We start from the raw sequence: 69,716 nt of genomic DNA, 5'->3' as shown, positions 1-69,716 counted from the left end.
GGGGATATGCCCGGCATGTCGTTGTAGGACCAGACGAAGACCTCCGAATTCTGCCGAAGGAACTGGATGAATTAGGAACGGAGGGTGGCGTTCAGCATGGTACCGATCCTTACACACCGCTTTGGTTGACGTTCATCCAGCGCCACAGTTTCGAGATCTTCGGCAGGTTGTGCCACCAGAGTGGGCATTTCCTCCCTTGGATCGTCCACTGGTTCATTGCCGTTCGGCAAGCTTGCGACCCTTAAGGCTTCCTTTTCTTTGTAGGGAGCTGCCGATTTCAATGCTGTGGCGTAGCAGTTCTGAGCGCTCAATTGATCGCCCCTGATTGCCCCCGTGTCGTACCAGGTTGGAAACTTCATGAGTAGCATGTGGGGGGACAAGTGGGCTTTTATTGCCATGAGCGCCGTTCGGCCGACAATAAGTATTCCGTAGGACAGTCCACCACAAGGAACTGGTCGTAGACCATGGTCCTTCGTGGGGCTGTGCCGAAAGAAATTGGCAGACTGACACTGCCGATGGGCTGGACCAGGTCTCCTGAAAAGCTTAGGAGAGGCGAAAGTTGCCGATTGACCTGGCTGTCATCTATCCCAAGTTCTTTGAATGCATCGGCGAAGATGATGTTTACCGAACTTCCGTTGTCGATCAGGATTCGTCCGACATCGAATTCGGCAATCTCGGCTCGGATGATCATTGGGTCGTTATGTGGGTAGATGATCCCTTCCTCTTCTTCCTCGGAGAAGGTGATGGGTTCCCACCTGACTTTCGGCATCTTTGTGTGGCGGCTACTTTCAATGCCGAGGACTTGGGGGTACTGTGCCACCCTGACATACTGTTTTATCGATCGGTTGGATGCCCCGGCCAGGGTTAGGCCTCCGCTGATCGTGCTGATCATGTTGATCTGCCAGTTGGCGTTTGGCACTGGCGCCTGTTGGGGCCTGGCTATGTATTGGTCCAGTTTGCCTTCCCGAATTAACCGTTCAACGATTTTTAGCAAACTTATGCAGTCCTCGGTATTGTGGCTATTCTGCTGATGGTATCGGCAGAATTTCCCTGTATCCCTACCGTCTTGCCGACTGGGCTTTCGGAATGATGGCTTCGGGATGATCTCATTTTCGTTCATCAACACTGCCTCGTAGGAGGTATTGAGCAGGGTGAACACCTCTGTCCCCTGGTTATGTGCCGGTAGTGGGGATCGGTAGTTGTCCCTGCCGTACCTATTCTTGTTTTTCTTGGAATGCCTCCTTTGGGAGCTTCCGGCGTCTTTGCGCTTGTGGCTTTCGAGGTGTCCAGCAGTTTGTGCTGCTGGAGCGAACGGTGATACCTGTGCCACGGAGGTCTGCTGTATGGGTTCGCCCTGCCGAGCCGTGGGCTCGGCCCTCGAGTTGAAGTATTCAGCTTTGGCGTGGATTGCCGCTTGCTTCATGAGTTCGTCATACGTACGCCAGTTGCTGCTGTGTACCAGATACCGAAAGTGTGAGGACCGTAGGCCACTCTTGAAGGCGCCGTAGGTTGTCCTGTCATCGGTATCCGGACATCTCAAGTATTCATGGCTGAATCGTGCGGCATACTCACGCAATGGTTCGTCATCTCTCTGCCGGATGGTATACAGGTCATCGGCAGAGTACAGTCTGTCTGTCTGAATCATGAAGTGGTTCAGGAAGATTTGCTTCAGCTCGTCGAAGGAATCGACCGTCCCTGGTTCCAAACGGTAGAACCAATTTGGAGCTGCTTCTGTGAGTGAGGAAGGGAACAGGAGGCACAGGCCTTCGTCGCTTAGCCCTCGGCACCCTACTGCCGATTGGAAAGAATGAAGGTGCGTCAGTGGATCCTCCACCCCTGTGTAAGGGGTTATGCGTAGAGGCTGCACGTCCCTATCCTGCCGTGAGTGCCTTATGTGCTCGGTGAAGGGTCCTGGCCGGAGCCTTCCCCAGTCCAGCTCCTGAGAGCGAGTTCGATCGTCCTCCATCTTCTGTACCCTTTGAAGGAGGAGGCAGATGACAGGGTCCCTGTCCGGTATCTCCTCCGCCGTTTGATGCACCGATCGCTGCTGGGACCTGACAGGGTTAACTTCAGAGAATTTCGTCGGCGTTGCCGAACGGTAGGATGATGACCGGTTGGTGGAAGGAGCGTATTCTCGGTCAGACTCTGCCGTTGATTCCAGGACTGGTATCCTCCATATTGGAGACTTCCTCCCCATGTTTCTCAGTCGGGGATCGTCCAGGCGGGCATTTATCCTGATCGGCGATTCCTGCCGTTCGGACTGCCGTTCAACTTCTCGTTCTAGCAACCTGTGTCGGCAATCGGAATACACCTTCTTCGGCATATGTGGCTTATTTTTTGGTGCCGGGACCACTAATTGCTTAGACGGCGCAGGCGTTGCCTTTGCTACCTTCTTGCCCTTCTTCTGCCGATGGGGGGTCTGTAGGCTCTCGGAAGATCGATTGGTCTTTATGTTTTGCGTTTGCTGCTGATTGAGCAACTGTTGTGTTTCGTCCACTCTGGACGAGAGGAAGTTGTTGTGTTCCTGCAGTCTAGCCATGTCCTGCCGAAGGGACACGACTTGGGCTAAAAGCTCCGCATTTTCGGCGGGTTGGAGTACAGGTGGATTAGTTGTCGGGGTGTATGGGGGCGGCGCTGGGCTAATCCCGCTAGGCATGTCGAACGGCATCCCCTCCTGCGGTAGGAACGTAGCTTTTGAGTTGGTCCCCATGTGTTTTGGGATAAAGGGTCGATTTTATCGCTTCCCACAGACGGAGCCAAACTGTTGACGCCAAAAAGTGGTATTTTGACTTTGAGGGTCAACTTAGTAATTTTATGCCTTCGGTATCCTCGATGCTTCGGTAGTCTGTGTAATCTGCAATATGAGCAAACGCACGGTAAGACCTAGGACACCGGTGTGGTACCGGCCGAAGGCTCTCCGATGCTTAAGTAAGTTCGGGAATAGAAAGTTCAACTGACAGATCAATAGGCTTGTATGCCGTAAGTTCTGATTACCTCTATTTTGGGATAGTTGGCCTCCTTTTATAGGTCTTGGGAGGTGTGCATTTGTTGATAATTTCGATGTGGGACTGTGGACGTCGCTTGGGGGCGCGCCACGTGTCCCAGAAGAGGGCGTTGCCCTAATAGAGAGATCGGTAGGCAGGGTGCCGAAGGCGCCTCTGACCAAGCCCAGTTTCCTCCACGTGTCTAGCTCTTATTGGCTGTTTATTCTGAGTGTAAACACTAATATTAGTAAGATATCTCTTCACCCAAAGTTCTGTCTTCATTGGCATCCTATTTGGACATTCTAAATATTTTGACCACATTTAGCTGGCCACGTTAAAATTGAGCCATGCGTTCATATCTTTTATTAATTTTGGTCTTTTAATTACGAAAAATAATTACTAACGTTTTGTGGCTTTCTTATAATAGTAATGTCATAACAAATAAAAATAAAAAGGCTTATTTATTGATATGCCCCATCTGCTTTACCGAAAATCTCAGTTTACTCTCTGTAATTGAGTCAATATGCCCCATGTTCTATTATTTTGTGTCTCACATTGTGATCGGTTCATAATTGTATATCATTTTGTACCCTTCTAGCTTATGATTTGGTTATGTTTTTGAGTTAAACTTGTGCTTTTAATCCTTTTTGTGTTTATCTTTCAGCTTTAGGTAACAATGATGGCTTTGGATAGGAAATGATGCAATCCATGCATGTTAAAGCCTGATTTGGATAAAGGGAAGAAGTGCTTAAAGACAAACTCATTTTGGCTACAGCCCTCTGCCAGTCCAGTTCCGTAGGTCATATTGCAAGCTTTGTTTCAGCAACCTACACAACTCGGATGAGGCCGCATTCTTCATGAAAGTTGTTCCAATGGGTGTGTACTATAACATATCCAAAATTCAGCCCCATTGGATACATCTGGAGTCCGTAACCTAGCAAACACTGAACCATGCTCAGGATGAATTTTTATCAGCGAGCAAAACGAGTTAGCAATTTGTTTCGGCCTTAACTTCCTCCTCCGAGCTTGGATTGGGCCAATACTTGTGTGGTTGGATCATACACATTCTGAACTTTACAATGGACATCTTAAAGTCTTCATTTGATTCAACCTAGCCCAATTTGTAAGCCCTTGAAGTTTCTGGTCATGCTGACCTCAAGATGAGCTATTGTTTCTGGTTGGAAGCTTGGTCATGGTGACATGAAGATGAGCTAGGGCTGCTGGTGGGATTTATTGGTGAAGTGCATCAACCAATTCAGATTTTATAATACAAGTGTTGTATGCATTAGTCATATTGAATTCAGATTTTCACTTCCCCTAGGCCTATAAATAGAGAAGTTCTCTAAGCTTGTAAACACACCCCAAGGGGGGAGCTCTCAAACACTTCTCTAGAGCTCCCCTCCCTTCTCTCCCTCAAATTCTCTTAGTTTTGCTTTCTAGTTCTCAATTCTAGCTTTCTTTAATGTTTTCTTAGTTGTAATTTATTTTTCTTTGTAATGTAAATTCTTTTCTTAAGTTTTCAAGTTTAATTAGTTTCCAAGTTTCAATTATGGTTTTTGTTCTTATTCATTATGCTTATAAGTTAATATGCTAGTTTGAATGATTGATCACCATTTAGGCTTGCATGTTAGCTATCTTGGTTTGAATTAAGAGTATACACCATGCTTTAATTCGAATTGAACTATGAATAGGAAGAGTATGTATGGACATTCGACAACAGGGATTAGATACATACTTGGTTGTTTAAAATGTTCTTCTATGCTTAATGGGTTCCTAATGCTTAATTTTAGGTTAGACAACAAATGATCAAATTAGGGAATTAGGAACACAGGGTTATGACCACACACCATGGCTTAATCATACTTTAGCTAGAATCAATCCATTAATCTAAATTGAACTTGGGAACTTATTTGCTTGAGTTACTTTCTTATTTTCTTCCTTCTTTCATGTTCTTTGTTTTTGTTTCTGTTTTGTGTAGGAAAACTGAATTGGATCATTCAATCACCAATCCTCGTGGGATCGACCTCGCACTTACATATGCTATACTACCAAACGGCTCGTGCACTTGCGAGTATCACAAGTTGAGGATGCAGCTTAATCCATTTTGGTGCAGCTGAAATCTACACAACACATTGCCCCCATTCCGTCAATTTAAAAAGTAACAGGTTAACTCGCTGGCGTGGCGTGGGCATTTTAATAATTTTGTAAGTTAAAACCCAAATAAACAATTTTTTTAAGAACTTGCAATTTTTGAAGTGTTTAAAAAAAGAAACCCAACAAAACCCTCCCCCCACTCCCCCTCTCCACCCCCGTGGCCCCTCCTTTCTCCCCTCTCTAACTTACTAATCCAAGACATTGAAGAAGTGGGGAAATGAATTATGTTTGACAACCCAATCCAACTACCACGGCAACCGCAAGCCACACCCACGCTTATCGTTGTCGTCATCATCATCATCCATGGTGGCCCCTCCTTTCTCCCCTCTCTAACTTACTAATCCAAGACATTGAAGAAGTGGGGAAATGAATTATGTTTGACAACCCAATCCAACTACCACGGCAACCGCAAGCCACACCCACGCTTATCGTTGTCGTCATCATCATCATCCATGGTGGCCCCTCCTTTCTCCCCTCTCTAACTTACTAATCCAAGACATTGAAGAAGTGGGGAAATGAATTATGTTTGACAACCCAATCCAACTACCACGGCAACCGCAAGCCACACCCACCCTTATCGTCGTCATTATCATCATCATCATCCATATCCCAACCATTTGGAAGTCAAGACAACCTAAATTGAAATCCCATCATAACTGCACTGTTGTGGAAGATTGAAGATTTGAAGACTTTTCCAATTTTTCCTAGTGGCGTGTGATATATGCCTGGCAAGCTAGAGATCAAGCTACATTTCTCATATCTTCCTAGAATTTTCTATGAAGTGGAATGACCCCAAAACGTGCGTGCAAGTTGGCTGACAGGTTTCCAAGTCAAAGAAGGATTCTTTCATAGTTTGTTTCCTTAATTGTTTGGGATTTTGTTTTGCTTTTGGAGAGTTTTTGTAAGTGTATGCATTTTGTGCTTTTCTTTTGGCTTCCCTTGACAATATTGTAATAGGACAATCATTGTAATTTCTCAAGCTCTAGTTTAGATTAAGAATTACTTCTCTAGGTGTTCTTATCTGGCTACAATCTGATGGACAATCAATGTGTTTGACAAAGGTAATTTCTACATTGCAACATATTAGATTCACTAAATTTCTTAAGATTATGACTAGTCATCTTTCTTTCGTATGACTAGTCAATCTTTGCATTAATAGGATTTTCAGCTCACTGGTTTCCAGCTGGATCCTAACCAACTTTTTTGTCCTATTCTGCGAATTTTCTCAGCTGCCATTTGTACTATTCTGACCTAGGAATTTTTGGGTAAAAGCCAAATAATTCCTCATTTGGCAGCCATCTCTTTTGATAGGAAGTTTTGGGAAAAGGTTTTTGCTAACTTTCTCTTCTTCTTCCTCAAGAGAAAACCATCACATTTTTCATCTATGAGTTTTCCGAATTGATTTTTCGAAAACTACTTTTAAAATATGAAATCTGCATCTGGCTAGATTAAACACTCTCTCATATATATATCTAGGTCTGATTCAAGATTGATTTATTCAAGAGTATGGTTTCTTGGAGAAATTGATAATTTTTCCTTTAAATCCAAATTCTGGTTTCTATCTGAGTTTGAGTTGGCTAGCTGGTGCCATGGTAAAGCTCCAACTGGTAGAAGAACAAGAGAAAGTAAAAAGAGAAAGCAGATTCTAGTCAAGTAAAGGAGCGACAAAACAAGAGTAGGCAGATGCAATCGACACTGTTCAAGTACTGGTGTATTAAATTGCTCAATTTCATCAATTTATAAAGTATCTTCTGGCTAAAAAAATAATAATAATTGAAGTATCATTTGTACTGCATTCTGTTTCAATCAAGGTCAAAAATATCGGTGATATCGGAAATATGGGTAGGCCAAAAACACGAAAATTTCGATGGAAATATCGGGATATTATTGATATCGATAAAAATTGAATAAAAACCATGGAAATTGTAAGAAAAACTTGGAAATTTTTATTGAAACTTTGCAGGATGTTTATTTAGTCAATTATCTGTTAGTTTATCATAAAAAATTGGAAGGAAATGCATTGCATGATGGATTTAACTGATTTAAGTTGATTATATAGCGAGCTGGCAAACACTGTGATTGTTACCCCATGGGGTCATAATACTAGTGTTAAAATTCTGAATTTTTTTTAAGGATAAAAACAATGCTAAAAATTAAAAAAAAAACGCCAAACTTATTCCAATTAACAAAAACATCATTCAATAAATTGAGCCCATTATGTAAACCATAAATTTAATCGAAATAATAACACCAACCCAAATAATAAATACACACACCAAAAAATAACCCAAATAATAAAATATCTGGAATATTACAACAAAAAGAGCACAATGGGTGTTGAGCCCTTGACCAAAAACTTCTTTTCAATTCAGAGGCCACTAAGGTAAGTGATAGCTTACATTATTTATGTATACTTTTAGTATTTATAGGTCTAACCAACATAATTGTAAAAATATTTTTAAAAACCCTAACAGATCAATTCGTTTTTTATAAAAAAAATTTGTGTTTGCGCTTGCCGACTCGGGCTTCTTCTTCCTCCATTTCTCTCTCTTCTTCCTCTCTCTTTCTTCTCCCTCTCAATCACTGTCTTCTTCTTCTTCCTCCCTCTCTCTCTCTCTCTCTCTCTTCTTCCTCCATTTTTCTTCTCCCTCGCAACTTGCATCTTCTTCTCCATGGGGTCGTCTCCCATGGCTGCCAGGGACCTCCAAGCCATTTCCAGATCTGCCATGGTCGTTTGAGCCATTTCCAGATCTGCCATGGTCGTCTCCCATGGCTGCCAGGGAAATATCGGCGATAATTTCGATAATATCTCGAAATTATCACCATTTCAGCTTGGAAATTTCACGATAATATCGCTTCCGATATTATCGCCGAAATTTCGGCGATAATTTCGACATTATGACGACATCTGCTTGGTTTGTGCTGAAAATATCGCTGTTCAAAAATTCCAATATTATCGCCGATATTTCGGGTAAAATATCGATTTTTCAGTCCATGGTTTCAATATATAGCCATATGATGACCAGTCCAACTATTTATATATTGTCCTGAAAGTCTGAAGCAAGTTGCAGTGGCATATAATCAAATAAGCGCAGCACATAGCTAGCACTCCTAATCCAATAATCTTCTCTATGTACACAAGTTTACTATCGACCAAGGTCTAAAATATCGAGGATTTCAGAAATATTGGTGGTCCAAAAATATGGAAATATCGGAAAAATATCCATATTAATAAAAATTGTATAAAAACCACGGAAATTATGAAAAAAACTTGGACATTTTTATTCGAACTTTAGAGCATGTCAGGGCCATAGCTTGTGCACAGGGCCCCAAAAATTTGGAGGCCCAAACTTGTTTAAGCCCACTTATAAAACAAACCGAAAGATGCCCTTTACTTATCCAGACTTCAAACTATAAAAAAAAAAAATTCTAAAATTCCTTTTGACAAAAGAAAAGAAAATGAGCCTCTTTTTGTTTTCAATTCCCTAACCCAATCTTATAAAATAGATGAAAGCACAAATATAATATTAAATCCAAAAGAAGGGGTTCTGGCGTCCTATTGATAAACCACCACCATTAATTCATTCATCGATTATTGATACCATAGATTAATTGTCATTTTGTCAGTTTTATTGCTAAACATATTACTTTGGTTTTTTTTTTTCAATGAAACCTATTTATGATTCTAACTAGACACTTGTGTCTATTGCTTCATTTTGCTGTTTTTTTTTTTGTTCATTTTTTAATTATCTTCACTTTAAAAAAAATGTAAAAGACAATTGAGTGGGCTATCAATATGGAAAAATAAATGTAGTTGATGAAATTAAGGATAGAATTGGTTCTATTTATGGATTATGGTGTAATTGATGCACCTCAATAACTTTCTTTGTACATTATCTATTATTTTGACAAAAAATCAATGGATCAGCTCTACTTTAGAGGATGTTCATTTAGTCCATTATCTATTATTTTGACAAAAAAATAATTAAATAAAATGTAGTGTATAGTGAGTTTAAGTGATTTAAGACGACTATGTTTCGAGCTGACAAACACTATGACTTAGAGTTTAAGTGCTTTAACATGTCCAAAGTGTACATTATAGTTAATTTTTCGTAAAGTCTTCAAAAATGAATAAAAGATAAGAAAACACACGTAACCAAATAAAAATGTATAAAGTAAAAAAAAAAATATATATATGTTTTTAATGTAAGTACTTGAAAATATTTAAAAAGATAAATAGCATTAGAAGAATTAAATATGAAAGAAAGAAGGGTAAATTACTCAAATGGTCCCTAAACTTGTACGCGATTTACATTTTGGGGCCTGAATTAAATTTTTCGTTCAAATGGTCCATCAACTCTACATTAATTACTCAAATGGTCCCACCGTCTAATTTTCTGTTAGATTTAACCAAATTTTAGGGTAAATAATGACTAATTTGCCCTCATATTTAACGGAAATATTGACAGAATGTAACGGTGGGACCATTTGAGTAATTAATATAGAGTTGATGGACCATTTGAACGAAAAATTTAATTCAGGCCCCAAAATGTAAATCGCGTACAAGTTTATGGACCATTTGAGTAATTAACTCAAGAAAGAAAATAATCTTAGAGAAGTAATTAATCAAAAGTAATAATAACAGCTCACGTATCAAAAAAAAAAAAAAAAACAAACACCCACACAGTAATTAAATATAAAGCTGATTAAAAAACATAATCACAACAAGGACTATGTACCCTTAGATTAATTGAAGAGCTTGTATTAAAGAGTTGCTCATATACTTTATGCAGAGAAGATGAATTATTAACCAAACAATAGATTTGAGTTAGATTTGAATACTTTGTGCAAAGAAGAAAAGTTCCCAAGACGTATGTACCTCTAATATAAGTTAACCAGAGATTCTACAGCAAAGAGCAACTATTAGAGCATCTCCAGCGCAGCCCACCAAACCAGGCAAAAGGCCCCCCAGGGCAAGGTTTGGCCCTCCAGCGCTGCAGCCTGCAGCCTAGTTTCGCATGGGTCCCACCAGCCCGGGCAAGCCCAAGGGCAGGTTTCGCCTGGGCTTCAGCCCGAGTTTTGTGATGTCAGCGCTGACGTCATGCTGACGTCAGCGAGCAAAAAAATATTTAAAAAATCCAAAAAATTATAGATGCTTTCCCTATAAATACATAACAATTTTATTCACTTTCTAAATTGTTTATATTTTGTTGCATAATATTTTTTTCCTTTCTTGCCTTAGACTTGCCCTAGACTTAGCCCTCATGGGTGGAACCACAAATGGCAAGGCTGACACTATTCACGTGAATAGTGGCAGCCCTTGCTTGCCCTTGCCCTAGACTTAGCCCTTGTGGGTGGAGATGCTCTTAGGAGAAATGTTGAATGAAAAATCAAGAGGACTGATCGGGCAATCAATGAGAAGACACTATGCCAAATTTTACTTTCCGCAACACTACATAGGCATCGGTGAAATGAAAAACCGATTCTATTAGTATATTAGGCATCGGTTTTATAAATAATAAGACTAAAAGTATATAAAGGCATCAGCACAAATTTTTGGTTTTTCTTACCGATGCCGTTGATTATATTTAGCATCCATAATATAAATATTCTGAAGCGTAAAATGATTCTGCAAAAAACAAATTTAAGCATAATATTTTGCACTGATGCCAAAAGCATAGTTGACCGCTACAGTAATTTTCGCTAAAATTTTTCGCTCCCTCATTAATATTTCAGACTCCCTCTCATATTTTTGGCTAAAAATTATACTCCATCTCTTCACTGATTTCTTCTCTGTCCTCCATCTCTGCCGTCATCTATTCCTAAACCCTAAAAGAGAGAGCCATAGACGTCCTCCTCGTCGTCGAGAAGAGCCATCGCAGTCCCTTCGTTTACCTCCGTCGTCGTCGTCCTCCAGGTGAGATTATCAGTTAGGGTTTCAATTTGTTGGATAATTTCTCTAATCTTACTCTGCCTTTATCTGTGTTCCATGATTTTGGAGCTAATATTTGATGGGTTCTGTTTGTTGTGAGACAATTTACGTATTTCACCCAGATGTTAATCTACTCAATATTTTATTTCTGTTAAATTAAATGCCTTTCTCCTTCGTTTTCTTTGTTTTTCCATCTATAAATTCTTCGGCTTTTCCCTGTTTTAAATTGGTTTCTCACGGATTCTTCATTGAATTTTAAAGCCCTTTTGTTGAAGCAGAAGCTAACTGTCAAATATGATCTGTGCATGCCACTTATAGATGAGAAAGTAAGGCGGAGGGAGTGTACCAAGACAATTCCCCCCTCCCCCTTTTTTTTCTGATGGAAAATTTGACCCAAAACTTGAATGTTTAGTTAGCAGGGAGATTTAATGTGATCACATTGTATGGCGTACTGATGGAGACACAACCTAACTTTGGCATGATGATAGATATTTGATGCACTGGTTGGTACATATGGAGTGAATGCTCTTAAAATTCTAAGTTTTTGGACTGGTTTAATTTATCGGTATTTGATATTTGGACTATTTTTGTTTTGCTGTTGCTGTATTTTTGGTTTTGATTTTATTGTTGCTAGTATAGGAAAGAGAAGCTTTGAAAGAAAAAAGGGAGAGAAATAAGAGGGAAGGTATTTTATTGTTCTGTTCTTGTGCATTTGATTTGTTACTGATTTTTTTCTTTTATTGGCAACTGTGATTTTGTCTGTATTAAAATCATGGGTTGCATGAACTATATTAGCTAGACAACTATGGGGGCTTTAGTTAATTAATTGTAACATATGCTTACATATTTGGAACCAAGGATCAATTAACAAGACATTAGTTTGGGGTGATTCAGTCAGGAACCAATTAATCTTTCAAAAGAAAACAAAACTGAGAATTGGGTTTTGGTCATAATGGAACATTGGAATTTACATATATTGAAAGCAGAGTAGTCGTAGCTAGGCATCATTGTTTTATATATACACTTAAAATTTACCTAATTAAGTTTGTCATAATTTGTTTTAATTACTAGCTAGCTTGGTTTACAGTTTAGGTCATCAGGGGATTCTATTGCCCATGTAGTGGTTGATGCCAAGTAACTCGTGCGTATATTACATATTGGCTCCGTGGATGTGCTTACAATAGGTACGTAGTGCACTGCTCTTGGTTTGCTTTCATTCAGTACAAATTGTGAATCCTGCGGCTCTTCTTGTTTTGTACAATTAGACTTGATATTTGCAGCTATTGAACCGGATCCTTAATGTTTTGAGAATATTTTTGTAATTTTATCAATATAATATCATCCCTAGTTGTTGATGTTTTATAAGCAGTACGCAATTTTGAGACCATTTGTAAGGTTTGAGTATAAGAGAGTGAGGTAAACTCTAAACATTGACCTTAACTCAGTCAAGGTAAAATCTTATGTTTTGGCTCAATATTTGTCTTTTCCAAACGTGTTTCTCCTATGTTTTCTGCTGCCCTATGTAAAGCATGTTTGGAGGATATGCTAAACTTGTGATGAAGTTAAAGTCACTATCAAATGTATGAATTTCCAGAAATCATTCTAAGCCTCCCATGCAAATAAAGTCATCATATTTGCCTTTTCCTTTTGGCCTGGAAAGTCACAAGATGTACTTGCTCAATAGCAAAGTGCATATCCAAATATATTTGAATAATAAGGGTGACAGATCCTATATTCTTAGTTTAATTTCAAGTGCCTAAAACCTATGGTTTACTATAAAATGCAGAAACTAGGGAATATCAAAGCTTTGCTTTGTTTAGACGAGCACCTAGAAAAATAGCCTTGAATGTGTAATGATTTTAATCATTCCAGGGCGATGGATTTGCTCTATTTTCCTAGCAACACATGAAGTCCAAGATTAGTTCAAGGGCCCTTCTTTGTTTCTTCTAAGTAGTAAGGTATGACCCTTTGATATAAACAATGGAACTGGAAAAATGGTATCAAAATGAATCTAAATGGCAGTATTACTGTCCAGTTTTATATCAAAAAGTTTATTTACTTATGCTGTAATCAATTTTAGGATGGGCGTCTGAGAATTTTGGATTGTCCAAGCCTGCGAATAATTTTAGATGAACCAATTGTTCACAAGTCTGTTCGTGATTTGGATTTCAGGTGAGGAAAATGCTTGTTGATTGTCTTGCGTACATTTAAATACATGACAACAATGCATAAGAATATGCTATAATCAGATATATGTTTACATTTTGTTGGATTGGGGCATTATCAACAAAGATCTATTTTGATTTCTCTCTTTCTCCTTTTACTTGAGGTTGTTTTAATTCAATTTTGCTTAGGCTGCATGCAGTAAGTGTCATTGTTCCTCTTCTCCTCTTGATTCATGTAAGTGTCATTGTTCTTATTTCACATATTTTAAACTATAAATTGGGGGCTTTGTTGTTTGCAGGTAATAATACAGTCAGAATATTGGGGGTGGGAGTTGTTTCGGCTCTGCTTGTTGAGGTTTACTAGGCTTCATGTTGTTGTTGGTATCTACTATCCAGTGTTTCATATTAGTTGAATCGTGCTTTAGTCATTGAATTTGAACTAGGCTTCATTTGGCACAATTCCTGTAAAAAAATCTTCAAGATTTTTGTAGTAGTGAAGGAAATGCAATGTTAACAATTGTAATAGTGAAAGCTTTTTGCCGCAAAGTTTTTTTACCAGAAACTTTTTGTTTTCTTGAATAATTACAGTTTAACCAACTTTTTTTTCTTGGAATTTCACTCGGAAACTAGTTAGTTTGAAACCAATGAAAGGGGTACTGTATTACCCAAAGAAAAACTAACAGGACGTTAGTACTTTGGCTGGCATAGTAACTATATTTAGTACTTCGACGTTCTAACGGTCCACCAAAAACTGTAAAGGGATCGTCAAGAACTATCTATTTATTTGAACTGTAAAAATTTTAAAGCAGGCTGGTAAGTAGGCAGAGGGATCTTCAAGAACTATTTATTTGAAGAGAGAATTTAACCATGAACTTATGCTTTAACCATCAGATCTGCTCAAACATTTGAATGATATACAAATGAAATCCAGTACATGAATTATGATACACTTCAACACTTGGAATTGAAATGGGATTGTTTCTCAAGAATTGATGAGGTTAGAGATGTCGAATTGCAACTTGCTATTCCAAACCTTCAAGAACTCACTCTGTAGAGTATCTATTCACATCCTCATTATATTCTTCAGAACAGAACTCAACCTCCTCATCAACGACCTGGAATTGCACCGTGTTGAAAAATAATACTCATCAGCTTATACTAAAATCGAAAGTGACAAATGGTGGCATATATTCAAAGCTAAAGAGAAGGATGCATGCACTTCTAAACACAATAAGTTACAGCACATTGAAAGTGTTCATCCAATGCACTAAATGTGAGAATTGTCAACTTCGGACTTAAAACGAGCGTCCAAGTGTTTTTGATAATGATGCAGAAAGCTACAACATTCAGAAATCTCTATACTAATCTACAAAATTCAAATTAAAGAAGGCTCTAAATACTCTGCCTTAGCATTTTTTTTAACTGAAGAAACTGTAGAACTTCATATTTTGAGATACTTAGATCACAAACTAGCTAGGGAAAAAATGATCATGCTGACCAGTATTCCTATCGGTCTAATTTAAGAAAACAAAAAATGATCATTTCACTAAAAACAGAAAAGTTATTTCAATTCCTATATATCATCAGATGGAGATGCAAAGTACCTAGGGAAACCTAGTTAACGTAAATCCTAGCCATCTAGAAATCCCGTCTTAAAGATTTCCTTTGTGTGATTTGGCTTGCAAGAAGTAGTTTTTGTTCAACAAGAGAGAGGGGGTGAAGAGAACGATGTACAAATATAAGTGTACATTTCTCTCTCATATTTTAGAGTACCTAGGGGTCTCCTTATTTTAGGATCAAGACAGGAGCACATTCACTCTAAATTTTAACTTAGAATCTCATTTAGGGAGGAGCGCATTGGAGATGCTCTAATGAGATACCACATCAAATTAGGTTGTTTGTTTTGTTTTCGTCTACTATATCATAATGATAGAACACTTGAATTAAAAAACCTCAAACACACATGAAATACATTGTAATTTCTTGTCCAATTGAAGCTTAAACAATCTCACACGTAATTTTTTTGTTTATATCATTAGAACCATAATTTGATCTTGCTAACTCAATTTAATTCTTCATAATATGGCATAATTTTTTAGTAAGATTTGCAAACACCAGTGTTTCCTTAATATAGAAGTTGAAGATGGCAACATATATATATACTCACCTCTGCACTTCTCTGTGTTAACATCATATCTCTGCTATCTCAATAAAATTCGGCCACCTACCTCGTTTCCCTGTATGCAATTAGGTTTGAAAAAGAAAACACTTTAATTGTTATATTATTGACTAAACACCAGTAAACATTCAGGAGCATACCTTTTTTCTTGAATGTTCCCTATAGTGCTATTGAGGTCCCCCATCCACTCAGACTTTCCCAACTCTGTGTGTACTTGGATTCTAGAATGTGTGTTGACAACCTTAGAAGCAAATGTTCTTAAGTATGGACATCTTATAACCTTCAAATTCATCAAAGATGGCAACTTCAAAGTATAAGCTTCAGTAGAGAAACAAATGAGGTTTGGTAGATCTTCAAGCGTCATGGAATTCAGTTGAGGAAATGTAATTTCCTGATCAGCACATTCAGTGTCTGCTTTTGCAATAACTTGTTTAATCTTCTTACAATTCCCAACTTTTAAGTCCTTTAAACTGACAAAGAGCTTGGCTACAGTTGACAAGAACAAATATCGTAAACCGCCACAGTGGGATACACTTAAGAATGTCAAGTTTCCGAAGCCTGTGATATGTTGTGAACCGCCCGTTTCCCATACGTGCATTAAACTTGGCAATTTGTATAACGACAAGTAACACAACTTATTCAATGCTTGAACATTATGGCTTTCCACAGCCTTCGATCCCTTGAGTTGGAAAACAACTTTCAGTGACTTACAGGATTGTATAGAAAGACGTTCTAGATTATCGTAATCATTTGAGTCTTGATCAAGATTTGTTGGGGCAACCTAGAAAATCAAACATCAATTGAGCAACTGTATATAATTTATATAATTTCAATATGGCAATGTCATTGTCATTCTCAAGTGTAGCTCGAGGGTTGAGGTTCATATAAATAAAATAATAGTAAATTGAAATGCTTACCTCTTGATTGACTGGACGTGGCAATATTTGAACAACATTTGTTCTTGAAGTAGGTTTGGTCATTGGGCCACATGAATAAGGTGTACATCCACAAGATCCTGATGAAATACCTTCGTCTTCGTCTTCGTGATGAGCTGTTGAATCTTTCTCCAACTTTTTTATTTGTGGAATTACTGAAGGCAATGTCTTCAATTTGGGAAGCCCGTCTAGATCAAGACTATTTAGTTTGGGAAACAAAGTCATGCCCCTCTGATCCTCTTTTTCATTTTCATCTGCAGATCTGACTATAGTTTCCATTTGCCAGCATTCCGCTATGTTGAGCTCTTCAAGATTTACAAGTAGCCTAGCAATTGAATGTGGGAACACATATTGGAGATCAGTACCATAATTTATTTTTAAATGTCTTAAGTTTTGGAAGCCCTGGAGTCCACGTGGAATGTTCTTCCAAAGGTGTTGACATGCAAAAGCCAATAAAATCTCCAATTTTCGTAAATGAGAAAATACTGGACCCGTGTGGCCTTTCAGATCAAATAACACATCTACAATGCCATCGTCAAATTTTAGTTTCACTTCTTCTAGATTTTGTAACCATAAAATGCACTTTGATGGAAATACCGCTCTTTCAAAGCTTCTCGAAGATTGATGCACATTTTCATCCTTAGGCGTTGTTACCTGAAAAGATTCATTTATTATAAATATTTAAAGAAACATTTTATAGATCAACTTCAGACAAGATCCTCATTTAATAAATATCCTCTAAAAAATGAAATTAATAACAAGCTTGGGGGAATCTATGGATGATTTTCTTTGTGGTCTGCACAATAATTTTTTATTATTATTATTTTCTTTTTGTAAAGGCAAGATCCTCATTTATTAGTATGAGAATATTTTCAGTTTTTAGGCCCTAAACTGGTAGTGAGTAGATGATACTAAAACAGTCAAACTAAATTGATGCACAAAGGTTGGAGTAAATTCAAACTAAACAGTCAAACTAAATTCAGACAAAAAAAAAAAAATTTGAGGCACAAACAATTAACAAAACTATTCAAGCATACCTCATGCTTGTTGACTTTGTAGAAACCAACGAAATTATATAGACCTTGGAGTGTCAAATTTGTTAATTTAGGAAAAGCTATGATGTCCGATGCCGTCTCATGTTCCCTCCACTCCTTTGAGACTATTTCTTTCATTTGGCGACACCGGTCAACATTTAAGCTTTGGAGTTGAACCAAGTTGCTTGCTACTGATAGAGAAAAGACATATTTTAAAACAGGGCAATCATATAATTCAAGAGATCTTAAGTTGATAAAAGAGCTCTGTGGAAGTTGGTCGTGGCATATCGCTTTTAGCTTGGGAATCCACATGAGTTGGATTGATTGGATGAGAGGGAAGGCTGTTTGTTGAGTCCAACTTGCTCCATTTACAAGGTATTCTATCTCAGGGCAGTCCCAAATTGTTAAAACTTTTAAGTGTTGCAGTCCCTCTTGGTCTAATACATTGAGGACATACTTTAAATTCTTAATCCTTCCCAAGATTAAATCTTCACATTTCTTAAATAAGAGTCGAACGGTTTGAATCTCCATGAATTCCGTTGCATCACTGTCAACAATATCCAACTTATTTTTGAATGCATCACTGTCAACAATACTAAAACCTGTTGGACACAATCTGTTGGATATGTGGAATCTTATTGTTGTCTGGATTGTCAAGTAAAAGTCTTTTGGAAAGAAGTTGAAACTGGGTATACACATGACTAAAACCTTCAAATGATTAGACAAAGACATCACCTCAACAAGGCTTGCCATCCTCTTATCTTCGCTTTCTGTTGCTGATCGTTCCCATTTGCGAAAACTATTTTCCATATACAACTCTTCAAGACTAGATAAGCTCGATAAGAGACCATGTGGAATCTTCTGAAGACGAATACAATCCGTAATATCTAACAACCTTAAATGTATAAGAAGTCCAATTTCCCTCGGCAACTCTACGATGTTAAAGCAATTACGAAAGCTGAGGATCTCTAAATTTTCCAATCTTCCAATAACATCAGATATATATCTGAAATGACAACCATTTAGGGACAAGGTTCGAAGGCTCTTCAGTACTCCTAGTGAACTTGGCAAGACTGATATCCCACCCATGCCTAAAACCTTCAGCTCTTTCATCCCTTTACACATGATTTCCATGCTATTTTCCGAATAACAGCCGCCTTCTGAGTGTAGAAGCTCAAGTTTTGGACACTCCAGACCAACTGGGATCTCATCAATATTAATTGGTATCAGTGAGATTGTTGTGTAATGGTCGTATATCTTTGGCCACCCTTTCTTTTTAGCATCACATCTTATTAGAAATCTATGTGGATCTCTTGAGGCAATTTGTATGGTAACATCACGAACTATGTCATGCATCTTGGTATGGTCTTTCAATTTGCTATCTAGCAACAAAAACCTTCTTTGAAGTTTGTCAACCAAAGAATGCACTCTATTTCTTGCTTCTTCCACTGAATCAGTGTTACTAAAATACCCTCGACCCCATCCATATCTAACCAAATAGTCAATTGGAATATCATAATCTTCAGGAAATATACAACAAAGCAAAAGGCACGACTTCGCTTCATCACTCTCCAATCTATCATAACTCCAGCGTATGCTTGAATAAACTCTGTTATTCCAAACTGAACTTTGTAGCTGTTTGAGGGCATCATCCCATTCATACTTCCTCGTATTTTCTAGTGCTTTCGCAACAGTTAAAATAGCAAGAGGTAAACCTGCACACTCATTCGTGACTCGTTTCGCCAAATCAGGATAGTCCAAGGGTTCACCTACAATTTCACAGAAGAGTTCCCATGATTCCTCTGGTGTTAAAACTGGGATTGTAAGAATTTCTTGACTTCCCATTGCAGTGCACACTTCCAAGTTCCGTGAGGTCAACAAAACTTTACACCCTTTATGAGTAAGTCCAGAAGGAAATCCTATAGCCTCAAAATCGAGCTCTGTCCACACATCATCTAATACAATCAGGATCCTATTTATTTCCATGAGTCTTCCGTAGAGCCTTCGCGCTCTTCCACTATCGGTATTCTCGTTATATGTAAACCCCAGCTCCTCTGCAATTTCTGATTGAATCTTCTGAATGTTTGGGCTTTGGGACACAACTGCCATCACAATAATATTATCGAATAATTTCAATCCTTCCAATCTTTTGATGATTTCTTTCACCATTGTGGTTTTACCCACACCCCCCATACCACATATCCCAATCATTCTAACTTCTTCATTCTTCAAAACCTCTATCACCCTATTCACACATGTCATTCTGGATTTAAAATCCTTAAAACCTTCTTTGAATGCTGACGATTTCATCGGTGGAGGTGCAGGATGGGCAACATTATTGAATGTTCCTTCTTTTTGGAGATGAAGAACATCTTGTGTAATCTTAGTGGCTTTCCTACTTATGTTCCACCGGTACAAGCGTTGCCTTTTCATGTTGACTTCTTCCTCAAAATGCAACACTTTCTGAATTAACTCGTTAACACTTGTTAGCCAACTTTGAACATCAGAGCTGATAACTTCACCATTCCTTTTGGCAGCATTAACCAATTCTTGCACCCCATCTTTCTTCTCAAAAAGCTTTTCAAGTTGATCCTTTAGATCTTTCATGTTGGTATCATAGTAAATGAAATAGCCAAATTCTCTGCCTATTGGTGTCACCAAGGACTCTGCAATTTTGGACGCAATTGAAATAACAATATCCATTTCCTTATGATATCAAAGACACGTAGATGAAATGCTTATCTCTGTATCTTGTCTCCCAATCTGTACAAAGTCCAATGAAAAATAGATCAATATAAAAATAGGGATGGTGATTTTACTTTCCGAAGATTATGTTTTCTTTAAAGGGATTAAGGTTTTGATTATGTGAAAATTAAATACATAGGTTGATTATAGTACGCCTTTTTTTGTTATTAGCTGGCCTCCATTGGAACCAAAAGGAATAAGTTTTATATAGAGGGCTCATCAACCAAATAGGTTAAGTCTTACTAAGATTTAGTTGAATTTCTAGTTTTATTGGTTTTTAATTACCTTTGCCAATTAAGTTTTCTTATGAAACCAAGGGATAAGATGGTTGGGCTGCTTTACTCTAGTATAAATAGGCTATTAAGAGACTCATGTATTCAATTTTTTATGTATATAATTCCAGACTTTAGTCGCTACAGTTTCTTTTAGGATATTTGACCTAGAACTCAATTATCATCATTCTAACTTCTATTCTATAGCTTTATCATTTTATTATATGTATTTTGGGACTGTTTGGTTCACTAGACAACAACTTATAGACGTTACCCTGCATCAAATTGGTACCAGAGGCTAGGAAAATCCTTCCTTCACACCATGGTCGGTAGGTTGTGGACAAGGGAACTAAGCCCAACATACATAGATGACTGAGATGTGACGTATAATGGAAGATATGTCGAGAGTGGTGCAAGCCCTCCAAAGACAGAAATTCACGGATGCCTATATGGAGATTCTGGAATGCAACCATGGTGATGGTGATTAAGGTGGATTGGAAGAGCAATTGGTTCGTTCATAAGGTTTGAATGGTGGAGGAATTAAAATTGAAGTTGTTGATTTTTATGGAAATATGGACATAGAAGATTATTTAGATTCAGAGGCAAGTCTAGAGAATGGAAACCTATGGTAGAAGTGTAAGACATTACATTGTCTTAAACCATATTAGAATGGTCTTCTAATCACATAAGGAGTTGTAGTTCAGTATTAATCAAGAACCAGAACTCGAGCACATCTGCAGTTCTAATTTAAAGTGCACTTTAATTAGAAACTAGAGCTTTGAGGATTCCTAGTCCTACATGGATTAAAACATTCTATCCCAGTGCAATTAGGATTTGTTTAAGTGTTCTTCGATAGGCAAAATACTTAAGCCATGGATATATATAATTGTTCCTTCCCTAGCAGTCAAGACACACTCATATTGATATATCACCACATCTAGAGAAAGTTAAGGAGTGCATAGGAGAAGAAGATTTCTATACCATCACCATAGCCACGTCTGACCAAGGTTAGTGTTAGGTTAGTCTGGGGAGAAGCATTGAAAACAGAAAATTATATATTGAATAGAGTGCCTACTAAAAGTGTAAATGCTATCCCTAATGAAGTTTGGGTTAAAAAAAAACCAAGTTTGAATCACCTTAGAGTGTGGGGCTATAAAGTTGAAGCAAAATCATACAATCAATGGAAAAGAAGTTGGATTCAAGAACAGTCAGTGACTATTTTTTTGGCTATCCAGAAAGAACTAAAGGCTACAGATTTTACTACCCTCAAAATACAACCAAATTTGTAGAAATTCAAAGAGCAGTGTTTATAGAATGTAATAATGAGGCAACAGAAGAAGAAAATTTTAATTTTGATGCAGTTATAATAGAAAATGGAGACACAGTGAATTCTAATGCAGATAACAGAATTCTACTGTTACCTAGTGTGAAGTACTGTATTTTTGATATATATATATATATATATGTTAATTAAATGTTTTTTTTTTCTATTTAGTTTATAATATTAGAAGTAAGAGGTGGCTTTAGTACATGCAAATTTAGTAATTGACTTACAAGTGGCTACCATTAATATTAGAATATGAAAGATATTTTATTTCTTTACATGTATATCTTTTCTTACCGTCATTGGTTTGAAGAAGTTATCCAAAACTTGGATAACAAGTTGTTACCAGCCAATAGGTGAACATTGGATTGCCACCCCTCTTGTTGTTTAAATAGGAAACCTTCTACATTAAGAACTTGCATAGAAATACATGCGAAGAGAAAAAGAAACAGAGAGAAAAGAAAATAGAAAGAAGGAAAGATAGTAAGAGAGGTAGAGAGAAGAAGAAGTATTGGAGGGAAATAGAAGAGTGGGTTTGTGAATGCGGTGGAAAATTGGGAAACACCTAACATTTCTAGCAAAAGCTTTGGTGTCAAGGTAGGGGTTTCTTGGGGGCCTTTACGGAGATTGATCTAATTAAATTTCGTGAGCTCCATATTATGTGTCATATTATATTGGATGTTCTTGATATTACAGTTTGATTGACGTTCCTTGTATTGGGTGTTTACGCATTCTTAACTATTTAAACAATGTTGGCATAATTGTATATACATTGGTGATATTTTAAATGGTTACATTGTTGTGAGATACATGGGATATGTGAAAGGCATAATTATATCATGTCATGAAAATTGGTTGGAGTTGTTGGATTGAGAAAATAATGATGGAAAAGAGGGTAATGGAAGTAGTCTTTTAGTTGAGTCTAACTCTTGGCAAGTACCAGGTCTCAGGGATCACACAGTGCACATGGTGTTTATTGGGTGATTCGGGACTGGCGACAGGAGTTAGACAAGATGACTAACAAAAGGGGAATTATGGGATGATTGAACTGGTGTTAGTTCATATAAATGGGCATTCGGGACCAAGTGGTATAAGCATGGTATGGGACGTGTAGGTCTGCTTGTCTAGTTATATGAATTAATGGGATTAGATGAAGAGCATTCATGCATTATTATTAATAATGTGATATTTGGCCGTGTGACTGTAGGTCACTTAATTTAATTATATCAATTTCCTGTAAAAAAAGGTTTATGTCCGTACTGAGCTGTGGTTTCGCTCACCCCCTAATAGATTTTGCACGTACCGAACCTGAAATCTAGAGCTTGTGATGATTTTGGCATATCTATAAAGTGTATTTTGTATATAGCTTGGGGATGAATAATGAGCTACTCTTTTAGTGAACTCTCAAATAGTTCTAACTTGTAAAACAATATAAATTTTTTAAGATTTCAAATGTTGTCGTTTCCGCTGAATATTCTATGTGAAATATTTATTTTATTTATTTAAATGTTTCTTCACATTTTAGTTATAGTTTTTATTAAATTCTATAATTAAGGTGTGAATCAAGTCTTAACCCAAGGTTACGTAAATCCGTGGGTTGGGTTGTGACACCTAGCTTTGACTTGAGTAGCATGCAATCTGTACAGGAAGATGAAATAGTTGGAGATCCAATGATACTTGAACAGGAAACTCAAGAACATCAAGTTCTGCCACCAGAAAACATAAATGAAAATCAACCAGCAGAATAAAACCATGAACAAATGGATTTAGAGTTGAGAAGATCACAAAGACAAAGGAAAAGAACACCACCTGATGACTACTATGTATATTTACAAGAATCTGAGCATGATGTGAATGCAATTGAAGATCCCATGAACTATATGCAAGCAATGTCCAATGAGAAAAGTGAAATCTATTCACTAGTTTCAACTAAAGACTCATTTAGAGTAATCATGGCATTGGTAGCACATTTCAATTTACATTTACATCAAATGGATGTAAAGACTGCATTCTTGACTGGAAATCTAGAAGAGGGAATATATATGAAACAACCATAAGGTTTCATTCAAGAGAAAGGAGAAAATATAGTATGTAAACTGTGTAAATCGATTTATGGTCTTAAGCAAGCTTCTAGATAGTGGTATATCAAATTTGATGAATTTGTTAAGCAATATGGTTTTTACAGAAAATTCATTGGATGAATGCATTAACATGAAGAAGAGTGGGAGAAATTTCATCATATTGGTATTATATGTGGATGACATCTTACTGGCATGCACAGATTTATCAATGTTACATAGCTGTAAAGAATTCCTGTCTAAACATTTTGAAATGATAGATCTTGGTAAAGCATCTTATGTTTTGGGAATTAAAATTAGCATGAATTATCATAGAAGAATTATATAGAAAAGGTACTGCAGAGATTCAATATGCAAGGATGTGGTGGAACTTATATGTTGATTTCAAAAGCAGACAAGTTAAGCAAGGAACAGGCACCAAGGACTGAACAAGAGAAAATTTAGATGAATGACAAACCTTAAGCTTCCTTAGTAGGCAGTCTTATGTATGCACAAGTCTGCACTAGACTTGACATAGCCTTTCCTATTAGTGTGCTATAGGTAGATTTCAATCTAATCCTGGACAAGATCATTGGATTGCAAGCAAAAAAGTGTTAAGATATTTACAAAGAACCAAAGATTACAAATTGGTTTTCAGAAGAAGCAACAATTTGAAATTAGAAGGTTTTGCAGATGCTGATTTTGCAGGTTGTAAGGATGATCTCAAATCAACAGCACGGTATGTGTTCATATTTGCATGAGCTGCTGTATCATGGAAAAGTATCAAGCAACCTCTCACAGTTGCATCTACAATGTTAGCAGAATTCTTCGCCTCTTATGAGGCTATTTCTCAAGTTGTGTGGTTAAAGAATTTTATCACTAGATTGAGTGTAGTTGAGTTTATACATAGACCTATACAACTATGGAATGACAACAATGCAACAATTTTGTTTGCAAAGGCAAACAAAAGGACAAAAGCTTCAAGAATTCTGGAAGTTAAGTTTCTTAAAGTTAAAGAAAAGATAAGAGATGGGTACACTGTTTTGGAACACATCAGTATAACAGATATGATTGTAGATCCTCTTACTAAAGGGTTGCCAAATGCAGTTTTTCATAGGCATGTTCAAAGTATGGGATTGACAGAAAATATGAGTGGCTGAATTAGTGAGAGTTTCAGTGGGAGTGTTTCTGTTTTAACTAGAGTTTTATCATTTATATTTTGATTAACTAGTAAAGGTTTCGATAGATATTCAAAAAGTTTGAGGGTTCATAAAGTGGAATTTTGTTGAGTTATTTTACTGCTTAGTCTTTTTTTTTTAATTTTTATGTTTGACAGTTGAATATACATTTAAGGCAGTAAAGCTAGCAATTGAGGTAGCTACGATGGTACAGTATATTCATGGCATTTGTTCAATTTTAACTAGACATTGGCAATCATATAGGGGACAATGAATGAGCATGACATATCTATTAGCACAGACAGTTTAGTCATGAACATTCTACAGTTTTAATCTTGATCAAAGCCTTTTGTGGTTTTGAAGAATCTCAAATGTAATTATAAGAACCTTGAAATAACAGATGTTCAAGTAGTTTCAATAGTTCTTTGTTGTTCTTCATTGATAGTGGCTTAGTAGGGATTTTGCTCAGTTATGTTTCACAAGGCCTTAAAGTGTGTAATACTATTAACTGTTGTGATTATTTGACCAAGTGAGAGATTGTTAGACATTACATTGTCTTAAACCATATTGGAATGGTCTTCTAATCACATAAGGAGTTGTCGTTTAGTATTAATCATGAAATAGAACTCGAGCATATCTGCTGTTCTAGTTTAAAGTGCAGTTTAATTAGAAAACTAGAGCTTTTTGAGGATTCCAAGTCCTACATGGATTAAAACATTCTATCCAAGTGCAATCAAGATTTGTATAAGTGTTCTTCAATGGGCAAAATACTTAAGCAATGCATATATATAGAGGTCCCTTCCCTAGTAGTCAAGACCCACACTCATATTGATATCTCACCCCATCTAGAGAGAGTTAAAGGTCTGCATAGGAAAAGAAGATTACTATACCTTCACCACAACCATATTTGACCAAGGTTAGTGTTTAAGTTCAAAGACAAGAAAGAACTTAGATCATAAGGTGTTTTTTTTAATTTAAAAAAGCTTAAATTGAACAGCACTGTGCCTCAATGGTGGAACATAGTTGAAGAGCAACATGCTTGACAAGGGAAGTAGAAGATCAACACCTGTGAAAGCAAAGTTACGAAAGAAGTTTTTAATAGCTGACTACACTATGGAGTTATATGGAAGGTTTCATAGCTTAAAACAACGAGACACTTTCGTTGAATAATATAAATCAGAGTTTGGTAATCTCTCAATTCGAGTTGGTTTGAAAGATAGTAATCAAAAGATGACACAGGTCGTTATCTTTCAGCTTTGAATAAGACCGTTAGCGATGACATGGGGGCAGGTGTGGTCCATTTGTTCAACCAGTACTTTGATGATCATAAGATTTTGATTATAGAGTTTGACCCTTTTTATAATTTTTCTTTGAAAACTTTATTTTAGGAGGCCCTCTTGTTTATTTTGGCACAAGGCCCCTAAAATTTCAAAGCTGCCATTGTATATATGCTTGTTGGCTTGATAAATATGTAAGCTGAAAACTACCAGCTGTCCTATATCCCATCTGTTGGTTCTTGCAAGATATTGCAAACATGTTTGAGTTGAAATTAGTCTCACATTGGAAATAGGTTTGGCCTTCGGTTCAATGCCTAATTAGTTTGGTCAATGATTAATTAATTTATACTTAATTGGTCAAAAGTTGGGCCTCTTGGGCTCTGTGATTGAATATTAAACCCAATTAATTAAATTAATTCCGAGTTAATTATTTAATTAATTATTTGAATTATTTCAAATATCAGATAAGTTTTGTCTGATTGGGTTTGACAGTTATATGATAACTGTTCCAACAGGTATCAGCCCTTTATTTAAACTAGCTGATTCTGTAAAGGTATCATAAAACTGCAGATTTCATTCTAAGTCATATTCCTATAGCCTGAGAGATAAACACACAGAATTCGCCAGAAATCAAAGCCCTAGTGCTAGGACTTTGTTTTGAGATAGTTGTACTCTGGTGGAGCAGACGCCTGCAGAACTACAAGCACTGAGTAGGGGCGAAATTCTGTTTCAAGGACATTGCAATCTGCAAGCCTCTATCTGAAAAACCAGTCAGGTTTTATTTTACTGTTTTATTTAAATTTGTGATTTTATTTACTGTTTGATTTAATTGTTGAGTTAAATTATTAGTGTAGTACTGATTGTTGTATCACCAACAATCTTGAAACAGAATAATGGATCAACAATCAATATCTGCTAATGGCGTCAATGGGGCTAAGAATCCTCACTCTGAAAAGCCAGAGAAGTTCAAAGGAGTGGACTTCAAACGATGGCAGCAAAAGATGTTTTATTTAACAACAATGAACTTGGCAAATGTTATCAAAGAAGAAGTTCCAGTGGCAACAAAGAACCCTGTTTCAAAGGAAACTCTAAGTGCCATAGATGCTTGGAAGCATTCTGAATTTTGTTGCAGGAACTATATCTTGAACAGTCTGGATGATAATCTTTATGATATTTATTCGGCCTGTAAAACAGCCAAGGAATTATGGGAATCACTGGAGAAAAAAATATAAAATCGAAGATGCTGGTTCTAAGAAGTTTGTCATTGGCAAATTTCTGAAGTTCAGTATGGTTGATTCCAGGTCTGTCATCGCACAAGTTGAAGAACTCCAGAAGTTAATCTCTGAACTTCATGCTGAGGGATGTTCAATTAATGAACACTTTCAGGTTGGTGCAATAATTGAAAAATTACCACCATCTTGGAATGATTTCAAGATATACCTCAAGCATAAGCGCAGAGAGATGAATATGGAAGATCTCATTCTCAGGCTACAAGTGGAAGAGGATCATAGGAAGGGTGACAAAAATGATGTGTCTGCCTTAGAAGCCAATGCCAATATCGTTGAGGGAAAAACCTTCAAGCCTAAGGATCAATCCAAGAAGAATACGGGCAAGAATTTTAACAAGCAAGCTGCTGCCCTTGCACCAAAAGCAAAGGATTTCAAGAAGATTAAGGGCTCTTGCTGGGTTTGTGGAAAACCAGGCCACAAAGCACAAGAATGCCGCCATCGAAGGGATCATAATCCTGCCAATCAAGGCAACAATCATGGGCGAAACAACCAGGCCAATGTGACTGAGGAGTTTGTTGCTGTTGTTTCAGAAACCAATATGGTTTCGAATGACGAAGATTGGTGGATTGATACAGGTGCTACCAAGCATATCTGTGGTGACAGAAACATGTTTTCTGATTACCATCAGATTTCTGGTGGAGAAAAGCTGTATATGGGCAATGCCTCTGCTTCTGCAATTCAAGGAAAAGGCAAAGTGGTGCTGAAATTCACTTCTGGAAAGAATCTGACCCTGCAGAATGTGCTGCATGTTCCAGAAATTAGGAAAAACCTTGTGTCAGGCCCATTGTTGAGTAACAAGGGCTTTAAACTTGTATTTGAGTATGAAAAATTTGTCCTAACTAAGGGGGGAACGTTTGTAGGAAAAGGCTACTTGGCTGATGGTCTTTTCAAACTCAATGTATTGGCTTTTGATGTTATTAATGAAATAAATAAGGCTTCTACTTATATTGTTGAGTCATCTAATTTATGGCATGCTAGATTAGGACATGTTAATTTTCATTCTTTACATAGAATGTGTAATTTAGGATTATTACCAAAATTTAATATTGATTTCAATAATAAGTGCCAAACGTGTACGGAATCCAAATTTGCTAGACAAACTTTTAAGTCAGTTTTGGGAAGATCAAATGAGTTACTTGGTTTAATTCATAGTGATCTTTGTGACTTTAAGTCTACACCAACTCGTGGAGGGAAGAATTATTACATATCCTTCATTGATGATTGCAGTAAGTTCTGTTATGTTTACTTGATTCATAGCAAAGATGAGGCTTTGAATATATTTAAGACATATAAGGCTGAAGTAGAAAATCAACTCGAGAGAAAAATCAAGGTACTTAGATCCGATAAAGGTGGGGAGTATGAATCTCAAGCCTTTTCTGATTTTTGTACTACACATGGAATTGTACATCAAACAACAGCTCCTTACACACCACAACAAAATGGTGTTGCAGAAAGGAAAAATAGAACTTTTAAAGATATGATTAATTCCATGTTAAATAGCTCAGGGCTTCCACACAACATGTGGGCTGAAGCGTTACTTACTGAAAATAGAGTTTTAAATAAAATTCCACATAAAAAGACTAATAAGTCTCCTTATGAAATATGGAAAGAAAGAATACCTACTTATAAAACACTGAAAGTGTGGGGTTGTCTAGCAAAAGTACAAGTTCCTTTATCAAAGCGTACTAAACTTGGACCAAAGACTATTGATTGTGTATTCATTGGATATGCAAACAATAGTGCTGCGTATAGATTTCTAGTAGTGAAATCTGAAATTCCGGACATACATGTTAACACTATCATTGAATCCGTTAATGTAGAATTCTTTGAGGAAATATATCCTTACAAAGAAAATAAATCTGGTTCAACTAGAAAGCGGTCACATGATCAAAGTCATGATGAAGCTTCTTCCTCAAGAGTTCAAGAAATAGATTCTGAACCAAGAAGAGGAACAAGAACAAAAGTACCAAAGAACTTTGGACCAGATTTTCTTACTTTCTTGTCTGAAAGTGAACCACAAACTTATCATGAAGCCATAACTTCACCTGAGGCTCCTTTTTGGAAGGAAGCAATAAAAAGTGAAGTAGAGTCCATTTTGCAAAACAATACATGGGAATTGGTTGATTTACCTCCTGGTAATAAACCAATTGGACACAAATGGATTTTCAAAAAGAAACTAAAAGCTGATGGCACAATTGATAAGTATAAGGCACGTTTAGTTGCCAAAGGATACCGCCAAAAGGAGGGGTTTGATTATTTCGACTCTTATTCTCCAGTTTCGCGTATTACATCTATTAGGATGTTAATAGCAATTGCAGCTGTTTACAATTTGGATATACACCAAATGGATGTAAAAACTGCTTTTCTGAATGGAGAATTAGAAGAAGAAATATACATGGAACAACCTGAGGGGTTTGTGATTCAAGGACAAGAAAAGAAGGTGTGTAAACTTGGGAAGTCATTATATGGACTTAAACAAGCACCAAAACAATGGCATGAAAATTTTGATCATACAATGTTGACACATGGTTTCAAAATCAATGAGTGTGATAAATGTGTCTACATTAAAAGCAATGGTAATACTTGTGTCATTGTGTGCTTGTATGTTGATGACATGTTGATAATGGGAACAAGTAAGGATGTAATCAATAATACTAAGGCAATGTTGAACGCAAGTTTTGACATGAAGGACTTAGGTCAAGCAGATGTCATACTTGGAATCCAAATTAAAAGGACCAAGGATGGTTATATCCTTACACAATCTCATTATGTCGAACAAATCCTACGAAAATTTGGACATTTCGACAGTAAACCTGCTGTAACTCCATTTGATGCCAATTGTAAATTAAAAAAACATGTTGGTGATGCCATCTCACAATTGGAATATTCCCAAGTGATTGGCAGTCTGATGTATGTGATGAACTTTACTAGGCCTGACTTAGCTTACTCGATAAGTAGGCTTAGTAGATATACAAGCAATCCAGGACATGAGCATTGGGATGCTTTAATAAGGGTGTTACAATACTTAAAAAACACCATGAGTTATGGATTGCATTATACAAGATATCCACCTGTCTTAGAAGGATACAGTGATGCAAATTGGATTTCTGACAATACAGAAACCAAGTCAACTAGTGGATATGTTTTCACATTAGGGAGTGCAGCAGTATCTTGGAAATCCTCTAAACAAACGTGTATAGCACGTTCAACAATGGAATCAGAATTTGTAGCATTGGACAAAGCAGCTGAAGAAGCTGAATGGCTTCGAAACTTCCTTGAGGATATTCCATTATGGTCCAAGCCTGTGACTGCCATTTGCATACACTGTGATAGTATGGCTGCCCAAGCAAGAGCCAAAAACAGTGTCTATAATGGCAAATCTAGACATATAAGGCGAAGACACAATACGATGAGACAGTTGCTCTCAAATGGAGTCATTTCCATTGATTATGTAAAGTCAAAGGAAAATATAGCAGATCCTTTGACCAAAGGCCTACCAAGAGAGCAAACTCTATATGCATCGAGGGGAATGGGTCTAAAGCCAATTCAATGAATCAAACCGGGCGGAAACCTAACCTAGTTGATTGGAGATCCCATGGTCTAGGTTCAATAGGCAAACTAGTTGGGGACGATTCAAAGTATTGAACACACAAAATGCCCATTTCTATGATATGTGTGTGTTGTCTGTTGATGATTGAGGGTATGCTTATGCATTTAATGACATTAATATCTTGTTATCAAGAGGAATATGATCACAGACAATTCTTTATTAATGTCACTTATATAGGAGTAAATGCGGGGTCGCATTTTTGAGAGTTGATATGGCTAAAATTCTCAAGAGCTCCTAGGAAACCCGGGATTTGTTCAGGACCAAAATGAACACAAACGTATGAATAGACGTGTGTCAGATTTGATATGTGTGAGATATATTGTCTCGGTTTACTAAAAAAGGTGAACAGTTCAAGTTCATTATATCCACTGCATCACCCGGTAGACCCGATATATTTTCACTAGGGTAAGTTCAAGTCCAAAAGACACTTCTCCTGATGCATATCATTTCTCCTATCTCTCAGGTGATTCAGGCATCATTTGCATTTAAATTTCCATTCAAATGTGGGGTATGTTAGGTGTTTGAATACAAATTTCACCTGAAATGTGGGGTATTGTTGGTTCTTGCAAGATATTGCAAACATGTTTGAGTTGAAATTAGTCTCACATTGGAAATAGGTTTGGCCTTCGGTTCAATGCCTAATTAGTTTGGTCAATGATTAATTAATTTATACTTAATTAGTCAAAAGTTGGGCCTCTTGGGCTCTGTGATTTAATATTAAACCCAATTAATTAAATTAATTCCGAGTTAATTATTTAATTAATTATTTGAATTATTTTAAATATCAGATAAATTTTGTCTGATTGGGTTTGACAGTTATATGATAACTGTTCCAACAGGTATCAACCCTTTATTTAAACTAGAGCCCTGATTCTGTAAAGGTATCATCAAACTGCAGATTTCATTCTAAGTCATATTCCTATAGCCTGAGAGATAAACATACAGAATTCGCCAGAAATCAAAGCCCTAGTGCTAGGACTTTGTTTTGAGATAGTTGTATCATGGTGGAGCAGACGCCTGCAGAACTACAAGCACTGAGTAGGGGCGAAATTCTGTTTCAAGGACATTGCAATCTGCAAGCCTCTATCTGAAAAACCAGTCAGGTTTTATTTTATTGTTTTATTTAAATTTGTGATTTTATTTACTGTTTGATTTAATTGTTGAGTTAAATTATTAGTGTAGTACTGAATGTTGTATCACCAACACCATCTTCCTCTTATGAGCTTCTGGCTATGCTGCCACCCTCTGGTGTGGCTTTTACTTTCCTTTTTTGTCGTTTATTCTGGTGTGCTTTTTCTATTTTGTTTTTCTTCCTGTTGGCCCAAATCTCCTCATTCTCTTCTCTCCCACTCCTCTACAGCCATTTCACCTATCTCTCCCTCTCTCCTCTCATCCACCCACCCTCCTTTAGCCCATTTCTCTTTCCCTCCCACGAACTCTTTAACCCTAAACCCCTTCCTTTTCCCTAGGATTTGCTAGGTTGTCTATTGGTTTGTTGTTGTTGTTCATCTCCTACAACCCATCCTCATATATGAGCTTTTGCTCTGGAGTAGTGGGCTTTGTGGTTTAATGATCAATTTCGACCAATCCATGGATCATTTGAGCTTGATGCATGGTGGTGGCTTGCTTCCCCAAATCCACACTCTTCAAATCTCCTTTGTCGGTTCTCATGGACCTTTCTCTACTGGCGGTGATGGCAGATTGGGTGGCAGCAGCGGCTGTTTAGTTCTTGTGTGTTTCTTAGGGTTTTTTGTTGTGTTGGGCCTAAATTATGTGTATTATGGTTGGTAGTGCTTTTGTTTTATTGTTCTATTTGTTGTATTGGGCTTGTTTGTAACTTTCTAAAGAATGTTTATAAAACAAAACCCTGAAAATCTAGGCATAGCAGGAGAGATGAAAAATGGCTCACTTGACATGCATGTATGTAAAAATGGGGCCACGGAGATTACCTGATTTTACGTAGCAGAGAATAGACCGGTTGAAGGATGACTTCTGAGAAAACTGGGTTGAACAGCCCCTAGCTACCTTATCCCCAGATTCAACAAGGCTCCCAATTGTTCAGAGGTTTTTTTTATACTTTTTCTGTGCACCTAATTGTCTGTTTTCTGAGTGGGAAAGTGGGGAAAATGGTTCTAGCGGCCATATATGTTGAATTCCTTTCAATCATGAAAAAAAAAATATATCTCGTGTCAATGTCGCGTTTTTGGTCCATGGTCCAAGTCTATGACAATTACTTTTGTTGCTTTGTCAAAATATTCACACCTAGCGTGTATTTTGGGGAATTCTTTCTCCAATCTCTCTCAAATAATTTTGTCTTTTTTTCTTCTCTTCTCGTTATTTGTCAAAGACTTCTTATTAGTACTAACCAACCAAAACAACAGGACTTTTATAGTAACCTTCACTTCACAAAGAAGGTGAAGAATGAAGGGCTGGGCTCCGGGGAAACGTTCTCATGCAAGACAAAGCCCTCGCAGATAATGGGTTGATAGAATTATCTATTGCATTAGCCATCCATCCAAAGTGTAAATTAATATTAGTAAGAAACTTAAGTCGAGCTAGTACAAAATATAGGAACATAGCTAGGTTATGCTAAAACAAAACATAGGACCGTAGGTGAAGTTATTAAGAGCATATAGATATCTCTTCACCCAAAGTTCTGTCTTCATTGGCATCCTATTGGCATCCTATTTGGACATTCTAAATATTTTGACCACATTTAGCTGGCCACGTTATATGGCACCTGATGTTTTTTGAGCCATGTCAATTAAAATTGACACATGCGTTAATATCTTTTATTAATTTTGGTGTTTTAATGATGAAAAACAATTACTAACGTTTTGTGTCTTTCTTATAATAGTAATGTCATTTAAAAAAAAGGCTTATTTATTGATATGCTCCATGTGCTTTACCGAAAATCTCAATTCATTTCCCCACTTCTTCAATGGCATGGACATTTTAATAATTTTGTAAGTTAAAACCCAAATAAAATTTTTTTTTAAAACAATTTTTTTTAAGAACTTGCAATTTTTGAAGTGTTTAAAAAAAGAAACCCAACAACTCCCCCTCCCCACCCCCGTGGCCCCTCCTTTCTCCCCTCTCTTAACTTAATAATCCAAGACATTGAAGAAGTGGGGAAATGAATTATGTTTGACAACCCAATCCAAATACCACGGCAAACGCAAGCCACACCCACCCTTATCATCGTTGTCATCATCATCATCCATGGTGGACCCTCCTTTCTCCCCTCTCTAACTTACTAATCCAAGGCATTGAAGAAGTGGGGAAATGAATTATGTTTGACAACCCAATCCAACTACCACAGCAACCGCAAGCCACACCCACCCTTATCGTTGTCGTCGTCGTCATATCCCAACCATTTGGAAGCAAATTATTGGTTGAAGTTGGAGAATATCAAGTTAAGATATGGTATGGGGGTTTGGAGTGATGGTACTGGGTTTTGTTGGCGCAGAGAGAGGGAGAGAGAGAGAGATTGGGGAGAAGTGTAACATCCTAGCCCGAAATTTAATTTAATTTTCGAAATTCTAAAGTGAAAGGAAGACTTTAACCTTAGGGTTCCTTGGTAGTTTAGAGTTGACGGTCCATTCGCAACAATCACTCACTGTATCGAACAGTGACTGTTCGACTTCCCGGCCACCAATCAACGTTGTCTTGCACCAGTTGGCCACACCACCTTAACGAAAAATGTTCATCTCTTCCCCCTCTACCTAGCCCAATGGTTAATCGACGTCAACCATCAAGGATTTCTCCGATTTTAACGAAAAATAGCTCCGGTGGCTTTGTCCTTTTTCCGGTGTTTTTTGGATGTTTTCCGACCATTCTGACGGCCAAATCTGTCGAGTGGGGTATGGAAATTCATCCTCTCATCATGCTCTACCTGTTTATGTAGTTTTTTTTGGTTAATTTTTTTTTAGTTTTGGAGATTGATTTAAATACCCATATTGGGCCAACGGGGTCTTTTTCACCCATTTCCGGCCACTTTTTGGCCGGGGTTCGAGACCAAAGTTGCTCCCCTTGTTAGTTTGAATGTGTTAGTATAGGTATTGGCCGGTGGTTTGGAGATTTTCCGTCAAGACACCCACTGTTGCCTGCTACGGGTGGTGGCGCCTGGGCCATTGTGTGGTGGCCCATTGAGTTCTAAATGTTTCCCTTGTCGTCTTGAGTACGACGGTATGCTTGGATTTGGATTTGGTTATCATTTGACAGTCGAACGGATATTGCACCTATTATGTGATATCCGGGTTCGATAGATTTGGACCGTTCGATCGGTCCCAATTTAAAAAATGTTGTGCTCTGTACCTCTAGGATCATGTAGGAACTTATTGATCGAGAATCGGAGTCCTAGATACTGTCGTCCAATCGTGTGATTGGCTTAGATCTGACCACTCGATCGAGATCAAACCTTTGAGACTTGTTTAGTAAACTTTGTTAGATTTATAGGAACTTTCAAATCAAGAATTAGCGGTCATGGGGCCCACATTCCTAATTGACCTAGATGGTGAGCCTCATTGGCCTGACCAATACCCTTTTGGTTGGGAGGTGTTTGTGGTTTGGTTGTTTGATTTCAAAACGATATTTTTTTTATGAGAGTTTTATTAACTGTTTATGAATTAATGTTCTATCGCTTTTACTTTCTAAGCATGATATATCTACGTTTATTTTATATATATATGTTAAATGGATTAATAATTGGATTGTGTTGCCTTTGGAAATATGGTTGCCTTCGGAATGTCTTCAGACATATAGTTGCCTTTGGATTGTCTTTGGACACCTCAGTTGCCTTCGGACTTCTCTACGTATGTATGACATTGCCCCACGAGTATCAGGGAGCCCCGAACCGTGCGGTGCCAGGACTTGCATTCTCAAGTTGAGTATATCTCCCTGAGTCATGCGAGGGGAATTGACGAATTATTTGCTTGCTCAAGTGAGTATATATCCCTAAGTTCTACGAGGAATCCATCTCAGGTCGACCATGTGTCCCCTGAGTTCTACGAGGATGGCGCTTCTGGGCGACCTCATGTCCCCCGAGTTCTGCGAGAATGTATCACACATGTGACTACATGTGTGGTACTTGGAATTGACTGTACATTATTGGAATTAGTGGATTATGTTTGAGGTACATCTATGTGGAGAATAGTGTAGTACCAACGTGTGCTACGGTTAACAAGATACTCTTCACCACCCTGCTCATATTATCTGCACAAGGTTGGCCAGGATCCCTAGCCACCTATCCGATTTGTCTACACAGGTGGTTAGCTAGTTTCCCCTTCCCTTGTTGCCTTCGGATTTGATGGTATTTCCATATACCCATTTGTGGGTGATTACATGATATATGTACTATGCAAATGATTAGAGGTATGACTTTTTGGTAAAAGGTTTGGTTATGTAAGTATTTGGATATACAATGATAAACTAATTGAATGGTTAGGTACATAATTTCCTGGCATGATATTCAATTATATAGCTTGATGAAATCAAAGTAAAGAATGATTCTAGATTTTATTGTTGGTTTCTTGAAGAATATTATATTATCTGAATTGTGTTTTTTTAGTAGAAAGAACTACATGTGGCTTGATCCCTCAGTAAAGGTACGTAGGCAACCTAGACTAACCTAGGTGCAGTCGCAAGTTTATGATTTGTTTGTTATGTTCAGTTTTGTAAGTTGAATTTGCTGAACGCTTGGGAATAATTGAGTTTGCCGTGCAGGTAGATTTCTAGGTTTTGAGCCTTTTTGAGGGGAGACTCTACTGGTTTTCTGGTAGAAGTCAAACTGTAAAGCAGTTTTTGGATTAGGGCAAGAAGGGTATTTTTGGTCATTCATGCCCAACAACTGCTAGGTGCTAAACACACACAGGGTTCGACAAGGATTCCAAAGTGGAATTTGGGTCAAATCCTTTCATTGAGGGTGGAGGGTGGAGGGTGGAGGGTGGAGGGTGGTGGGTGGGCGGGTGAGGGTAAGGGTTGATGCTATTGGGAAAAGGTTTGAGTTGTTGGTGTTTTAAAAAAAAAATATTGTTGAAAAAGTTATTTTATTTTATTTTGTTGATTTTTAACTAATTTATAAAACCGCGAATTGTTTGAATTTTAAGAAGAAATGAAAATTAATTATAAATTTTTAATATTTAATTTAGATTTTAAAATATTTTAATAGCTACAACTACGAAAATGCTCATGTCGAGTTAGCAAGATAATGGTTTTATTAAAAATTTGACGGAATGGGCAATGTGAAACACATAATAATAGCATTGGGGGCATATTGACCCAGTTGTAAAGTCAGAGGGTAAACTAAAATTTTCAATAAAGTACAAGGGGCATATCAATAAATAAGCCTATATAGATATAGATAAATCACCATATAAAAACACAACTACTAAGAAACTTTCCTTGGGAAAATAATAAAAGTCCTTAGCCTTCCACCCAGAGAAATCTGCCACTTTCACCAACGCATCTCTCCACTCGTGCACCTTCGTTTTGTCATTTGAACTAAATCTTTCTTCCAGTTGTGTAAAGGCTTTCTCAAAACACCCCGTTTGTTTTCATACATGAAATGGATCAACATAATAGGAAAATGTTAGTGCTGCTTCTCTTGCTTCCATGAATTTAAGAATGTGAAGAAGTTCATCCAAGCACCATTTTGAGGATGCATAATTTTGTGAGAGGACAATGAGCGCAAACCTTGATCCTTCAATCACAGTAATCAATTCTCGAGAAATAGTTTTTCCTTCGAAATTTTAGGCTCATCCCTGAAAGTTATGATTCCTTAAGCTCTCATGTTTCATATAAGTGGTCTGTAAAGCCCTTCGGAGTGTCATCACTTCTAAAATTTAGAAAGACATCATATTTCCATTGAGATGTTGTAGATGGAGAAGATGTAGATGTTCTTCGTGTGTACATCGCCACTGAGAACGAACTTAATTACTTAGTTGTGGCAATTTACTGAAGATTGTGATCAAATCCACTACGAGTGTTCACAAAAGTTTTGATCATTCAACAAGTACTTTTCCGATTGCATAGAAAATTTTAGAAGATATGGAACATTTCCATTGTGAACCAGCTATAGATATTTTCGTTCTAGAAATAGTTGCATTTTGTACCACAAAAGTGACAAATGGGTCAGCATTATCTGGAACTTATACACACTGACTAATGCCACGTATTTTCGATAAATTTTTGTTTTCTAAAAATAGAAAGAAAAAAAAAAAGCGATTTCATAGCATAACGTCTGCGACAGGAGTTTCTGAATGACTACCAAAGTTATGCATGCGTGTACGTTCTACATTCGATAAGAAGGTATGAGGACATATCCATGATCTCCCAGTAACTGATAAAAAATAGGTTTTTATTCATATATGTATGTTTTACCTTCATCTATAATATAACATATTTGTTTTCATTTAATATTTTGTCACCGTGCTAAACAGAAAACTGCTAGGATTTCATTTAGAAAAATTATTTCAAGCTGTTAAATTTAGCTGATTTTGGTTTGAGTGAATTACACTTTGCATCTTATCATAAAACGTCCATGAGATTCACGATATTATCAAGTTATTATGTCTTTCTTTTTTTTGTCACGGGATTTAAAGGTTAATTCTAGTGCTCAAAATACGTGAGTCCCATAGATACACCTCACACTTTATGGTTTGCTATCTCTCTTAGTCTTGGTAGGTTTGTATTTGTAGTGACGTGTCAAGTTTTGTTGATGATCTTAAGATGTGAGTCCCACATGCTCCAAAGTCAATCAAACTATTGGAAGTATATTTGATTTATAGAGACGTGGGCTTATTTCTATTAGAGGAATGGGCTAATATTTGATTTCTTTAGATTTGGCTCGTAAAATCAGCACTACCCAAATATGGATCTGCTTGTGTACCTTCATTTGATTTATTTGTAACATTTAAATAGAAAAAGAACAACAAACAATATATAATCCACAATGGAGGCAAACGACATTTGATACATTCTCAAATGAATTTAGTACGTACCAAGAGCAAAAACAGATGAATATCACAGATAACCAAATTGAAGTATATCTATTAAAATCCTACACTCCCTGTTGTAAACAAGTGTTTTTTTTTTTTTTTTTTTTTTTGAGAGAATCAAGATTTCATTCAACTATCCAGAGCGAGTACATCTGCATCAAGAACTGGGAGCAGCCACATAGGTGCGTCCTCAATCCATGAAACGAAATCATTACAGGTAATGGCAAAATGAGCCAAAGTGTGTGCCACCTTATTACCGCTTCTTGGTGTCCATTGACAAAGGACTCCTCTAAATTTACTAAGTAAGTTTTTTGCCTCTTCAAATAAAAGACCATCTGTTCCACTACACTCCTCTGTTGAGAGAATACCCTTTATGCAAACTTGTGCATCCATCTCTAGAATATAACAAAATTAAATCCCATGTCGATAGCAAAGCGCATTCCTTCAATCGCAGCCATAAGCTCCGTTTGCCTAGCCCCAAAACTGGCTTGGATTGACTTAACACATGCACCCATAAACTCACCCCTCTCATTTCTAACAACCACACCAACCCCACGAATTGAGTCGCCAATTTTGAGTGCTCCATCTACGTTTATTTTATAAAATCCCGCAGGTGGAGGCCTCCAAACCTGAGAGGGAGCTTGAGAGCTAGACGTACCATCATGGACTGTGTGAGAGAGGTAAAGCCTCAGAGAACTCTTTCGCAAAAGTAGTCATACGGTGTAGCAACTTTTGGGCAGATTCTGATATCCCTTCAAAAATAAGACTGTTTCTCCTATTCCAAATACCCCAGCAGATATATGCAAACAGTCCTTGTTCTTCCCTACTTGAGGAGAGCTGGACTGCACGTAACAGATCGCAGAAGGAGTTGACCCTCCACACCTCACAGACATTCCCCCATACTGAGTCACGCCACACTTGCTTTGCACCCTCGCACGACCAAACGGCATGCATAACACTTTCAGCTTTGCGTTGACAGTGCGGGCAAATGGGCGTGGACGCTATTTTCCGATTGAAAAGGTTCAGTCCACAAGGCAGAAATCCCCAAACACACCTCCATAGAAAGAATTTAATCTTATTTGGAATTTTAAGAGCCCACATTTTCTTCCAGAGTAGTGAATTCAAATCAGTAACAGATGATGCCCCTCCACCCAGTTTCTCCTTTTCCATGCATGCCAACCGATATCCACTTTTGACAGAATACATACCACTGCTCTCATAATGCCAAATTAAGCGATCATGATTTGTCATGGAAACCAATGGAATTTGCAATATAGCTTCCACCTCTTGCTCCCAGAAAACTTGTTTGAGTAATGGCACATTCCATTGCCTTGAAGAAGTAAACAAATCACAAACCAGTGTTGACCTTGGCAATTGTGGAGGAGACATAATTTTAAAAAGAGAATGGACTGGAAGCCATTTATCAGTATAAACCTTGATGGACAGCCCATTGCCAACTCTCCAACGAACTCCCTTGTTGAGCAACTCTTTCCCCCATTGCAAAGACCTCCAAATAAGAGACGGATTTGTTCCCGTGTCTGCTTCTAAAAAATGCACTGAATGATGGTACCTTGCTCTAAATAGTCTTGCTGCCAGAGAGTCAGGATTCCGAAGAAGGCGCCAACATTGCTTTGCAAGCAGAGCCTGATTGAAGGCCTCAAGGTCCCGGAACCCCAATCCTCCAATAAACTTACTTTTGCATAATAGCTCCCACTTCACCCAATGAATTCCCCTCTTGTCTTTCGCCTTTGCCCACCAAAATCGAGCCATAATTCCATTAAGCTCTTTGCACAACCCTTTCGGAATCCGAAAACAACTCATCGAATAAGTGGGGATAGCCTGTAACACGGCTTTAATTAAAATTTCCTTCCCGGCTCTGGATAAGAGCTTTTCCTTCCACCCACTTACCTGCTTCCAAAGTTTGTCTTTTAAGTGCTGAAAAAGTTGTTTCCTTCCCTTTCCTGCAATAGTTGGCAAGCCTAGATATTTCTCATGACACTGCACAATAGGAATATTCAACTCACCTGCAACCATTTCAATGTCTGCATTTGTGGCGTTCGGACTTAAAGAGAGTGCTGACTTAGAGTAATTTATTTGTTGCCCTGAGACCTCTTCATATATTTGTAACAAATTTTCCAAGGCCATACAAGCCTTTGCCGTAGCCTTCATGAATAGAAGACTATCATCAGCAAACAATAGATGAGTCACAGAAGGTGCCCCCCTTGCCACTTGAACCCCAACCAAGTCACCTCTTCTTTCTGCACCACGCAAGAGAGTGGAGAACCCCTCAGTACACATAAGAAAAAGGTAAGGAGATAAAGCGCATCCTTGCCGTAACCCGCGTTGTGGAACGATATGTCCCAGCGGTGTACCCTTCCAAAGCACAGAGAAAGTTGTAGTTGATATGCAGTCCATTACTTTGTCTACCCAGGTAGAAGAGAATCCAAGTTTAAGCATCATTGCACGCAAGAACACCCACTCCACCCTATCATATGCTTTGGCCATGTCCAATTTGAGAGCCATATTAACGTCGCGTCCCTTCTTTGTCCCCTTAATAGTATGCATTATTTCGAAGGCTGCCATCACATTATCTAGAATCATTCGGTTCGGAACAAAGGCACTTTGATTTTCTGAAATCACAGCAGGCAGAACCCTCTTCAGTCGATTGGCAATAGTTTTCGCTATCACTTTGTAGATGGTCGTGCACAAACTAATCGGACGAAACTCTGAAACAGTTGTTGGCGTCTTGACCTTTGGGATGAGAGCAATAAGAGTATGATTAAATTCACGAACACTCCCTTCCCCATTTAGAATCTGCAGACATTTGTTAGCCACCGTATCTCCGACAATGTGCCAATACTTTTGGAAGAATAATGCCGGCATGCCGTCATATCCAGGTGCTTTTGTTGGGAACATTTGAAATAATGTATACTCCAGCTCGTCTCTTGTAAAACCTTGCAGCAATCGATCATTCATCTCACTTGTTACAACTGGTCGTACGTCATTAAGAATCCGCTCCATCTGCTGGCTGCCAGAGGATGAGAATAAGGTCTTAAAATAGTCACAGAAAAGGGCCCCTATCTTATGCTCGTCTGTCTGCCAAACCTTATTTACATCAAATAGTCCGCATACCCTATTGCGTTTTGATCGAGAGCTTGCTCTTTCATGGAAAAACCGGGTATTTTTGTCTCCCTCCTTGAGCCACGCTATTCGGGAACGTTGTCTCCACATAATTTCTTGTTTCTCTAAAAGGTCTGAGATAGTATTCTCAACTTTGGTCTTTAACGCATGTTGATCTGATGTCAACCTTCCTTGAAGAGCTGTTAACTCCTGGTAAGCAAACTTGAGTTGATTGCGTACATTTCCAAAATGAAATTGGTTCCAAGTTTTGAGCGCTTTTGCACACAATGATAATCTATTACTTACACCATCTGCTCCGTCAGCACTATTCCAAGCCTCATTAATCACCTTGTCACAGCCTTGCTCCTTGGTCCACATTTCTTCAAAATGAAACCGTCTATTCCTTTTTGCACTTGAGAGGAATACTCGATCATCAACACAAGCCTCCACCAGAATCGGATAGTGATCAGAACCCACTGCCACTAAGTGGCTAGTCATCAAATGTACATAACGATCAAAGAAAGCCCCATTTGCTACACATCTATCTAGCCGTTCTTCCACCGCACTGCCATCCGGATAGCTGCGAACCCAAGTAAATGGGTATCCAGTAAATCTTGTGGAGCTAAGCCGACAATCTTCCAAAGCCTTCCTAAAATTATTCATCTGATATTGAGGTCGTTCTCGTCCCCCTCTTTTGTCTTTAGAAAACAAAATCTCATTAAAATCTCCGACTACCACCCAGTCACCATGAATCGTGTGAGACAATCTGCGTAATAACTCCCAAGAATGATTTGCCAAAAATAGTGTAATTGAGAGAGTTGAGAATGTATAATAAGAAGAACAAGATAGGTTTTGCAGAGAATTCAAATCTGCCAATTGAGTTTCTTACTTAGTGAAGGGTTAGATATACAAGTATACAAGGTGATTATTAGTTACAAACAATGCACAAGACATGGAGGGAAACATGGAGAGTTTCCATCCCTAAAACAAGGAATATGAAAACAAGGAAAAGTAACAAGGTGGTAGACAAGCCATTTAGGGATGTCTATGTTTTGTCTTTGACTTTACTAACACTCCCCCTCAAGTTGGTGCAAAGATATCACGCATGCCCAACTTGTCCAGTGAGTCATGGAAAACTTTACTTGATACGGCCTTCGTCAAGATGTCAGCAAGTTGGTTTTCCGAGTTTACAAATGGAAACTTGATTATACCCCTTTCTAGTTTCTCTTTGATGAAGTGTCGGTCGACTTCCACATGTTTGGTACGGTCGTGTTGTACTGGGTTATGTGCTATCTCGATAGCTGATTTATTGTCGCAGTACAAGTTTGTAGCTTTCAATGGTTTAATTCCCAGATCCTTCAGTAATTTCCGTAACCAGAGCAATTCACAAACTCCTTGAGCCATTCCCCTAAATTCTGCTTCAGCACTTGATCTAGCCACAACTTTTTGCTTCTTACTTCTCCAAGTGACTAAGTTGCCCCCCACAAATGTAAAGTATCCAGAAGTAGAACGTCTATCTGTGATGGATCCTGCCCAATCCGCATCTGTGTATCCTTCTGGGTTCATATGTGTATGTTTGGAGAATATCAACCCTTTGGCAGGGGCAGCCTTCAAGTACCTCATGATCCGAGTTACTGCATTCATGTGTGCCTCACTTGGTTGATGCATAAACTGACTCACCATACTCACAGCATAAGCTATGTCGGGGCGTGTGTGTGATAGATAAATCAGTCGCCCAACCAATCTTTGATACCTTTCTTTGTCAGTGGGTGCTTGGTCTGGATACATCCCTAACTTGTGGTTCTGCTCAATAGGTGTGTCAGCTGGCTTACAATCAAGCATTCCAGTTTCTGTTAACAAGTCTAACACATATTTTCGTTGGGATAGAAATATGCCATGTGTTGATCTAGCAACTTCTATGCCAAGAAAATATTGTAACTCACCTAATTCCTTCATCTCAAATTTACTAGCAAGGAGCTTCTGCAGATTCTTCATTTCTTCATTGTCATTACCGGTAACCACCATATCATCAACATAGATGATAAGGGCCGTAAGTTTGTCACCACGACGCTTTAAGAATAAAGTGTGATCCGAGTGGCTCTGAGTGTACCCAAAGCGCTTCATAGAATCTGTGAATTTTCCAAACCAGGCTCGTGGTGACTGCTTTAGCCCGTATAATGATTTTCTCAGCTTGCACACGGTGTTGGGACCAAGTGCCATGGAGATCCCTGGTGGTGGTTCCATATACACTTCTTCTTGCAATTCCCCGTGAAGAAATGCATTCTTTACATCATACTGCAAAAGTGGCCAATCAAGGTTTGCAGCCAATGACATGAGAACACGTACGGTATTGATCTTGGCAACAGGTGCAAATGTCTCTTGGTAGTCAATTCCATATGTTTGTGTATACCCTTTGGCCACTAATCGAGCTTTGTATCGATCTATGGATCCATCAGCTTTGTATTTAATGGTGTATATCCACCGACATCCAACTGGTTTCTTCCCTTGTGGCAACTGGACCATTTCCCATGTAGAATTCTTTTCCAGAGCTTCCATTTCAATCGCCATTGCTTCAGCCCATCTGGAATCTGTTATAGCATCCTGCCACTTATTTGGAACACATACAGTAGATAATTGATTGACAAATGATGCATATGACTTTGACAATCTATGAGTTGAAACATGGTTATTAATGGGATATTTAGATTTGGCAGTAAGGTCAGGACAATATTGAGGCTTGGGTTTTCCTCTAGTGGTCCTAGGTGGGAGAGTGTATGGTATAGCATTAGGTGCTTCGGGAATTACCTCAAGTGTTTCCTCATCACGAGACGACTGGTCCGATGGTTGAGAAGAAGGGGTTGTATTTTGTTGTTGATCGCAGCAACCATTTGAATTGTCTCCTCCGGGATCTTCACCAAATAAGAACGACAATTTTCCAATACCTTCATCGCTGTCCAAATTTTGAAGTTCACTGGTGCTTGGCGACCGGTCGCTGGATTCTGTGCGACCGGTCGTTTTGTCACGACGACCGGTCGCTTCTGGATTACGACCGGTCGTTTTGTCACAGAGTCGATCTTCATCATCGCTGGAGCAAGGCGACCGGTCGTGGTCAGTGCGACCGGTCGTTTCAGGAAAGCGACCGGTCGCTTCTGGGTTGCGACCGGTCGTTTTGTCACAGAGTCGATCTTCATCATCGCTGGAGCAATGCGACCGGTCGCTGTGGTCAGTGCGACCGGTCGTTTCAGGAAAGCGACCGGTCGCTTCTGGGTTGCGACCGGTCGTTTTGTCACAGAGTTGGATATTTTCTTCCTTTTCTTCCTTCTCTTCATTCCTTCTCTCCCCCTGAAGAGAAGGGGGCATAGCAGCTTTAAAGTAGGATAAATCTTCATGAAATGTGGCATCCATAGTGACAAAGAGCTTACGAGTAGGAGGATGGTAACACTTGTATCCCTTTTGAGTTGATCCATACCCAACGAACACACATCGAATGGCACAAGGGTCCAGCTTACTTCTTTGATGAGATGGAACATGAGCATATACAACACAACCAAATATGCGAGGAGGCAGCTTGAGGACTGTAGGAAGAGAGACATGACGAGCCAAGGTGTTCAGTGGAGTTTCAAACTTCAAAACACTACTCGGCACTCGATTAATTACATATACTGCAGAAAGAAGGGCATGTCCCCATAAGTAGTGAGGGACCGATTTATCCAGCATGTAAGCACGAGTAACCTCAAGTAATTGTCGATTCTTTCGCTCTGCGACACCATTTTGTTGCGGAGTGAAAGATGTGGAGGTTTGATGAATGATGCCTTGGTCTCGAAAGAAATGTGCCAAGACATTGTTCACATATTCCCCACCATTATCAGACCGGAATACTTTGATGGAAGCTTGGAACTGTGTGGTAATCATAGCATGAAATTCACGGATTGCAGCGGAAACGTCACTTTTATGAGCTAGTAAATATACCCAAGTCATGCGAGTACAATCATCAATAAATGTAATAAACCATCTTTTGCCATTGGAAGAAACTTTAGCAGGACCCCAAACATCAGAGTGAACCAAATCAAAAGGGAATTCCGTTTTATTATCACTTAAGGGAAAAACAGTTCGATGGCTTTTGGCCAATACACAGGTTTCACACTGAAACTGAGAATGATCTAGGCCACGAAACAAAGACGGAAACAAACGTTGAAGATAGCCAAAGGATGGATGTCCTAGACGACGATGCCAAAGCCAAATCTGATGTTGATTGCGAGCTTGTGAGCTGGAACCTTGAGTATGAGCTGCCCTTGGTGGTGAAGAGACCGTCAAGGAATACAACCCCCCTCTTCGTTTACCATGCCCAATCGTCGCGTGAGTCGTGAGGTCCTGAAAAAGACAATGGGAAGGATAGAATGTGGCATAACAGTTATGTGAGTCAAGTAATTTTCCAACAGACAGCAAATTGCAATTGATGGAGGGAACAAGTAGTGTATGAGATAAAGATAAGGAAGGGGAAAGTGATATAGTTCCTTCACCAGCAACATTAGAGGGGACTCCATTGGCACTAGTGATGTAAGGATGACGAGACTTAGAAGATATTGTGGAAAACATAGTAGAGTCAAAAGTCATATGATCAGTGGCACCTGTGTCAATTATCCATGTAGTGGGTTGTGTACCTGATTCGGAGTCGGAGAGTAGGGTGGAAGATGGAGAGGCATCGGTAGTTATAACACATGCTGCCTTGGGTGTTTTGTTGCGGGATTTGAAAGCATCCCACCACTCAGGATAACCATGAAGCTTGAAGCACTTCTCAACAAGATGATCACCACCACAATGAGTGCACTTCTCAGTTCCCTTTGCATTGTCAGTTTTGGGACCCCGGGGGGGAAGTCCGGAGGACGTACGGTGTGGTGGCCGATATGGCTTGACCGCCATTGCACTCCCACCGCCAAGCATGGAAGATTGGCGATTATCTTCTTCTACCACTAGTGCATAAGCTTCAATGACTGCTGGAAGCGGATTCATGGCAAGAATCCGACTACGAACGGAATCAAAGTTGGGATCGAGTCCTCCCAAAAAATCGTACACACGTTCCACCTCAAGTGCTTGTTGGTGAAGAGCCACATCATCGGGATTGGTATGTTTGCAGGGACGGAGGCTGTCAATTTCCTGCCATATTATGTGTAATTTTTCGTAGAATACATTCACAGGTTCACCACTTTGAGAGGTGGTGACTGACTGACGACGGAGTTGGTACAACTTGGAGCTATTCTGTGTGACAGTATATGTCTTCCGAGCTGCGTCCCACACCGCATAAGCCGTTGAGCAGTGATCAAATAAGGCACGTACATTTTTGGTCATGGAGTTGAGGAGCCATGACTGCACCAAACAGTTGTCTTCATCCCAAGCTTCATAGCTAGGATCATCAATGGCAGGGGCAATCTTTTTACCATTAATGAAACCAGCCATACGACGAGCAGTGATGGCCAAGCGAACACTACGAGACCATGCAGGATAGTTGGACCCATCCAACTTATCAGGAGTAATTGGAGAGTAGTCATGAGAGGACCGGGGTGGTGGTGGTGTTGTGGAGTCGATCTTGGTGGAGTCGATTTTAGAGGAGTCGTCCGTGGAGTCGTTGATGGAGTCGTTGGTGTCACCCATGAGGTAAGTATATAAAAGGATGTAGAGGAAGAAATAGCTTAAAACTTCAGCAAACAAGAGCACAAAAAGGGCTTGTGATCAAGACCAATTTTGAGGCAAGGCAAAGTATGAGGTAGGAATAATATAACAGCAAATTATGGGCAAGGATAGGTAGAGATTTAGGCAAGAACAAGGTTATGCAGAGGCAACCAAAATCGATTGCTCTGATACCATGCCAAAAATAGTGTAATTGAGAGAGTTGAGAATGTATAATAAGAAGAACAAGATAGGTTTTGCAGAGAATTCAAATCTGCCAATTGAGTTTCTTACTTAGTGAAGGGTTAGATATACAAGTATACAAGGTGATTATTAGTTACAAACAATGCACAAGACATGGAGGGAAACATGGAGAGTTTCCATCCCTAAAACAAGGAATATGAAAACAAGGAAAAGTAACAAGGTGGTAGACAAGCCATTTAGGGATGTCTATGTTTTGTCTTTGACTTTACTAACATGATTACGTTGTTGAGTGTCAGGATGCCCGTAAAACCCAGTAAGATAAAATTGTGAATCAGTCGAATCAGTGATCAGAGCATGAATGTGGCCAACTGAATAAGATAACATCCGCACATCCCACCCACTACTCCAGAACAATGCCAAACCTCCCCCCAAGCCTACTCTCGCAACCGTAACTGCCCCTTCCATTCCAAGTTGTCTTCGTTTATTTTCCATCTGAATTGAGGTCATTTTGGTCTCCATTAAGAAAACCAAATCGGGCTTTTTCTCTCGCAACACATTTTTGAGAGATTGGAATGTCCGAGGAGCCCCAAGACCTTGGACATTCCAACTTAAGATCCTCATTGCTCGTGGTGGGTCAGCCCTGCTGATCCCATCACGTCGTTTGTACAATCATTCATAATGTCGTCCTCTTTGGCCCGCTTTGTCCCAGATTGCCCTGCATCCGGTAGCTCCATTAGTCCCCTTTTCCTAGGCAAAACTCGAGCTTCATTGGAATCTCCCTCAATCGCCTTGGTTGAATCACTTCTTGTCCTCCAGTTGTTTTGTACCAGAATTAGGCCCTAGTCCAGCATGTTGTTGGGCCCCACTAATATTATTTGTGGATCTAGAAGTACCCAGCCCACTTATATTATCATGCCGTGAAGCACACCCATCATCACCAAGGCCAGCTTTAAATTTGGCTGCAACAGTTTTTATATTCACATCCTCCATAACTGCCTTTGCCTCCGCGGCATTCAATGTAGAATTACTCCTAATTATTTTCTCCTTTATGACAGCCCCCTCGCCAATCATAATGGGCATTTGTAACGGCCTTCCCGACTCAATCATGACATGATCTACTGGGTCTAGATTTGTTGCCACGTCAGCCCTACTCTGAGAATTCCTCGAACCCCCTACCGCCGCCTCCCCCGCCCCCTCCCTCTGTACTCGCCGCCTCTCCTCCTCCTCCTTTTGTTTACACTTCAGTCCCGGCCAAGATTCAGCCACCCTCTCCCCTATGGATTTACCCTTCTGTCCCCCTTCCACCGTCTTTCTCCCCTTCACCCATTCCCCTTCCTCGTCACTGCTCAGTTGATGGGCATTAATAGGCTCTCCTTGCATAGACAGCCACTCTCCATGGACTCCAGACCCTCCATCCTCCTTTGACCCTCGTATATCCTTGCCTTGATCGACGTCGTATCTACTCATACCCCCGCCGCTAGGTCGCTTGGAATTATTTGCCCTTGTAGAATTGAGATCCTTTGTAGCCTTTAACCATATCCCATACGGCTTTTCGCATGCTTGTTTAGCGGCATGGTCGACGAAGGCGCACGCTTTGAACACATGACCCACTCTGCCACAGCAAAAACAGAATTCTGGCAAGCGTTCGTATCGGAAATCCACGAACTCTGTGTTTCCAGAAGGTAGGGTCAACTTTTTTCCTCGCCGTAATGGCTTAGAGACGTCTAAGAAGACCCGAATCCGCAGGAATCTACCCAAACACCCCCCCTCCATGCCTTCTAATACATCCAAACAACGTCCAAGGCTATTCCCAATTTGTCTCCCCATATTTGTCGTCATACAACACAATGGTACGTTGTGAATTTGAATCCAGAAGTCTGCATATTTTAGATGCATTTTGGATGGAGCAACTAGAAGCACATTAATCTATCCAAAGGTAATGTTTGTTATCATACACAATTCATTGAGTTGCAGTTTCTCTTCAACTAACACTTCCAAAAACCAAGACACATCCTAAACCAGCATATCAATACATTGCATCAGGTCCATGCAATCCAAACAAACCAAATACGTAACAATTTCAAAACTTTTCCAAATTCAAGAAAACCTAGAAAATAAATCAAAACACCCACCCCAAAAAACCTCGAGAACACAACGGAAACAGTCACATGCTGATATAATTCCCATTTGGGTCATGAATCATGATCATCCGAGAGCAGAGCCCCATAAGGCGATTCTTGGTCATCCAGAACAAGTTCCTTAGTGCCCCTAAACACCGCGTGCAAGGAAACCAAAGCGACCCCAATCACCACTGAAACGACGACGTTGAGCCACACTTGGGTAAAGACGAGAGCCAACACCGTAACCACCCCAAGAACAACCATCACAACACGGTCTCCCACAGTAAAGCCAAAGACTTCTAGGGGCTGGTCACGTGAGAAGTAGAGGAAGATGATCAAGAAGACGATGATGGAGACCGGGTGGTATAGGAGGCTGAGGAAGAGCTCGGTCAAGAGGAGCAAGGTGTAGTTGGAGCGGAAATGGGTCAAGTTCTGGGCCAGCCGGGTAGTGGCCTCGGAGAGATTGGAGGGGAGGTTGAGTGCGGTCGGCTCCAGGAGTTCCCCCATGACCAAAGCGTGGCAATCGCTGATTGGCTTACTTCCTTGACCTGGGACACCAATCCGATGGACATTGTAACTTGGGTTCTTCAAAACCTTTGGTTTTTAGGCCGGAGAATGCTAAAATCTGAGCAAAACAGAGATGGGTCTTTCATCTTTGTGTTTCTTTCGTTTCAGTCTCTCTCGCTGCTAATGGCGAAATGGCATTTCATCAACGGAGTTGACCTTCTCTTTCGGATTAATCAGATTTGCTTTGACAGCTTTGGCTGGTTTGGTATGTTGGATTGTACTGACTAATTTCTGTCGCATAGTATTAGTCTGTTACGGAGAGTATTAACTGTTTATTTATAATATTATAACGCATTTGGTGTTGTTCCGGATAATATCGGATCAGACTTCTAGAAAAAAAAAAAAATCTTTGATAATTTAAGTGGAAATTGAAATTGAAATGACATAAATTTTTTTGGGTAAGATTCATATGACAAGATTTGTTTTTCAATTTTTTTGGTAATAAACAAGTCCATCTTTGGGATTCTTATTGAGTTGGATACCTGGAGAAGATGAAATATATAAAGAAAAAAACACAAGAACAACTCAGCAGCATGTATTAAGATAATTTGATAATTTGATTATTGAGTTGGATACAAGCCGTATGTATTTTCCAATACAACAAGAAAAAAAAGGTCAAAAAGGAAAAACTCATAACCTAATTTCCACAAAAATTTAATAAAAGAGGAAATATATAAAGAAAGAGAAGATCAAGACAGAAGAAGAGAGAAGAAGTATATTGGAGAGAGTATGAGAGAGGGAGAGAGATAGATGAATACCTGGAGAAAAGTGAAGAGAATAACCTTGGAGAATATAGCAGAGAAGAACCCTAAGGAGAAGAAGATGAAAATAGCATCGTCGGATTTTTCAGGTGAACGTGTTTTTTTTTCCCCTAGCTGTATAATTAAGTGTGTATTATCTAAACCAAAGTGTGTGGGTTGTATTAGTTAGTCAAGTAAGGAGAATATTAAAAGCCCAACCCGTTTAAAATAGTTAGGTAATTAAATAATACAAGTTGACACCAAATTCCCGACATAAACTATTACTCATATCCAAAGTCTAATACGGTGTACCAAACGAGCCCTTACAGTTTGGTTCAACCCAAAATCTAAATCCAAGAAAGGGCTACTTGGGCTAAGCAGAGCCAAGTGTTGAAGGAAAATAAAAATTGCTCTTACAAACAGCTCACTTTAATAAGTTCATCATTAACTGGTTTAAATGGTTGATATGTCTACACTAAAACCTCTCAATCTAACTGCTTTACTTTTTTAACTGAAAAGACCATATTTTAAACTAGTCTAATCTTGAAAGTGAGGGATTCAAATTCAAATATTCTAAACTAATACAAACATTTAATTGCATGTTTAAATGATTTTCAATTCAGGTTATTTTTTGAAGAGATGACCTTTGAAGAAATAACTAAAAAATAGACGGGCTATATCATTAAAATACAATGCAGAGCAAACCACACAAAAGTGCCCCTCTCAAATAAGCTTATAAAATCAAACAAGAAATTGGGGATTGTAATATTGCCCAAATGGTTCATGATACCATGTTTGCGTAACAATCTCATAGTAGAAGAAAAAAAAGAAAAGAAGAAGAGAGAAAGAAGCAGAGAAGATATATATGAAAGAAGATCCTCTTGTATTATTGCTCAGATATATAGATTATTACAATGATTGAGATTATATATCTCTCTTCTCTTACAATATATAACAACTCTTAACAACTCTCTCAGCTTAAACAAACTCTTAACAATACAACACTATATCAGCACTTATTTCATGACACTTCACTACTACAAAAAGTGAAAAAGACGACCAGAAAAAAAAGACTGTGGAACAAAATACCGTCATTGTGTTTAGAAAGACAACGGTAACAGAAAACCGTCGTGGATAAATAACTTAAACACCTAAAAAATAGAGGTCCGCTTGAATATTTTTTTAAAACGACGCACCCAAATAAAAAAGCTCGTCTTATTGAAAAGGTTTTCTTCAGGGTTAAATTCTTACCCAAAAACAACGACAGCAGGTATGAAGCCACTGACGTAGAAATTAAAGATGACGGTTCAACAAACAAGCCGCCGTGTTAACTCCTACATAAACACGACCAACTATTCTTAGTCCGTGTCGTATAATATTGTTGGCGCTAAATCTGAACAGATAGAGATGAGTGCAATTTACAAGTGATGAGGGCGATCTAGCAGATCGATTGAGTGATAGATGCAGATCCTTCTTGTCCTTGGATGCAGATCCTGAATAGAAGATAGTTTGAGGTTCGTGTGGTCTATGGAACCGGTGTGGAACCAGCCTAAGACCCTCCGATGCTCAAGTAAGATTGTTTTTAAGAGCTCTTGTTGTTGATCATTTAAAAGTATAGAAGTCAAGCTTAAAAGTCTTACCCCTGTATTGTAGTGAAGGGGCCTATTTATAGAGGGCATTTTGTATGCTCTTAGTACTCATTTTCGATGTGGGACTCGTGGGAGGACCCTCTGAGGTCGACACGAGTCTTTAGATATTTTGGGCGGATACTTCGAGGTTGATTCTCTACAATCGGTAAGGGATGCCGATTGTAGACGAGCTGGGCCTGTAATGACTGTTCGCAGCTTTGAGACAATGCCATCGGTGGCCGATGCCGATTGTCCGAGGCCTTGGGTACTTGGGCGAGTTTCTAAGATCCACGTGTCGTTGTACGAGTGGAGGGTCAGATACGGTACAAACAGTAGTCCCCCAAGTTGCCGATTGAGAAGCTTCTCGGTTGGGGACTTGAATATGTATTTGGCATTCTGACCCGGACACAATGGTCTCATAGTTGCCGATGGTGGTATGTAGTCCCCCAAGTGCCCAAGCGAGTGAGCTTGGATAAGAGACGGCATGATGTGCCGATTGTTGCAAGGGGTGAGTGAAAACTCATTAATATGCGGCTGTCGTTCGGCACGAGAGGTGAGTGAAAACTCAACGATGTGCGCCTGCCGTTCGGCACGAGAGGTGAGTGAAAACTCATCGATGTGCGCCTGCCGTTCGCTAGTGGAGTTGTGCTCGAAGGTGGCTAGATCTGCCACGTTCGGGAAGTTGAAGCGTCTCTGAGGATTGGAAGCGTTGCAACTGACAACGTTTGGTCTCCCCCATGCATGCGTGACACGTGTCGGCATGGCTATGAAGAGCCGCGTCGTTTCGTATCCCGATGCGTCGCTTCGCTTCCCGATGCTAGATCGGCTTTATAAATGTGAGGAGGGGACGAGAGTTCAAATACTTGGAATTTTTGAGAGCGAAGAGAGCTTGTGAGAGGCGATTTCCGGCAACCGTACGAAGGCTGAGCAGGCGATTTCCGGCGAGCGTGAACAAGGCGGAGGCGATTTCCGGCGAACTTGAACCACCGTGCAAACAAGGTATGTTGCCGTGTTTTGGCATTTGTATGAATCAAAGTGTTGAATTCGTTGATTGTTTGTTTGAACAATGTATGAACAAGCATGAACAAGTATGAACATGAGTGTTTAGGAGGTAGAACAAGATTTTGATTCTAGCATAGCACTTAGTTTCCCTTCGTTTGTGTTTGTAGATGTCCGATACCGAATCCGAGAGTGGGCGTAGTCCGAGGGCCTATGAGGACGAATCGTCCTTGGGGAGTTCGTCCGAGGGGAGTGAGAGTACCGATTCTGGGAGCTCTTCAAACTGTGAGATAGTGGAGGGGGCAAGAGTGCGTGCCGAGGCTGGGGGCACTTCGACGAGAGTGCCTGAAGATGGTGAGCCTTCGACTTCGGGTCGTGAGGCCGATGGGGGTGGCGTGTCCGTTGCCGTCCCAGGGGAAGGGGTGTTGAGGGTTGTCAGGGGGAGGCAACGGATTCCGATGGCGAAGCCCACGGAACCTTTGTCCGGAGTAAATGATTTAGAGCCGAACACGCTGACTGAGGCTGAGTTGGCGAAGATTCGGGCGGAGTTCAATATTCCGGAATCGGTAGGGATGCGAATTCCGGGGCCCTTAGAGTCGCTCAATGATAATGACAAGGGCGTAGTCTTCTTCACCGACGTGTTTAAGCATGGGCTTCGGCTACCGTTGAGACATTCGGTGCAGAAGATTTTGGCTGCGATTGGGTATGCACCAGGGCAGTACAATCCAAACTTTTGGATTACGTTGCTCGGGACGATCACAGCGTTCAGCTTGGCTGGCGAGGGGGAGGTGAGCTACGAACAGTTTGCCCAACTGTATAGTGTGACGAGGGCAAAAAGTGCTGATAATAGGGGGTGGGTGCAGTCCAACTGTCTATCGGCAGGGCAGCGTGGACACTTTGTGGTTGGGGTGCCGAGCTCCCAGAAGACGTGGCGTAAGCGTCGAGTAATTGTGTCCGGTGATTGGGAATCGACACCGGGAGTGATCGTGGAGAGGAGGATTCCTACGTCTTTTCAGACATTCGGTAGGGTAGAGCCTGCCGTTCGGCAGCCTTGTTTGTTTGGGTTTTTTTTTTTTTTTTTTTTTGACCGTTGGGTGTTTGTGTTTCAGTGTCCTTGAAACGGCCTTCTGCACCGATCAGAGAGGTGGAAGCAATCGAGAGGGTGAGGACGAAGATTGCCGAAGAAGATCGCTTCTTCAAGGAGTTGCTATACTTCCGGAACCTTTACAAGGCAGGCTTGATCGGCAAATCAGAACACGACCGAAGGATAAAGGAGGAAGAGGAAGAGAAGAAAAGACAGAGTGAGTGATGCCGTTCGGCAGGTGTCGTGAGCTTCTTCCTTTTCATATCTATCGTTTCCGATATGGCTTGTGTTTTTGCAGTGGCAGGTGGGCGTCCAATGAGCGAGGCGACTAGGAGGCGGCTGGAGGGGCATGGGGCGCCGAAGCCGAAGAAGAAGGCGGCAGGAGCCTCTGGGGATGAGGAGACGGTGGCGGATCGCCGCCGGGAGAAGCAGGCGGCCGAGGCTAAGACTGTTCGGGAGGTCCACCTCCAAGTAACAGGAAAAAGGATGATTGAGGGTGCCCTCGACGCAACGCCATTGCCGAAGCGGCCAAGGGGGCCGAATGAAGGGACATCGGTGGTGATTCCCGATGATGAAGGAGAAGGAGAGGGAGAGGAGGGGCCGGTGAACATTGCTTGCCCTCGGAAGGCTGTGCCATTTATCAACAGTATGATCGATGGCGCTCAAATGGAGCTATCAGAGATCGAGCAACTGTCGATGAAGACGTTGCGCGAGCAGACCGGGCGAGCCTTCCGGCTTCAGGCTGCAGTAAGTGTTGAATTTGTTGTTTTTCAAAGTGGTTATGCGTTCGGCATACTGAGTTTGTATGTGTTACAGGTTGATATGGAGATGTGGCTCTGCGTGAAGCGAGCCATCAATGCTGCCGAACGGTACCAAAAGAAGTTTGAAGAGGGCCGTTCGAAGATCGCTGATGCCGGAAAGCTCATTCAGGAGGCCGACCGGCGTGCCGAGGAAAATGCTGCGAAGATAGCGGAGCTAACGTCGAAATTGGCGGCAACGGAGCTAGATTTGGTGACGGCGCAGGAGGCGAAGGCCATGGTGGAGGTGGCTATGGATGCGGCCGAACGGTCACATGCCAAGGAGGTAGAAGAGGCGAAGGCGAAAGCCGTTGCTGACTCACGAGCGTCGGAGGAGTTCACGCTTCTGGTAGACAAAGAAGTCATGGAGCAATGTGACGACTTTGTCTACCGATTCAAACGGTACAATGCTGAGAAGAAGCTGAACCTGAACTTTCTCCGGGATCCGCCGCCACTGCCGGAAGGGGTGACCGAAGAGATGGTGGAGGCGTACAAGGGTGAGGATGCCGAGCCCGAGGAAACCGATGACACCGATTCAAGCAGTGGGGAGGAAGAAGGTCATCCCGGGCCGAGGGCTGCCAATGTGTCTACTGCAGAGCCATCGACTGGTCCTGTGCCTGCGTCAGCTGATGCCGATATTGTAACGACCGAAGCCGATCCACCCTCCTCTTAGACTTTGTTAATTCAATTCTCACTTTTGGAATTGTATAACAGTTTTGAACATGCCAAATGGCATGTTGTAAAGACAGATGGCCCTTCTGTGGCCTTTTATATCCATGTTAACTTTATTTTGGTTTAATTTGCTGATGTCCGTAATCCTGTATGTGTGCATGCCGTATGTAGAATATTGTTAATATAAAATTGATGTATGGTAATGCCATATGTATAGAATATGGATTGTGTTGAAATAAACCGATTACAAAGTTGACGACCGAAGGTGACAACCCAAGGTGCGAGCACCTGTACAGAGGGTGATGACCGAAGGTCACGTTACTTGTAGTAATATTTGAGGTGCTCTATATTCCAAGGATGGCCGAGGGTCTGACCATTGGTACCACGCAGTCGGTAAGTTCCTGGTCGGCAGACAACGACGACCTCATAAGGACCTTCCCAGGATGGACCAAGGGTGCCGTCGTTCGAGTCTTTGGTGGCGAGAGAAACTTTGCGTAAAACCCAGTCTCCCACTTTGAAGGATCGGCATCTGACGCGCGAGTCGTAGTAGCGAGAGGTCCGCTGTTTGTAGGCAGCGTTCCGAAGCTGAGCCTGGGAACGGTGTTCATCAATGAGGTCCAGGTTGAGAGTGAGCAAGGCTTCGTTTTGCCCTGATTTGTAAGATGCCGTTCGGCACGAGGGTGCGTTGATCTCGACTGGGACAACAGCTTCGGTACCGAAAGCAAGGGAAAATGGTGTTTCTCCAGTCGATCGTCGGTAGGAGGTGTTGATGGCCCATAGTGCTTTCGGAAGGAGATCGGGCTAGGCTCCTTTAGCTGCCCCAAGCTTCTTCTTCAGTGTCCTCTTGATGATCTTGTTGATGGCTTCTACCTGGCCGTTTGATTGTGGGTGTGCCGGAGAAGCGAAGAACAAGTTGATGCCGAATCGGTGGCATAGGTGCCGGAACTGAGAGGAGTCGAATTGTTTTCCGTTGTCGGTGATGATCGAGTTCGGGAGGCCGAATCGACAAATAATATTCTTCCATACGACATGTTCGACTCTGGCTGCGGTGATTGTTGCCAAAGCTTCGGCCTCGGTCCACTTTGTAAAGTAGTCGACAACGACGATGGCGTACTTGAGCTGTCCCTTCCCTTGGGGCATGGGGCCGATGAGGTATAAACCCCATTGAGCGAAGGGCAACGGGCTAACAATCGGGGTGAGCGGTTCGGCAGGCAGTTTCGAAACTGAACCGAAATGCTGGCATTGATCACACTTCTGGACGAGTGTGGTGGCATCGGTATGGAGGGTCGGCCAGTAATACCCCTGCCGAATGGTCTTGAATGCCAGAGATCGGGCCCCAGAATGGTCTCCGCGGCTCCTTCGTGAATCTCTCGTAAGACGTAGTCTCCTTGCTGCGGGGTCAGGCACCGAAGCAAAGGTAAGGAAAGGCCACGCCGATAGAGAGTCTGATTCAAGATTAAGTAACGTGCCGATCGGCGGCGGATAGTTTTGGCCTCTGTTTTGTCGTCTGGTAAAGTTCCGATTGAGAGGTAAGCATATATTAGATCCATCCAGCTTGGATCCTGTCGAACGGCATGTACTTCGCTTTCCGTGGTGCTGAGCGAGGATTTCGATCGGTACGTGGCGACCGACGTTGTCGTCAATTGCTGATGCCAGACGTGATAGGGCATCGGCGTGGCTGTTCTCAGATCTTGGGATCTGTTGAACCTGGAACGCGTCAAAGTGATGCAGCAATCGGCGGGCATGTGTCAAGTAGGCAGCCATCGAAGGGTATTTGGCTTCGAATTCAGTCAACACCTGATTTACGACAAGTTGCGAGTCGCTGCATATTTTCAGCTGTCGAGCGCCCATTCCCTTGGCGAGCCGAAGGCCTGCTAAGAGAGCTTCATATTCGGCTTCGTTGTTGGAAGCTTGGAATTGGAATCGGATGGCGTATTCGATGGTAGTTTGGTCAGGGGCTTGGAGAACTAAGCCGGCCCCGCTGCCTTGTCGGTTGGATGAGCCGTCTACGTAGAGAGTCCATAGAGGGAGTGATGAAATGAATGTGCCCTCGGTTGGATGGGCAAATGATGCTGCTGATTCCGAAACGGTATTGTCTGGATTGGATCCTTTAGAGGTAGTCATTTCGGAGATGAAATCAGCCACGGCTTGTCCCTTCTCGGCAGGCCGAGGGTGATAGTGGATGTCGAATTCGCTGAGTTCAATTGCCCACTTCACTAGCCGACCTGATGTCTCCGGTCTTTGTAGTATCTAGCGTAGTGGCTGATTGGTGAGAACGGTAATGCTATGAGCCTGGAAGTACGGCCGAAGCTTGCGTGCAAAGAGAACAAGAGCATAGGCAAGCTTTTCCAGCTCGGGGTACCGAATCTCGGCATCCTGCAAGGCGTGGCTGGTATAGAAAATTGGAAGCTCGATGCCATTCGGCTTGCGAATGAGCACGGAGCTTAATGCCGTTGCCGATACTGATAGGTAGAGAATTAACTCTTCGCTAGGAAGAGGGGTGGACAACAGGGGCGCCTTGCTCATGTAGGCCTTGAGGTCTTGGAAAGCGCGATCGCATTCGGCGGTCCAGACAATCTGCCGTTTGCTTCCTTTGAGGGCTTTAAAGAAAGGGGCACACCGATTGGTAGCCTTGGATATAAATCGAGCAAGAGCGGCGACACGCCCCGTGAGGCTCTGGATGTCCTTCTGAGTCTTCGGAATCTGCATGTCGAGCAGGGCGCCTTGATTTTTTCTGGATTGGCTTCGATGCCTCGTTGGCTGATCATGAAGCCAAGGAATTTGCCCGAGGAGACGCCGAAGGCACATTTACTTGGGTTGAGCCGCATGTTGTACTTTTTTAGGACGCTGAACATGAGGGAGAGGTTGTGGAGGTGAGAATCGGCTGTTTTGCTTTTGACCAGCATGTCATCCACATAAACCTCCATCGAGGTGCCGATGAGTTCAGAGAATATTTTGTTGACCAAGCGCTGGTAGGTTGCCCCAGCGTTCTTCAAGCCGAATGGCATGACTTTGTAGCAGTAAAGTCCTTTGTCGGTGATGAATGCCGTATGCTCGCGATCGGCAGAGTTCATAAATATCTGGTTGTAGCCAGAGTATGCATCCATAAAACTAAGAAGTTCATGGCCTGCTGTTGCGTCTACCATCTGATCGATCCGTGGCAGAGGAATGCTGTCCTTGGGGCAAGCCTTGTTCAAATCGGTATAGTCCTGACACATTCGCCAGGCACCGCTCGACTTCTTGACCAGCACCGAATTGGCCAGCCAAATTGGGTAAGTGACTTCCTGGATGAAGCCGATTGTTCGCAGTTTCTCCACCTCGATTCTCATTGCTTCATACCGTTCGGTATCATACGCCCGCCGTTTCTGTCTGATGGGTTTGAAAGTGGGGCAGATGCTGAGCTTGTGACTGATGACGCTCGGGGCGATGCCGGGCATGTCATCGTACGACCAAGCAAAGACTTCTGCATTGGCGCGCAAGAAGGCAATGAAGTCGGTACGCAGTGCCGGACTCAAGGTGGTACCGATTCGACCCTGTCGGTCGGGCTCTGTTTCGGAGAGGACGACCGATTCCAAATCTTCAACGGGTTGTGCTTGTGGGGTGACAGCTTCATCCCTGGGATCATCCGGTTTGTCCGACCCTCTGCCGTTCGGCATAGTAGCGTTGGCAGCTACCGAGTATGCTTTGCGAGGCGTGGCTCGTGCCGAACCTTTGGTTGCTGAAACGTAACACGTCCGTGCACTCAACTGATCCCCTCGCACTTGGCCTACGCCAGCGTGGGTGGGGAACTTGAGGAGGAGCATGTGTGGTGACAGCATGGCCTTCATTCTGGTGAGCGCCATCCTGCCGATGATGGCATTATACGCTGTTGGGCAATCGACCACCAAAAAGTGAGTATAGATGATCGTTCGTCTGGGAATGGTGCCAACCGCAAACGGAAGCAGGACACTGCCAATTGGTTCGATCACGTCACCAGAGAAGCTGAGGAGAGGGATGATGTCCTTGTTTAAGTCCCGAGGGTCTATGCCAAGGGCCTCGAAAGCATCAGCAAAGAGGACGTTGACCGAACTACCTGTGTCGATGAGGATTCGGCCTACGTCGAAATCGGTAATGTCAGCTCGGATGATCATGGGATCAGAGTGGGGGAAGATGATGCCTCGCTCTTCTTCTTCGGAAAAGGTAATAGGCTCCCAACCGATTCGCTGGACTTTGTTGTTGCGGCCTTCATCAACGCTGAGGATCTGGGGGTACCGAACGGCACGCACATAATCTTTGACAGATCGGTTGCTGGCTTCGGCGATGGGTGTCCCTCCACTAATCATATTGATCTGCCGATTCGGTGGTTTATCCGAGGCTTGTTTAGTGCTCAAGTACTGATCCAGCTTTCCTTCGTTGATGAGGCGCTCTACAATTTTCCGAAGGGCGATACACAATTCTGTGTCGTGGCCATTGTATTGATGGTATCGGCAGAACACACCGGTGTCCTTCTCGCTATGCCGAGGAAGCTTCCGGTTGTTCGGCTTCGGTATTATGTCCCCTTCGGTCAGGAGAACATGCTCATAAGTAGTGTTGAGCAAAGTGAAGATTTCCTCTGGCCGATTCCTCTTCAGCTCGCCGAAGTCGCCTCGCCTACCGGAGTCCTTGCCCTTTTTGTTGGTGTCCTACCGATCTCGGAAGTGGTCTTTCCGTTTGTTTCGTGGTGCGGAAAAAGCAGGGGTAGGGGTGCCGTTCGGTAGGGGGCTTGATTTGTCGCCGGATCCGCCGGGAATCGGTCATAGTGCTGTGTCGAAGGCTGACCGGTTGGTACCGCTTTGTTTGGTAGGGCCGAAGCCGATCCTTTGGAGTTGAAGTGCTCGGCCTTGGCGTGGATAGCTGCCTGTTTCATTAATTCAGAGTAGGTGGTCCAGTTGCTGCTGTGGACCAAATAGCGAAGGCATCGAAGGCTGCCCTATCGTCAGTTTCTGGACATCTGGAGTACTCATGGCTGAACCTAGCCGCATATTCTCTCAATGGCTCATCGTCTTGCTGCCGAACGGTATAGAGGTCATCGGAGCAATACAGGCGATCGGTTTGAATCATAAAATGGTTGAGGAAGGTTTGCTTCAACTGATTGAAAGTGTCAACCGTATCTGGCTCCATTCGGTAGAACCAATTCAGAGCGGCTCCGGTCAGGGTGGAGGGGAATAGCAAACATTGGCCTTCATCCGTCAGTCCTTTGCAACCCAAAGCTGATTGGAAGGTATGAATGTGGGTAACGGGATCTTCCACCCCTGAGTAGAATGATATGCGGAGTGCTTGGACCTCTTTCTCGTGTCTGAATGTCCGAATTCGATTGGTGAATGGCCCTGGCTGTACCGTTCCCCACGTTGGTGTCCGAGCCTGGTTTTGTTCCTTCTCAATGCGATTCATCTTCTGTAGGAGGAGACGAATAGTCAGATCGGTAGAGGGAAGATCATCACCAAAGGGCTCGATCACCCAGTTCCCCGTGCGTTGGTCAGCATTGTGACCTCGTTTTTCTTGGCTTGCCGTTCGGCTGGGGCTTCTCTCGTAGTTTCCTTTTCGCCGATCGTTGTCCTGGTTCGATCGGTGGCCGTAGCGTTGTGTAGAGGGCCCCGCTGATGAGATGGTGGTTCCTGGAGATGTTGGAACGTAATCTGATTCGTCCGTTTCTTCCAGACCAATCGTACTGTACCTTTGGCGTATGGGGGATTTTGGTCCAAGTGCCTCCAGGCGTGGATCGTCGAGCTTCGCCCGGACCTGGATGGGTGAGGGCTGCCGTTCCCTCCGTCGATCGTTGATCCTATCGCGGCAATCGGAATAAACTCGATATTCGGGATGGCGCTCCTTTGGAATGGGCACGAACAGTCTTCGGGTGACAGTCGGTTCGTGTGCGGCCTGCTGCTTCCCTCTATCCTGGACAGTGGGCTTCCGTACGCTTTTAAACGATTTCTCCTGCTGAAGCTGTGTGGTTGGTTCCCGATCGTTCTGCAACTGGGCGGAGAGTGTTTGTTGATGATGCAGCTGCCTCTGGGTGTCATCCAGTTTAGAGGCGAGAATATTGTTGTGCTCATGCATTCTTGCCATATCCTGCTGTAAGGTCTCCATACGAGCCTCCAGGGTGGTCGGTCGAGCAGGCGTTTCTGTTCGTGGTGTCTGAAGCAAGGGACCTAGACTTGGCTCGCTGCCGAGGCCGAGGATAGGGCCATCGGAAGGGAGGACCGAAGATGGATTCATTTTTTGGTCTCAGAGCTTTTTGAGATATGGGTTAATCGATAAGCGATTCCCACAGACGGCGCCAATCTGTTGGCGCTAAATCTGAACAGATAGAGATGAGTGCAACTTACAAGTGATGAGGGCGATTTAGCAGATCGATTGAGTGATAGATGCAGATCCTTCTTGTCCTTGGATGCAGATCCTGAATAGAAGATAGTTTGAGGTTCGTGAGGTCTATGGAACCGGTGTGGAACCAGCCTAAGACCCTCCGATGCTCAAGTAAGATTGTTTTTAAGAGCTCTTGTTGTTGACCATATAAAAGTATAGAAGTCAAGCTTAAAAGTCTTACCCCTGTATTGTAGTGGAGAGGCCTATTTATAGAGGGCATTTTGTATGCTCTTAGTACTCATTTTCGATGTGGGACTCGTGGGAGGACCCTCTGAGGTCGACACGAGTCTTTAGATATTTTGGGCGGATACTTCGAGGTTGATTCTCTACAATCGGTAAGGGATGCCGATTGTAGACGAGCTGGGCCTGTAATGACTGTTCGCAGCTTTGAGACAATGCCATCGGTGGCCGATGCCGATTGTCCGAGGCCTTGGGTACTTGGGCGAGTTTCTAAGATCCACGTGTCGTTGTACGAGTGGAGGGTCAGATACGGTACAAACAAATATAATGGAATCCACGTCGGTATATTACAAAACAACACCGTGTTAAATCAATGTACCATGACACGAAAGATAAATTTATCGACTTATTCTTTGGGAGTGTACTACGACAGTACCTACAACACTATTGTCGTATAGAGTAGTAGAGAACCACGACAGCAGAAGAGTAGATAATGAGGTCTAAATTAGAATATCCACGTCATATTTATTATATATCAAGATTTAATAACCACGTCGGTTTGTTCAATTAGTGACGTCTAATATTTATTTACCATGTCCTGACGTTAAAATTACCGTCGTATTTATTCAATTTATACGTCTGCCTTCTCTGTAAACTGCCGTCTTAATTTTTATTGCTTTTTAAGATTTTTTTATTTTTATTTTGTTAGCCTACGACGGTAGATCAACAAAATGACAAGAACTGAGAAAAATCATGACGGTTGATATAGAAAACCGTCGTCACATGATAATTAAAATGAGATCCCAAGATATATGAAATCTTACCATTGAGATCTTTGGATCCTGATCATAATCGAACAACCAAAGTGAGAAAGACAATATTTTAAATACACAAAATCCAAAACGAAACCAGAACTGAACACATACATCATTAACAATACAGCAAACTTTGAGAGAGACAATGTTTTGAAAGTTAATGATGTGTGTGTTTTGGTGTCTTTGAGATACACCAAAACACATACATCATTAACATCCAAATTATTGCCCCCAGAGAGGTGAGAGAGAGCGATGATGTATGTGTGTTTGTGAGAGAGAACGACGAGCCTCCAAAAGAAGTTGGAACCCTAAATGAAAACTGAAATTGAAAGAAAGCGTCAAATTTATAAAATAAATCTTCAAAAACCACGGCGGTCCTTATATAAATACCGCAGTCTAATTGTAAAAAACCACGACGGTTATTTATTCAATAACCACGTCGAGTTTTTAGTTATAGGGACGTTAAAACAAGATTCCCACGTCGTAATTTGCCGACGTCTATTTCTTATACGACGTATAACATTAATTTACAACGTCCTGAAGTTCAAATTACCGTTGTATTTATTCGATTTATACGTCTGCCTTCTCTGTAAACCGCCGTCTTAATTTTTATTGCTTTTTAAGATTATTATTATTTTTAAATTTTGATCTAATTGATTTTTCTTTTCTCTTCTGAAGTAAAGAGAAAAGAAAAATCAATTAGATCAAAACTAAACAACTAAAAATCAATTAGTATAATATTCAGTAACAACCACATCGGTTTGTTTAATTAGCGACGTATAATATTTGTTTACCATGTCCTAAAGTTAAAATTACCGTCGTATTTATTCAATTTATACGTCTCCCTTCTCTGTAAACCGCCGTCTTAATTTTTATTGCTTTTTGAGATTTGTTTTTTTTGTTTTATTTTGGTGGCCTACGATGGTTTATATAGAAAACCATGGTCACAGGGAAATTAAAATGAGATCCCAAGATGTATGAAATCTTACCAGTCAGATCTTTATATCCTGATCATAATCAAACCACCAAAGTGACGTCGGAAGGAGTCGTTGAATGGAGACTTCAGCTTCTTATCATTTGAAATCTAAAATGTATTATGAGTAATCTGCTAGAGCGGTATCTGTTCATATTTCAAATGGATAAGAAGCTAAAGTGTCCACTAGAAAGGTGAGAGAGAGCACAGGGCCAGAAGAAACTGAAAGAACAAGTGAAAAGCCAAAAATTTATACAAAATATCTTCAAAAACCACGGCGGTCTTTATATTAATACGACGTTTAATAGTGAACACGACCAAATTTTCTTAGTCAGCGTCGTATTAAGTCCATGTACCACGTGGGTTAAATTTATCCACGTTGGTGAGTAATAAATTTGAGTCGTAGAAATGAAGCAATCCACGTCGGTGTCGTAATCTAAAACCATCGACTTTAATACAAACAACTTCGGATATTAATAAAGTGACGACGCTGTAACTTGTAATATCACAGCTTCAAAAGTAAAATTTTGACGTGTATTGCCAAGGGAACCACGTTGTTCTCGGAATTCCAAAAGTCAAGTAGCGTTGTTCTAACCACGTCAGTTTCTAATATGTACTACATCGTGGTAAATACATACTAGGGCGGTTTAAGTCAGAACCGTCGTCATATTGAGCATCGGGGCAATATAAAAATCTTTTTCCTCACCTGACCTAAACTTTACGTCATTTCGAGTAGAAATTTTTTTTCAGTTTCCTCTCAGTTTCCCTCTCATTTCCCAAAAGCTGCGTGTCTGATTCTCTTCATCTTCATCGTCTTTGTCTCCAAAACTCCAAAGTTTACTTCCGAAGAAAACTTTCTTTGCAAGCCAAAGGTATATTCTCTCTTTTTCTTTTTTCAATATCATTTGAAGTTTTTTTTAAAGAACGTGTTAGGTATTTTGAAAGGGCTAAATCTTTCACTGGTTTGAAACAAAATCAATATTCCCACACTCTCAGTTTGTGTGAGGACGACGGTTTTGTCTTGCATTTGACGTTTTTATATACACAGCATGACGGTAATTAAATTCGTTTTATTTTAACAGCAAGGACGTGGTGTGAGAATAAATACGACGTTATTAAGATAAAACCGTCGTCTAATTTTGAAACGAACGTGGGAGAGGGAAATCTAGGCAGTTTTTTTTATATATCAACTCATAATAAGACGTCAGCTGTATCTTAATTGCATCGTTTTAAGTATCTTACCACGACGTATTTGCACATCCAGGTTTCTATAGATATTCACGACGGGTTTTTTGGTTGCCGATGTCTGAACTTTGATATTACGTCATTATTTTTACTTAACCGTCGTTGTTTTACTTGCAGTTTTTATCTCTCTCCAAAAATGGTTTTGAAATCTCAAAGCAAGGAGGCTGAAGTAACAAAAGGTCAAGGCAAGGAGGCTCAAGTTTCAAAAGCTCAAAGTAAGGAGCTTGCAGTTTCAAAGGCACAAATAAGTGAAGCCAAATCTGTTCAAAGCAATCCCGCAAAGAAGATGAGATTTACTTCAACGTTCGAGAAAGACCCAAGCTCTGCGACATTTGATGAGGCGACAAAATCGACTCGAGGTATCAACACAATGAGCCGTGTTGTGAAGAGGAAAATCCAGAAGATTAAGCCTGCGGTTGAGTACAATAAAAGTGGCAAACCACATGACAAGGCTGCTATTGAGATGCAAAGTTACATTGGTGTTTTAACACGCACTAGAGTCCCTCTTGTGGACAAGAAATGGGCTCAATTGCCCAAGGACCTGAAGGAGCAGATTTGGGAAGCTGTTCAAATGGCTTATGTTGTTGGGGAAGGGTGCAAGAAAATGGTGCTGTCGTCTGCCACCAAAAAATGGAAGGATTTCAAGTCTACATTAACTAGGCAGTTTATCCTTCCATTCGCAAATGAGAAGGAGAAGTTAAAAGAACCCCCTCAGCTTTATAAATTCATAGAGAAATCGTAATGGGATGCCTTCATAGCTTCAAGGTTATCCCCAGATTTTGAGGTTGTGCATTCTGAGCAGTCACAGAGAATGGAAAAATGTGAGTAGAACCATAGGTTGTCTCGAAAAGGGTATGTTGGTTTGGAGGATCAATTAGAAGAAACCATGCCCGGGGAAGAAATCGATCGTTCTCTGCTATGGAAGAAGGCAAGAGAAGATAAACAGGGAAACATCCCTGATCCAAAGGTTGCAGAGAAGGCAAAATTAATCATAAGTCTCACTAACTCTGTTCTAAATTTGAAAAACAAAGTGTTTTATTTTCGTATAGACGTCGCATGTTTAAATATCCGACGTTAGAAGGTAAGCACCATGACGGTGTCTATTTCCCGTCGTTTAAAAGATAATAGAACGTTGGTTTTTGCATGAATTCGACGTCTAGATTGATTTATTATGATGTCTTATATTCCTGAGTTGGCCGTCTTTTTTTTAAGTTTTAGAACGACCTTCATTTACTCACGCACACACTCTCCCTCTCTCTCTATTTCTCTGAAATTTGTGGTGCACAAATTCTGTAAAAGAATGATTATTTTTGTTAAGTTTCATCACCTCTGCATTAAAATTTACGACGGGTTTATCTCATATAGACATTAGAACTGGTATACAACGACAGTGATTTTTTACCGCCGTTTGAAATTGTGTACCACGTCGGTTTTTTATATAGCCCGTCGTCTTCATTGAAATACCACGACGGTATAGGTTTTTGATTTTCTATCTAATTTTCTTCATATTCATTTAGACGTCATTTGTTTCTGTACCGTCGTTAGATGTGGAATACCACGACGGTTATTAGGAAACCGACGTGTGAATCGAATTACCACGGCGGTTTATATTTTATCTATTTTACATTCTGTACAATCACTAACATTCTCTCTCTCTCTCTCTCTCTCTCTTTTACGATGATTTTTAAAAAAAGTCTTCGTGGGCACTCTGACTGTATCCGGGAGCAATGATATTTTGACTCTGGCTTTGGGAACCCTCGAGCATGGTGGGAGAGTCAGAGGAGTTGGAGCTGGCGTTTCCCCAACTCAATTCTTCAATCTGCCAAGACAGCAGAGAGTAAAATTTACTGACAAATTGAAGGAAAGTGTTGTGGAGGCAGTGAGAGCAGAGTCATTGAGGATGGAGGCTAGGGCAAAGGAAGCTGTTATGGAGGCAGTCAGAGCAGAGAGGGAAATTATGTTGGCACAATTCCGTCAACTAATTCCCAGTTTTGATCCCAACATGCTCAAAACACCAATTACACCAATTCCTTTACTGCCTCAAGAACAAAGCCCAAAAAATCCAATGTCTGAAAAAGCAAGCTGCTCGGGAGCCACTAATGTGAGACCCCTAGTTTTGGAGGAAGAAAATCCGCCACTTGATGCTGATACTGCTGAAAAACAACAAGCTGAAACGGTAAAATCTCTGATACTTTCTTTTTATGTTTTTAAATTTTAAATAGACGTTGCTCTTTTAAATATCCGACGTGAAAATTTCAAAACAACGACAATATATCTTTACAGACGTCTGAAAACCATGATACATCTATTTCTTCCAAGAACCGTCGTTTTGAGTGAAATACCACGATGCTTTTACTTGTTTTGAATTTTATTATGCTTGAAAATAACGGCGGTCTTTTCTTTCCGTCGTCTCATTCTTTTATAAACCGTCGTCTATTTCATTAAAGCATTCACTGCAATTTAATTAGACGACATTCTATAGTGTAGCGACGTTAAAACATCTGCACAACGACGGTTATGTTTTTACCGTCATCTATAACCTTTACTCCGTCAGTATGTTCTAGAAGCTGTCGTTTATACTATAAACCACGTCGGTTTGGTTATTTTAGTTATAGTCGTTTATTTTACTTGAAGTACAAACTAACTTATATTTCTTTCTTTATTTATTTCCTATAACAGGATCTCTCAAAGCTAGACATGCCACCTCCTCTGTTAGCCCTATGCCAATTTGTCCAAACCAAGTTGCAGCCTGCTAACGATACTATTAGTGTTCACATTCCAGGGGAAGTGTTTGGCACTGAGCATGATACCTTCCTCTTGTGTGAAGATATTTTACAGTTTGGTTCCATGGTTGAGATTGGAGCCACCGTGATTGCAGTATACATGAGGTAATTCTAGAAATCCAATATATATTTTTTTTAACATTTCCTTTTCTTTTAAATTAAAATCTCATTTAATTGAATTTCATATATTTAGGTACCTATTTGACTATTTAAAAATGGCAAATACGGAAAACCTTGTTGGCCTCGTCGACCCTGGACAAGTCAGCTCTCAATCTGGATCTCTATCTTACCGAACAAAACAACTGTCAGACTGCCTAAAAACCGCAGATGGGGATCAATTTTTCTTGGTGCCTTATAATCCAGGGTTAGTCCCCTTAACTATTTAACCCATTTTCCTTGTAATATTTTTCTTTGCACTATTTAACCTGTGTGGATCATTATGTGTAGGGGTCATTGGGTGTTGGTAATTGTGAAACCAGCTAAGGAGACTGCCTATTACATGAATTCATTGCCAAACCGCTCTGTTGACGATGACATGAAAAATAGAGTGAATACGTAAGTTGATTTATTCCAATCTAAGATTATTTTTTTATATGTGCATTTGAATTCTAC

The 69,716-nt window shown here is 40.5% G+C and overlaps 2 protein-coding genes, 1 long non-coding RNA gene and 1 pseudogene across 10 annotated transcripts; 1 reads left to right on the top strand and 3 right to left on the bottom strand.

Moving 5' to 3' along the window:
- The first annotated feature begins 10,771 nt into the window (after positions 1 to 10,771).
- LOC110774358 (uncharacterized) lies at positions 10,772 to 13,781 on the top strand. 5 transcript variants are annotated; one of them, XR_015825874.1, is made up of 5 exons: positions 10,772 to 11,055; positions 11,483 to 12,254; positions 12,943 to 13,028; positions 13,151 to 13,242; positions 13,535 to 13,781. It is a non-coding gene; the product is annotated as an uncharacterized LOC110774358 (long non-coding RNA). The 5 variants fall into 5 exon arrangements; XR_015825876.1 differs by having other exon boundaries at positions 10,773 to 11,573; positions 11,710 to 12,254; XR_015825875.1 differs by having other exon boundaries at positions 10,778 to 11,755; positions 12,158 to 12,254.
- A 273-nt stretch (positions 13,782 to 14,054) lies between these two features.
- LOC110774356 (disease resistance protein At4g27190-like) lies at positions 14,055 to 33,220 on the bottom strand. 4 transcript variants are annotated; one of them, XM_088244096.1, is made up of 8 exons: positions 33,085 to 33,220; positions 24,260 to 24,360; positions 22,022 to 23,430; positions 17,387 to 20,146; positions 16,332 to 17,003; positions 15,555 to 16,195; positions 15,403 to 15,472; positions 14,055 to 14,350 (listed from the first exon to the last, which is right to left on the bottom strand). In XM_088244096.1, the coding sequence occupies exons 4-7, from the start codon at positions 20,084 to 20,086 to the stop codon at positions 15,460 to 15,462; spliced, it is 4,026 nt and encodes a 1,341-aa protein (XP_088100222.1). In that variant the 5' UTR covers positions 20,087 to 20,146; positions 22,022 to 23,430; positions 24,260 to 24,360; positions 33,085 to 33,220; the 3' UTR covers positions 14,055 to 14,350; positions 15,403 to 15,459. The 4 variants fall into 4 exon arrangements, with proteins under 4 accessions (XP_088100222.1, XP_088100221.1, XP_088100223.1 ...); XM_088244095.1 differs by lacking the exons at positions 22,022 to 23,430; positions 24,260 to 24,360 and adding an exon at positions 25,850 to 26,025; XM_088244097.1 differs by lacking the exon at positions 22,022 to 23,430.
- Positions 33,221 to 50,284: 17,064 nt separating this feature from the next.
- On the bottom strand, positions 50,285 to 50,812 carry LOC110774357 (PRA1 family protein D pseudogene; annotated as a pseudogene).
- Positions 50,813 to 57,045: 6,233 nt separating this feature from the next.
- On the bottom strand, positions 57,046 to 58,578 carry LOC148293119 (uncharacterized). Its single transcript, XM_088244597.1, has 2 exons — positions 57,754 to 58,578; positions 57,046 to 57,318 (listed from the first exon to the last, which is right to left on the bottom strand). Exons 1-2 carry the CDS (start codon positions 58,576 to 58,578, stop codon positions 57,046 to 57,048), a joined length of 1,098 nt encoding a protein of 365 aa, XP_088100723.1.
- Positions 58,579 to 69,716: the final 11,138 nt, after the last annotated feature.

The sequence above is a fragment of the Prunus avium genome, chromosome 7, assembly GCF_965620075.1.
Source record: "Prunus avium chromosome 7, drPruAviu1.hap1.1, whole genome shotgun sequence".
NCBI lineage: Eukaryota > Viridiplantae > Streptophyta > Magnoliopsida > Rosales > Rosaceae > Prunus > Prunus avium.
Note: the sequence above shows the minus strand (reverse complement) of the source record. Positions and strands in the feature narration are given on the sequence as shown.

Excerpts from the sequence above, each read along its gene's own strand:
- LOC110774356 (XM_088244095.1), bottom strand. The coding sequence starts at position 20,086 with ATGGATATTGTTATTTCAATTGCGTCCAAAATTGCAGAGTCCTTGGTG. Across the intron at positions 17,004-17,386 it reads ACAAAGTCAACAAGCATGAG|GTAACAACGCCTAAGGATGA; the intron begins GTATGCTTGAAT and ends GAATCTTTTCAG. Across the intron at positions 16,196-16,331 it reads CACGTCCAGTCAATCAAGAG|GTTGCCCCAACAAATCTTGA; the intron begins GTAAGCATTTCA and ends TTGATTTTCTAG.
- LOC148293119 (XM_088244597.1), bottom strand. The coding sequence starts at position 58,578 with ATGGGCGCTCGACAGCTGAAAATATGCAGCGACTCGCAACTTGTCGTA. Across the intron at positions 57,319-57,753 it reads CAGCCAGAGTCGAACATGTC|GCTCAGCTTCGGAACGCTGC; the intron begins GTATGGAAGAAT and ends CACCGTTCCCAG.